Here is a 58,074-nt window from a genome sequence, read left to right on the forward strand (position 1 = left end):
GGTACAAGAAAAGTTAGCAATAGAAGCTTTATTTATTAGTTCTAGTGGCTGCATCCCTAGCATCTAGTGGCTCTGTTTTCAAAGAGGTAGGGAAGTACAGAAAATAAAATAAAACCATCCCAAGACTTAAATGTGAAAGTAAAATTGCCTAAAACCATCCTTTGAACTTTCTGAAGCTTCCTAAAATAGAAACCTTTTAAGTCAACCTTGAATTCTTAAGCTAAAAACAAAAAACCTTAATACTTTATATACATTTTTTGCTTTTATGTTCTGTTCATTGTGTTTTATTTATAAAAATCAGTAGTACTGATTATCTTCATATTTTTCTGTATCTTTTAAAAATTATTGTGTTATTTTCAGTTTGAGGTAATTGATCAAATATGTCACATGTTCTTGATTTGAGAGAGAAGTTGGCTTTTTGTTTAAAGTTGCTGCAATTTAAGGGGTGGGTGTGTAGGGAGCTCTGTGTCAAGGTCACTACTTAAAAAATTAAGAATCAAGTATCATTTTAAAAAAGTAACATGATTTCTCTGACTGTACTATTTTGTGGGTGCTATCCTCCCCAGAGAAATCGAACAAAGATTTGGAACCCCCTAAAACAATTTTAATTTTTTTTTTAATTTAATGTTGGGTTGGGGCGTAGCCACTAGTAGTTTATTATAGCAAGAAATGTAAAAAGTCTAGACCCAACAAATTTTATAAATACAGCATGACCCTCGAAAAAGTATTTTTAAGCATCTGCAGCCTATATTTCTCAATAAAATATTAAAAGATTCATATGTACTTGTTCTCTATAATTTTCTACATCAAAGGATATCAAAATATTTTTTTTACATCAATTAACAGCCGAGATTTTTAAAGCCAAAGTTTGGAAAAAGTGCTTGAGAAACTGGATATTGCTAAATATTTCTTAGTTTTTTATTAGTATATTACTTTTTATCAACCAGTTAAAAAACAAATAAGAAAGAAGAGCAAGTTTACAATTAGTATATTTTTTATTGCATTTAAAAACGTTACTTTTACATATAAAAAACTACTTTTCAAATTTTACTGAATACATTTTTCTTATAACCATTTTCCCTTAAATCTTATAATATCTCCCACTTATTAATATGACCTTAAATAAACCCCTCCCCAATTTATGCTCATTACCAGAAGGATTAGCGCAACCTTTACCTATAAATTCACGCCCACTTATCAAATTAATCTAAGACACATAAAAATCATTTAAATTATTAAATGTTTAATAAAAGTTTGTAGCTGTAACTTTTTGGTTTTTTAACTTATTTTGATAAAATAAAAAGTGTTTGATTTCTGTTTATGTAAACTTTCAATTTGCTACTATTTTTTATAGGTTTTCTTTCTGTAAGGGTGTTTTTGCAATTTACACTAATCTAAAAATGCCTTTTAGAGCAAGTGAAAAAAGTGCTTTCAGCATGAAATAAATTTCTTAGAAACATCTTTATATAAGTTTTATAAAAAGTATTGAAATTATGAGGAAAACACGTCATTTCACTTAAAAAAAATATTTTTCTTGAAAAGTTACTTTTTCCTCAGCCACTTTTTCAAAACTTTGGCTCAAAAAATCTCAGCTGTTAATTGATGTAAAAAAAATTTTGTTATATCTACTTATGTGGAAATCTACAGAGAACAAGAACATATACATTTTTTGATAATTCAATGAGAAATATGGGCTGCAGATGCTTAAAAATACTTTTTCGAGGGTCATGCTGTACTTTTAAAAGTTTATTACACTCCATATACCAGTTGCTATATACTGGAATAGGTGTCTGTTGTGATGCTTTGGACATAATCATCTAAAAAGAAGGATGTTATACTTTTACATACCTTATTGTAAGTAAATGATTAAACAAAAAATAATATTGAAAAGTACCTGAAAAGATTTTAAAATTCAACATTTATTTTTAAAAGTTTATAGTTGGAAAGTGCATTAAAAGTTTCTTCAAGTAAGAGATTTTACAGAAAAATGATTTTGTATTTTTTATCTGTAAGTGTGCAAAATATATTTTATAAAGTAAACAATTTACTTTCTTGTAAAGAAGAATAACTATGAAAGTCTCTCTTCATTTTATATATCGGAAAATAAACGTTATGAAATGCAAAAATCATTCTTAAAATTGGAGATAACTGACTTAGAAAAACACAAAATCAGGTAAAAATAAACATCAAACTAGAACTAATGAAAATTTACAAATAATTATTTATCTTTGAGAATCTGGCTTCATTTTAAACTTTAAGGATCAGACCTTCCAGACTAACAATGAACTACACAAGCAAATTTAAAATTCTAGTTGTAATACCCAATTTTTAAGTATTGAACCCAGACAAAACATTTATCTCTCACACAAACATACAAAGCTTGAAAAATTATTTTCACATTTGCCAAACGTTTAGCTTTAGGTAGAGAAAGGTTTCCATTAATATTTAGGAATAAAGTTTTAATATCAAATAGTAATTTGTCGCATAGTATTATAGACAGGTTTTCGCGGATATCAAAACGAAAAACTATAAAATTAAAACCAGTTTTGCTAGCCTAGAGGGGTAAAAGGCAAAATTGGTATCAATCTTATGATTTCATTTTAATATTCTTGGAAAATTGTCTATAATACGATGCTAAACATGATTTTTCATTACGGCTTAGATCCGGTTCTAATCCAGCGGATATTGATCGGTCTCGAAGCCATACTGGAAAGTGTGTTAGCCATAACTAAATTCATAATAAAAGTGTAATAATTTTTTCATCAATTTGGACAGAATGAAAGTTGCAAATTATTATGCAAGACTGGTGGCTACGACTGTTACCTTTTCTTGGGTTTGAAAATAATGAAAAAACTGCTGCAACTACATATAATAAAGACTGAGTTGATGTATTGGTTTTAAGTGACGGCTGTTTATATTTTTCAGCTTCTTCAAGCTGCAAAGTTTGCAAATTGATGCTTAGAATTGTCTTTAAATATTGAATAAAATTGAAATAATACAGGGCGTTTAAAAAAAAACTGCGTTTTCCGGTTTTGGGAAACAACCAGTAGGAGTATGAAAAAAATGATTATAGGTCCATATTCTATGTATAAATGTACACCAGATTTGCTTAAGGTTTTTTTTAATATCTCTAAAAATACGGCTTTTCTGATAGGTACATGTAGGAGAAAAATGCTTGATGTTAAATTTGATATATCAATTTGATTGAAATAACTGGTAAATTTTTAAGAAAAAAGTTTTAAAATCCCATTAATAATATAGTAAATGGTTAAATGAAAGTGCATGTTTAATCTTTTGTCATTATTTCCCTTTTTTTTCTCTGAAAAACGCTTTTTAGATCCTTACAAATTGCAATATTTCTCGTTTCTCTTGGTTGAACAAACTTTAGGTGACTAACTCTTTATAGTATTTTAGATTATAACATAAAAATTAAAATACTTTTTATCCCAAGAAGTTATCTTTAAAAACAAAAAAGTTACAGCAGTTTGTTTTATTATTAATAGCTCAAATGTTGATGTATGCACTTGAGATTTATGGTTTGACCGTAAATATAAAACATTTGATCCGTATTTGAAGGGGGGAGGGGTGGATTATAAATGTCCGTTAAGTAGTTCCAGTTCAATTAGATGCCAAAAGTGGGCGGAGGTTTTAAAGTTTGACCGGAATTGTCTATGATAAAAAAATGCGTTTTATGTTTCAGTAAACCTGTAAATAAGTTGAATAAAAATTGAAATGAAAATAAAATATGTTTGTTTATCATTTTAGACAAATAGGAATAGTATCTTTTTATAAAACAAAATAAAAAGCCTTAAAAACTGACCGAAAAAATTATCATTCATGCTTTTTAGAATTAATCAACTCTAAAATGCGCCGTTGTTTTTAGAGTAATCAATAAACACCTTTTATAAAATTAATCCATATTTTTATAGAGAATAAGAATATATAATTATTTTTTTCATACTCCTACTGGTTGTTTCCCAAAACCGGAAAACGCAGTTTTTTTTAAACGCCCTGTATATAAATCGGTGAAGATCTTTTATTTTCTGAAAAATATTCATTTCTTAATTTCTTTTTCTATCTTAGTGTGATAGATTCATGGAAGGATAGGACAATGGCCTATAAATTGATGTACATCCCTATGATAATTCAAAAAATTACCCCTTCTGTAGATTACAATTAGTGGTTGAAACGTTTACACACACAACTTGATGACCCAACCAACTAAATTTCAATTAAAGTACCCATAGTTGTAAGGCTAACCTTTAAGATTACTTTATTATAAAACTTTTGGGACTAGATTAATAATATTCCAATGTCCCCTCCCTCCCGGGTATAGACTGATGAAAAAATATTTTAGCTGATTTGATAAGAAGATTAAATTTGAATATTCTTGTAAAATCTGATTGGAGAGTTCCTTTTTTCATCTAATATCAAAGAAATCATCAAAGAAAATATCTTTTGTGGACATAGACTAATAATAATTGATTATTTTACATGAAAAAAAAACATCACTTTCTCAAAGTGCTTGGTTGAGCACAGAAATCCACTTACTCCCTCATATTTAAAAAAATTACAATATGAAGGAGAAGGCTTTTTTTACTTTTGGTCAGGTTAGGTTATATTGGGGCTGAGTATAGGGAATACAAATCAGCCCTTCTCCTGATTAAAATTTTTTATTCAAAGATGAATGAGAGAGGAATTTAGTGCTTTGAAGCGTTTTGATGGAAAGTGCCAAAATAGCAGTATCATTTTCAGTTTTATTACATGTGAATGTTCAATCTTTAAAGTTTTATTTTATTGCAACTGTCAGTATTATTTAAAATCAATATTATTTTTTTCTCAATATTTTACTCACATTTTCAAAAGAATATCTAATTCGAATTTAATGACTTGTTTATTTTATACTTTATTTTTGTTTTGTTTTATAACGATAAAAAGAGTTGTTAAAACAACCAATAGATTGAACAAGAATGACAACACACATAAGTAGCAAAGCAAATGATATTACTAACGAAACATATAAAAAATAGTAGATGCTTATAAATTGTGAAAATCAGACCAAAAACACAAAAAAGATATAAAATAAATTGGAGCCGAGAAGCTTTTTAGACGAACAGGCAATCGGACATTTCGATTTAAATAGTAGCTTCGATTCTAATTATTCTTGGTGATATGTTGCCCTTCTTTACGTCCCTAACTTTGACAATAACGTCTGTAAAAGGTTGTGTATAAATAGGAATTTTTGTGTAAAAAATAAATGCACTTTTTTCGAAAAAAAGGGTTTTTCCTTATATTTCATGCACTATATATCTTTATATAAAAATAACAGGATGTCTACTGTATACATGTTTGTACCAAAGGATCTCGCTGACCGCTAAAACGTCATCATTCTCCTTACAGTGTAGCTTTATTGCCACAACTGCCTCTAGAGGTCTAGGTATACATGAAGATAATCTTTTTTTCTTTTGATATCCCATCTAATACAAATATTTAGTCTATGGTTTGAACTGAATTTCCAAAATTTTCTTCCAATTCCGCGGAAGAAAGAAGTTTATAATGGAATTAAGCGCTCCCCAAGGTGAACTGAAATTAGTTTCCGAATGTGAACACATTTTCCTAGGTGTTTCCCAATCCTATCTCAATATTTGCTACTAGCTAAAAAACCTTCAAACTTCCAAAAAAAAATCAAAATTTGAAAAATTAAAACTTTGAATGTATAATGTATAAATCGATAATACATTCAAATTTTGATTTTTTTTTTGAAGTTTGAAGGTTTTTTAGCTAGTAGCAAATATTGAGATAGGATTGGGAAACACCTCGGAAAATGTTTTCACATTCGGAAACTAATTTCAGTTCATCCTCCCCAAGACTCAATATTTAGTGTTTATGCAAATCAACCATTTAAATATTGGATTTTAAGAATATTGAGACTTTTAAAACAGAAAAAGAAAATACAAACCTACAATTATTCTTAATCTTTTAAATTCAAAAGGTTGTATTGGAGGTGAAACATCTTACTATGATTGTTCTTTTTTATCTTAAATGTTAAAATTGTTAACATTAGAGTAAAACAATAGAGGGGAAGGGATCGAATAGCTTAATGTCCTCACTCCGTAGACCCTTTGCTGACTTTTAATTGGGTCTCTGAATTCCAGAGAAAAAATAGCAACGTAATTATTAACACAACCAAGTCGCTACAAAAAATCAGAAAGCAGTTTGCTAGCAGACGAAAAATGTCCCCAAGACATGGGCCAGGTAGTTGTCTGGGTTATACATCTATGCCTATTACATTATTTTGTAACACTTGAGTTTGTGCTAAATTTTAGAATTAGCTTATTTTGTGGGAACATTTTCTATTATTCTGATTCGATAGCCTGATATCTAGTTGCCGAATGTGTACGCAGTTTCCTGAGTGTTTCCTCATCCTAGCTCAATATTTACTACTAGCTAAAAAAGCTTCAAACTTCAAAAAAAAAAAATCAAAATTTAAAAAATTCAAATTTATAATGTATATTGTATAAATCGTTTACACATTCAAATTTTGATTTTTTTAAGGGAAGTTTGAAGATTTGTAGCTAGTAGTAAATATTGAGCGAGGATGAGGAAACACCCAGGAAACTGCGTACACATTCGGCAACTAGATATCAGGCTATCTCTGATTCACAAAATTGGTGATCACTACCGAGAACAGATATTAAACCTTTTAAAGAAGACTTTTTTGGCAGGGAGGGAGGGGACTTTGGGCTGTTTAATACACTAGTCCCCAAAGTTTTATGATAACATTTCCATATTTGATAACTTAATTTAACTTTCATTGAATTTTGATTGGTCCAAAAGTGTCCAAACATTTCAACATTCAATTGTAATCTAAAGAAGGGATATTTTTGTGTATCATCATTAGGGTATTACATCAACTTATTGTCACTTGTCTCATTCCTATAGATCCCTGCCAATTAAGATATATCACAACAGATCTATAGTATAGATGTATATACAGACAACTACCTCCCTTCCTTTTTCAATGACCTCTTTCGTCTGCTTCTAAATTATTTTCTGCTAATTGGCTGTGTTAATATAAGCGACACAATTGGTTGATTTTCAATGACCCAATTAAAAGGTTGCACAAGGTTGATGCGATGGGGAGATACAGTTATTTAATCCTTTCTCCCTCTAGTGTTTTAATCTAATTATATGACAATAAAAAATCACATAGCTTAATAATTATATAGCTTATTAATTAAATAAAAGATAATAAAAAGGAAAATAAAGATACTGGTTCTAAGTCGGTTTTAAGCTTTTTTTAGGGGGGGGGGGACCTAACCACAAATAAAGCCTCTAGAGGTTAGAGGCGAAATCCACCAGTATAATTGACTTAAACTTAACTATTTGAAAATATGAAAAGATATTTATGTTCTTATGTTCAACTATTTTTTTAAAAAGTATTGGTCATCTAAAAATCCTATTTTCTATTGAATAAAAAGCCATCATAACTTCAGGAAAAGATTTGAATTCTAATCATATATTATTTACTTGTGACTTCGCCGTTAGCATCAAGTTAATATTCTCTAAAATGTATTAGTACAGATGTATAATCCAGATAACTACCTGGTTCCAGTGTTGGGGACCTTTTTAATTTGCTTGCGAATTGCTTTCTACTCTTTTGTAGTAACTTGTCTGTGTTAATACTTCAGACGCTATAGGCTAATATTCAAAGACCCTATTGAAAAGTTGGCACAGGGTCCACGGGTTGGGGACTTACGGTTATTTAACCCCTGCCCCCTCTATTGTTTTACTTTATTTTACTTTAATTTGGATAAGTTACCAACTCCCTCCAAAGATGCCTCTAAGTGCTCAGCTAGGATTTTTAAGACTATTTTTCTGCTCCTCCCTTTACCTTTGAGAACATATTTTTATTGTATAACCGTAAAAATTAATATTTATTTACTTTTAAATCGCTTCAAAACTAAAACTTTACATAATATTCAGTAAAAATGTTTGAGAAGCAATTGTTAGTGAAATTTTCCATTTGATATTTATAGCCTCTGTTATTTTACCAAAGCTTTTCAGTAAGTAGTCAAATCGCAAAAGAAAAAGTTTTTTGAGAAAATCATAGCTTTTTCCATATTTGTTTTTAATTATTCTCAGGGGTAGGGTGCTCTTAAAAATCATTGTTTCGTGACAGAGGATGGGGGGATGCTATCCTGATTACTATAGTGGTATCAAGACAAAAGTGCTATTTGAGGGATAAATTACAATGGTACCCAAAGTTTTATAACCATTGTATCTAATCTGTGGGCTCTAAAACTTTGGATACTATTATTGGATTAGCATTGATTTGTTTCAGACAAGCAGTGTCCAAACTTTTTAACCAATAATTTTAATTTACAGAATGTGCCCTAATTTATCATCCATTGTTCTATGTAACCGAAATGTTCCTAAAAGTCCTACTTTGAGGTTGAGGTGAATAACATGAATTAGGTTTGGATGACACCTGTGGCAGCCAAAATAGATTTTTTATAAGAATTTATTATCTATTATATGACTTATCGGTAATATCCTCTTAGAAATTTTTCTCTGGCCGCAGGGCTCGGCTCCCTAGCCTGCCTAGCCGCAGCGCTCGGCCCTCTTGCCTGCCTAGCTGAGGAGAATGCCGACTTATCAGGTGGACAGACAAGAAGACAGACAGACATTTGAAAGTGAAAAATCTAAAAAGTAATCAGTCATCTATCTCTGAGAAAGGCACATGTCTGCATTACAAAAGATAGACAGATAAAACAAACATATGGGGAGAGAGACTGACAGACAGACAGCTAAATTTACAGATGGAGTTACAGACCAACATTAAATAGACAGATGGACAGGAAGACCGGCAGAGTACAGGCGAACAGACAAGGAGCTACTTTGATCAGTCACCGTGACCGCTGTACTTTAACTAAAAATAATTAAAGTTTTTATTACTTGCATCTTGTTTCCATTAGGTACAATATTCAAAATTTTATTTTTTTACTAGAATTATAATCATTACTTACCCTAAAATTACACATGTGCTACTTTATATTATGGCGGTTGTTCTGAAAGTAATTTGGTTTTAAATAATCTACTTATTGTTATAACTCTTTTTGTGTTCACTAATTTTAAAAATATGAAAAATAAACAACTTTAACTATCTAACAAATAATAATTAAACAGTTAGGGAGTTGAATCCATTTTTATATAAGCAGAAATATAATCTATGATTATGGTTTGGACCCTCTAAAACTGTAATCTACCTTTACACTTTCCCCTCTCTTGGTGAAGATATCTTCAACGCCGATACGATTTTTGAAATGTAAGATTCTACTTTTCCTTCTCTTGGTGAAGATATCTTCAACGCCGATACGATTTTTGAAATGTAAGATTCTTCTTTCCCCTCTCTTGGTGAAGATATCTTCAACGCCGATACGATTTTTGAAATTTAAGATTCCACTTTTGCCTCTCTTGGTGAAGATATCTTCAACAAGAGAGACAAAAGTGGAATCTTATATTTCAAAAATCGTATCGGCGTTGAAGATATCTTCACCAAGAGAGGGGAAAGTGGAAGGGTAGATTACAGTTTTAGAGGGTCCAAACCATAATCATAGATTATATTTCTGCTTCTATAAAAATGGATTCAACTCCCTAACTGTTAAAGGAAGAATTTTATTCAAAACCATTCAAAAATGTCTAATTTACTGGATATTGGTTAAGGAGAAAATCTTCTTCGTGTACCAAATTAGTCGGCAAAATGGTTCTGTAACTTTGGGAGAAAGAATGGCTCTGAAGGCTAAGGTAGACAAGTCCAGCTTGGAAGTGCCTTTGGATTGGAAGGACTGATCTAGAGAGTATCGAGAGAGTAGCGTAGTGTCTCTATAACTAAGTTATGTCACCTAATAAGCAACTGACCCTGAACCGACCATAAACTACTAAACTGGTAAGACATTTACAAATAAGTGTACAAGAATAGAAATAGAAGAGTAGAAGAATATTCTGAACCCTTTTTTCGTCAAATCTAAGAGAGAACATTTCTAGCAGACAAAAGTATTGTTTACTTTCGACTCAAGCTGATGTGGATTCTTAAAAAATGATAGACTCGCTATTCGATAGTGAAGAAAAATTAGTTTTGTGAAAAATCATCCAAAAGCACATTAAAAATCTACAAAAATTTTAAACAAAATCATATGTTAATAACCCTCTTAAGATTTTATTTCATTTTTGTAAATTTTTTTATTCGATTTTGGAGGATTTTTCACAAAAATAATTTTGCCTCACCAGCGAGTTGCCAGCCTAACTTTTTTTTTAAGAATCCAACTTTGTTTCAAGCTTTCAAATTGTAAACGAAATTTTTGGGCAATTAATTCTGATTCCGCAAAGCTTTCTACTAAGAAAATATACTGTTAACAGCTGACTTTTATGTATGTATGAAATGGAAAAAAAACATGCCTTCGTAGCAAAATGTGTACACAATTTCAACCAATGAGATCCAATGTAAATTCCGATGCGATTCTCCTATTGGCTCAATCAGACATTCCCTCTCTTTCTTAGTACCTTTATTTGTACAAGTACATAATCCGTATTATTTTGGGATAACCTTTTTTAAGGTGAATTCTATCAAAATTGAAAGTGCATAAGATTTGTTAAAATAGAATTGCAATTCGTATTCAAATCCGCAGAAAGCAAACTTGGTAATATATTTTCTTGTACATATCAATGAATATAGTTACTGTTGTATGGTTATAATTGCTGTACCCACCCCAATTAAAGACCCCATAATGCAACCTCGTTGGTTCTAAGATTTGTCAGATCATATATTAAAAAGCCGAAGTTTTATACCTTTTAAATGTTTGAAAACAACACCTTAAATACGAAATTAATACTTTTTCCCTGCATATTCATTGCATATATTTGTATTTCAAAACTACTGAAAAGTAACCTATACATATTTGATATTTTAGCATTGCCAAAATTTTGCTATCCTTTAGGTCCTTGAAGAAAAAGGGAGGTATTAGTTATGTAAATACTTTTAGACAATTTACTAGGCAACTAGCGGCTACGCCCCCTAGAGGCCTCTAGGGGCACTTGAGGAAGGGAGAGTCGAATTTGATAACCTCAATTTCTTATTTCAGATTTTGAAAGAAAAAGTAAAAAATTATTTTTTGGGGGGTGGTGCCCCCCCACCCATTTTAAATTTTAGTTTAAAAAAATTTCTTTTGGGAGGGTGGTGGTACCCTCTCCCAAAATAGTTAAAAACCTTCCCGGGACCTATGAGAAGCTACCCTGTTACGGAGAGCCCGATTGTTTCAGCGGTTAGCGAGATCATTCGGTACACACAAACAGACAAACAGACATCCTGTTACTTTATTATAAGGATATACATATGTATATGTCAGTAAATTCAAACATAAGCTCAATTATAATGTAGTATACCCTTTTTATTATTTAATGATATATTATCTATTTTTCTATCTTTCTATTTGCAATGGATATTTTCCCTTTCCCCACTAATTCTTATTCTGAATCGTAAGTATTCTAATTCATGCATTTTTTGCAAACCTATAGAGGGAAAGTGTTTACACCAAATAGCAAAATGGTTTTCTTTTAGAAAATAGTACATAATTTATTTTTATAATTTTATTATAAGCTTTTAAAATTACTTATTTACTTATCAGCAGAAAAATAGCATTAAGCTATCACAACACTTAAATATGGAAAATGAAATTGCAAAAAAAAAACATCCAACGACCTATGTACAGCTTCCTTAAAACAGAGAAATCAATCGGAAATCTTAGCGTTAGACAGAAAAATCTTACTACTTAATAAAATATCAGTGTCTCGCCCTTATAGGGCTCATCAGTATGGCTCAATTCATCAGAGTTAATTTTGCACGTGGCGGGGCTTGAACCAAGAACCCTTAGATTACCAATTTATCAGATGTACATTCCTTTTCATAGAATAAAACAAACATTTTTATCCTCATTAAAAATAAGTAAACAAATTGTAGCATTTAATATCAAAGATATACATTCAAAGTGCGCTACATAAAAATCTTTTCAGCTATATGAAAACACCTATAGGAAAAATCCAATCATGCTCGTAATTTGGGAATCAAACAAAACAGCCATTTTGGGGGGGCAAATTTTAGCAGAAAGAATATTAAGTGTACCAAAAATAAAATAGAAATAAATATTTTTAAACATATTTCGGAATAAAGTATTTTTTTAAATCTTTTATTATGAGATATTCTACACACAAATTATCTTCAATCTTGTTTGAACAACAAGCCGCTTAATTATCTTACCTTGTTCCCTACATGACCTTTCTTTTTTCTTCTTTTTTTTTAGAAAAATAAGCTTTTGCATTTAGAGTAGAAGGGAAAAAAGAGAAATCAATAAATGTATAAGATTCAAAAAACAGAAATACTTATGAAAGATCAATATTATTTCTATTATATAAAATAGTAAGGTTCTTTTGTCTGTAGCTTAAGACCTAAATGACTACTGAACCGAGTGTACATATTCTTTATCTTAGGCAAGGTCCTGTGAAAGTTATCGGCTATTTTATTTTCAGATTTAAGTCTTCGGCTTGTTTTAAGCTATTCGAAAACAAAACCCTGTAAACTAGATAAATATCAAAATGTACTCGATAATTAATGAAATCTCAGCTTCTAAAGTTTGATTTAAAATATCTATTTTGTCTCAATATTTAACAGAGCACAAAATATAAAGTTTAACGTTCTCTGGTTCTCTCTCTCTCTTTCTTTCTCTCTCTCTCTCTCTCTCTCTCTCTCTCTCTCTCTCTCTCTCTCTCTCTCTCTCTCTCTCTCTCTCTCTCTCTCTCTCTCTCTCTCTCTCTCTCTCTCTCTCTCTCTCTCTCTCTCTCTCTCTCTCTCTCTCTCTCTTCTCTCTCTCTCTCTCTCTCTCTCTCTCTCTCTCTCTCTCTCTCTCTCTCTCTCTCTCTTACACATTCAGGGTGAAAGGAATATATATTTTTTAAAGTGTTTAGGAATGGAATACCATTGGTGCATTATTTGCCAAATGTACCACTTTTCTGCACTACCTCTCCGATTTTGTTAATACTCTATATTTTGGTCCATTGGGTCATTCAAGGATGCTGGATGGCCAAAAAAAAGTTTCAGAGTCCCTGGATGTCTAGATAATTAGCTATCTATGAAGGTAGGTAACAAAAATGTAAAAAACACCCATTTTTTCACAATTTTAAAAATTAATTTTTTCATCAATCTTACATCCAATCTATACATTTTATACACCAAAATGATCGTTTATTCATGTAAAAAGCGCACATAATGCTATTTTGGCCAAAACTCTAATTTTACAGGGTGTCTAACAAAAAGTGTATTTTGGATATCTAGCGTAATACCCAAAATACCTGTCTGAAAAAAATCATTTTTTTTGGCTTAAATCCTGTGTTTTATCTGTGTGCATATGTGGTATATAACGGTTCGGACCACCCGGGACTATAAGGTTGTCAAATTTCACTTTGGGACACCCTGTAAATGTGATTTTTGCGTCTGTAGAGCTAAAACTTGGTCCAAATTGGCTATTTTTTTCAAATCACTCTAATATGTGTCTTAGTATGTTTGGCTATAGTGTTTTCTGACCAGATCAATATTTTCATATTTTTTGGACACCCTGTATTTTCAAAAAAAGAGAAAAATTTTTTTTGTTTTTTTTTTTAATTTTTTTTCTATTTTTAAGTTACTTAAAACTGTCATATAGATACAGATTTTGACTAATAACAATAATATTTGCCTATTTTACAATTTTTTACACTTTTGGGACACCCTGTGCATGTTTTTGAAAAATGATGGTTTTTGCCCATTTTTGGGGGGAAGGAGTCGTTTTAGGGCCATAGACTATTTCTTCATTTTTGTAGAACTTTTCAAGACACATCATTTGTTATTTATGCAAAAACCGCAAAAACCGAATCGTTTTGCGGTTATTCACCGCCAAAGGCGGAATTTTTTTACGTTTTTGCCATTCCGGAGGTTCTAATGGGCATTTGTGGTAAGAAGACGTTGATTTATCAAGATAACTGTGAAATACTTTTATTTAGGCATTTTAATTTACTAAATTTCTTGTGAAGTAAATTTGTTTGTATATCCAACCGATTTTTGTCAAAAGTAATTTCAAATGCACATGATTTAAGTTTCTTTTATCACTTATGTTATAGCAATTATTTATGTTATATTCACTTCATTTTCTTGTTTTAACAATTGAAATCCATCTTGACGAAAAACGGTTAGCTGCACAAAAAATTTTACTTAATATGAAATTTAGTAAATTAAATTACCTAAATAAAAGTATTTAAGAGGGATCTTGATAAATCAACGTTTTCTTATCACAAATGTCCATTTCAACCTCCGGAACGGCAAAAACGTAAAAAAATTCCGCCTTTGGTGGTGAATAACTGCAAAACGATTCGGTTTTTGCGGTTTTTTGCATAAATAACAAATTATGTGTCTTGAAAAGTTCTACAAAAATGAAGAAAAAATCTATGGCCCTAAAACGACTCCTTCCCCCCAAAAATGGGCAAAAACCATCATTTTTCAAAAACATGCACAGGGTGTCCCAAAAGTGTAAAAAATTGTAAAATAGGCAAATATTATAGTTATTAGTCAAAATCTGTATCTATATGACAGTTTTAAGTAACTTAAAAATAGAAAAAAAATAAAAAAAAAAACAAAAAAAAATTTTCTCTTTTTTTGAAAATACAGGGTGTCCAAAAATATGAAAATATTGATCTGGTCAGAAAACACTATGGCCAAACATACTAAGACACATATTAGAGTGATTTGAAAAAAATAGCCAATTTGGACCAAGTTTTAGCTCTACAGACGCAAAAATCACATTTACAGGGTGTCCCAAAGTTAAATTTGACAACCTTATAGTCCCGGGTGGTCCGAACCGTTATATACCACATATGCACACAGATAAAACACAGGATTTAAGCCAAAAAAAATGATTTTTTTCGGACAGGTATTTTGGGTATTACGCTAGATATCCAAAATACACTTTTTGTTAGACACCCTGTAAAATTAGAGTTTTGGCCAAAATAGCATTATGTGCGCTTTTTACATGAATAAACGATCATTTTGGTGTATAAAATGTATAGATTGGATGTAAGATTGATGAAAAAATTAATTTTTAAAATTGTGAAAAAATGGGTGTTTTTTACATTTTTGTTACCTACCTTCATAGATAGCTAGATATCTAGACATCCAGGGACTCTGAAACTTTTTTTTGGCCATCCAGCATCCTTGAATGACCCAATGGACCAAAATATAGAGTATTAACAAAATCGGACAGGTAGTGCAGAAAAGTGGTACATTTGGCAAATAATGCACCCATTTCTAAATCTAAGTCTATCGAATAAAGTCTAAGCAAAAAGAGATATTTTATAATTTTCATACTAGCCTTAATTTAACCTAAAAATCATATTGTACTTAAATTTTGATGAATAATTAAGTGACTGAGTGGCAGATAAAAAGTTTTTTTAAATTAACCCTTTACAGTCGTGCCCCTTGCCGAACCTTAATCGGTTGGGGGGGGGGGGAGGGCATTCAATGCCCCCCCTCCCTTTTATCTCAGCCACCCCAGTCGGCGGTCGGAGGAAAAATGGCTGCGGATCTTTATGAAATTTTAATACCTTATGTAGACATGTAAGAAAAGCTTAAGTTTAAAATTTGAAGTCAAAAATTGCCGCCGCAGGAGCCTTTTAAAGATTTCTGGAGACCTGGAGGATCATACCTGAAACCTGAAAGTGACTTGAACACCTGTATTTCATATAAGGATGTACTACTAGAGGATATTTTAGTATTTTAGTATGATAAAATGCTTTGTTTTAGTCAAAAAATAGTTTTGCTCTTTACCTGGATGACCCTGCCAGGTTTGCTGGCATCCTGTGCCCACCAGGATGGAGATATTCAAAAAATTCTAACTCTCAGTTATGTGTCATACCCATACTTAAAAAGTCACGCAGTTTGGGCTCTTTATCGTTCAACGCCCCCCCCCCCTGACCATTAAGGGTTAAAAACAATTAATAATTATACAATATTTGAACTACCAAATTAATGAGAAATGAAAAGTTTTGCCATAAAGATAATTATCTTGGCAATAAAATTATAAGGAGAAAGAAAATTGTTAACATCAAATTTGATTTATAAGATTTACATATAAGATGCAGAAATAATAGCAAAATTTGAATAAAAAATTTGGATCATGGAAAGATAACAAAGTAGCAGGTATTGTTATATTTTCACAGTAGCTTTTGATAGGTTAGGTAAATGTTAATGATTACCCTACAAGTTAAGAAAAAGTAGAAAAACTCCTGAGGAAATATTACAAAACCGCCACTTTGTTTTCTCTCCATGATCCAAAAAATGTTTGAGATGTGGTGTAAGACAAATAATTAAGCAGGAGCTTGTGCAAGAACAATGATGTAGGTTAGAGCAATTTCTGCCATAGCTGTCAATGTTGTCTGATCCACCTCAAAAAGCCAAATCCTAAAATTTGATGATTCATATGAAGTATTGTGACAACTTTCTCTGTTTATCTAGCCATATTTCTAAGCCAGTTAACAACATAAATTAGTTTTGTCTTTCTTGGGAAAGGTAGTCTTATTAATTTATTTAATTTTCAATACTTATAAGAATGTGATAGCATTTGATTTTACTGGCAGCCAGAAAACTCCTAGGCTGCTTTAAATTTGCTTTTATTTCTTGTTTAGAGCAATTTGTGTGTCAATCTTTTCCCAATTTTTATCATAATCTAAGATTTTGGTTTTTACATGTTCAATTTAATAACTCTTGAGAGAAAAAAAAATATTTTATCATTACCTGTAAACTTTTCATAACCTCTAACTTTTTGTGCTTGTCTTTGATACCTAAACAATAAAATAGTTTAAATAGAAACATTAAAATTAGGGTTTGTACCCGATTCCTTTAGTTTGTTGTATTGGGGTCTTATAACATTATAACATCTTATCCATCTGAAACTAATTTGTTTATGTATCATTAGTTGATATTACTTTGAATTTAGATGAAAACACATTATTATAAATAATTATTATAGATAAAGAAATGATTTCATAAGTCTAAAATCACAAGATTTCATGTTTTAATATCTGATGACTATAAAAAACTTACTGTAATACTTCTCTTTGTGTATCAACAGTAATAGCTTTGTCTGAGAGCATATCTGCAACCTATTCATAAATTAGAGAGTTAATACTAATTTTCAAATTCTGAAAGATATTCTACATAAATCAGCCACCTCATCCAAATTACTGTATGCCTTTTCACATAGCATTGTTACAACAAGAGTAAGCATGATCAGGCAAAGGGTTATCAAGAGAGAAAACAGCTCCCAGTTATCTTTACCTAAAAAATAATATTATAAATAATAATAATACTTTTATTCTAAGGAATGAATATTGTAAATAAACATTTACATTTATGACAACATGTAAAACTAATTTGTTTATTTTAATGTTTTTATTTAGCCTTTGTTTATCTTTTTGTTTTTTATTATCATTAAATAATGAGATGTAAAACCAATTTTTACAAAAATCGTATTAAAAGTTTGATTTTGAAAATTACATTGAACTTACTTTTTATAGCAACATATACACTCATAATTATTGTCATTAGTACTGAAGAGTAGATAAATGACACAATAGGTTGAAAGGCCTTGTTAAAAATATGGTACTTGTCAATAAGAATATCTGCCACTTCAATACTAATCTTAGGTCCTTCTTCTATAACATTTGTACCTGAATTAAACATTACAATGATATCATTCACATTTTAATCTTTTGATTTCAATATTCTTAACCAAAACTAAAATGTATTCCTAATTTTTAAATAAGAAGATAATCACCCTTGAATCAAAGTTAAATAGATTGTATGAAGCTGATTTTGGATTGAAATAAGATAATAACAAATCACTACTTTTAAACCAAGAAAAAAACAATTTGCTTCTTTATTTTTTAAAAGAGCTAAAAGGATGCTTTTTATCTATTAGAATCTCTCAAATAACTTCTAGAAGAAAAAACTCTTTCATTTTTTTAAAACTTCTAAGCAAGAGGAATTCAGGTATCTTTAAAACTATAATCAATGTAATTGTAATGTTAAGCATTTTCTTTTCAGATTTACAAAATGTAGAATATATATTTATTTTACCTTGTAATATCATATCATTTAGCCAAATATATCCTGTAAAGAATGTGCCATGGTAAACAACATGAAGAAGAATGGTCTGTACTATTACAGAAAAAAGAACAACATAGTCTTTCTGATCAAATAAGTTCATTATAAATTTTGCAGTAAACAACCAGTAAGACATTACAAACACAAAGGCCATGAAAAACAAGTTTGCCAGTTTTTCTTTCCAAGATGGCTAGAAATATTATGACTTAGTAATGATGATAGAATATAAAAAAAATTATAACGTAATGAACTCAATAAATATTTTACCTGGTAGTTAACTTCTACTGAATCTTCTCCAATCAATTTTGCAACTAATGCAATCAAACCCATAAAAACTGGAGCTAAACCTTGAACCATCATGTAGAAAATTACTTTAGTAATTTCTAAGGGTCCAAAAGTTTGAAAATCATAAAAGTCTATCAGTGCTTTGAAGTTAAAAGTTGAAAGAGTAGTCATTACCAAAGCCCAAATAAGAAACTTAATATTTAGATAGTTTTTTTCTACCTTTAGGTCATTGTTGATTTTAGCAGGTATTATACCTTAACAAAATAATTATGGTAAGTTTTGATATCTGTTATATTAAAATATCTTAAATATTAACTTACCAAATTTAATACAAAGCTTTACAAAATTCATTTTAGTTTTACAACAAATGAATTTTTTGAAAGGAAATTATTTGTAAGATAAAAGTGTATGGCCTCTATCTATTGTATATTTCTTGCATACTGATTGTAATTGTACTTTATTCATAAAATTATTGTTTGCATAGCTAATATGCATAGTTTCCTGCTTATAATATTTGCCTACCATTAATATATAGACACTGTAAATTGTGGGTAATATTTCTGGCTGGTTCTAACAGTCTTGCTTAAATGTAAAGGGTGTGCAAAAAAAAATGCAGACCTTTTTAAAATTTAGATTGCGCGGCTTGTGTTAATAGTAGAAAAACGTTATGCATACCATTAGAACCGTTATGAAGTCTATTTTTTGGAAATATCAAAACGATTCCTGTGCTACGTATTGTTTAGGAGCGATGTGGTAAAATGTCCCAACTGCCTTAAAACTTGACTTGCGAGTAAATCATTAAAGTATATAAAAAAATATGTACCTTTTTAAAATTCAAATTGCGCGGCTTGTGTTAATAGTAGAACAACGTTATGCATACCATTAGAACCGCTATGAAGTCTATTTTATGGAAATATAAGAACCATTACTGTGCTACTTATAGTTTAGGATCTACGTAGAAGAATGTCCCAACTGACTTAAAAACTTAACTTGAGAGTAAATCATTAAAGATAAAAAAGAGTGTGTGCAAAAATGCGGACATTTTTAAAATTCAAACTGCTCGGCTTGTGTGAATAGTAGAAAAATGCTAAATATCATTAGAACCGTCATAAGCTCTATTTTTTTGGAAATATACGTAGGATTTGTGTGCTATTTTTAGTTTAGGAGCTGTATTGATAAATGTGAGAAAAGTGGAAAAATTTCATCTTTAATGTTTTACTCGCAAGTCAAGTTTTAAGTCAGTTGGGACATTCTACCACATAACTTATAAATTATACATAGCTCAAGAATCGTTTTCATATTACCAAATAATAGACTTCATAGCGGTTCTAATGGTATGCATAACATTTTTCTACTATTAACACAAGCTGAGCAATTAGAATTTTAAAAATGTACCTATTTTTATTTGCATACCCTTTAATTTAATCTTTAATGATTTACTCGCAAGTCAAGTTTTAAGCCAGTTGGGACATTTTACCACATAGCTCCTAAACTATACGTAGCATAGGAATCGTTTTTATATTTCAAAAAAATTGACTTCATAACGGTTCTAATGGTATGCATAACGTTTTTCTACTATTAACACAAGCCGCGCAATCTAAATTTTAAAAAGGTCCACATTTTTTTTTGCACACCCTTTAGTTATGCAAAGGTGTACTCATGAACAGTATTTTAAGAGTTTTATTACCTAGTAAAATCCTTCAATATTTTGTTTAATTTTATTCCAAGCCTATGTATAAAAAGAAATAAGTGATGTGTTTTTATATATGATTAAAAAATTTGTTTTTAAATATCTACAAACTTATTAATCTTATTTGTTTTTTAAGGGACAGATTATTTATAGTTTTATAAATATATGTGCCTCTTCAGTAAAACTTTGATTCCTAAAATTCAAAGTATGAAAAACAGTTCTTTCTTTGTAAGAATTTATGATGCTAAAAACAAATTAGGTATGTTTCATGAAGAATTCCCCTACTAGCTTTCTAAACTGAACTAATTTTATAACTTGGATGTTTGTACAAGAATAATCTTGTATAATTTTAAAAATGTATAATCCTAAGCAAATATGTCATTGTGTACGTACAGTTTCACACCCTTTGCAATATTTAGGATTTCCAAATTTTTTCTTTTTTTAAAAGCTATCAAAACCATGAACAATATATTGTAACATACAGAAATTTAAATTCAATATTATTTTTTTTTCTTAGCTTTTTAATGTTTGAAAATGTTTTTTTTGTGCCTAAATTTGTATAAGCACTAAAATGAGGCTCTAATAATCAGATTAATTGTTTTTATGGTTTTTTCAAACATATGTGGGCAAATAAGTAAATCATGTACTTATCAGTTTATTCCTGAAACTCCACGGACACGTCGCTAGCCATCAAAATTTAAATATTTTTTTATATTTCTTCTGTCAGTTACAAACTTCTCTATCAAATATTTTATATTTTCCAACGACAGTCACAAAAATTATGAAGAAGAAAAAATTACGTTTTCCATCAAAGTGCCTTGTTGAGCACTACAGTCTCCAACCACAACCCCTCCCCCCACTATATGTCTAAAGTAAAGTTTTGTAAGATTTTTAAAGTCAGGTATGGTTAGGTCTTGTATGGCATTGTGTCATATTTTTAATCTATTTAAAAAAATAGGTAGGGGTTTCCGTGCTCAATGGGTACTTTGTAGGAAAGCATCAATCATTGTTTATTTTTGCCCCTTTTTTGTTTTTGTTTAGTTTCGATCAAAAGTTAAGGTTTTATATAATTAGGGTCAGTCTGTCCATTTTATGTTTGTCTGTTTGTAAAGGACAGCGTCATTTGTCATTTTAGGAATGTCAGAATGCTATCCATTTCAAACTTCCATAGTGACTTCTGTAATTGGTTAGGAGAAAGCGGAACAACTCTACTATCGTCACCTTAAAGTATGTACGTTCGTTTAAAACCTTTTATCAACATAAGGTTCTAGTTTAGATGCCGTTGTCAATTCTACATGGTAGAATTAGGTTTTAAGTATTAATGTTTAATCCTGGGCTGAATGGTGAAGGTTACATATTTAGCTTCGATAACAGCAAGTTGTTAACAAGCCAACAATAAATTGATTAAATAAATAGTAGACGATTTAAATCATTTAATTTTTTCTAGTGTGGCTTCGAAACTAGTTTTCACCTATTGTATTGGAAGTATAATAGTGTGATGCGTTTGTGAACTCGAACCTTTATCCTTTTGTTTTCCTTATCATTAATGTCAGTTTGGAAAGCGCTGAGATTCAAATTGAAAGTTCATAATTGGACGCGGCAATCAAAACAATGCTTGCGCATGGACCATAAACAAAGCGAGCGTGGCCATCTTTAATCTTTCTTTCAAAATGTGTGGATTATCTGCGTGATAAAAAAACCATGTATAGTCAGAATTGTGGTGTTGTCCGTACTGAAAAATACCTTTGAGTGCTTCCCGGCTTTACAGGAACAAAAACTTCGGTAAGAATTCTTTCTTTAAGCATTTTTAATGGAATGGAGTGAATTTTTAAAGACGGCAAATTAATCTTTCATTTTTACTTAAATTAGACCAAGTAATTAATTTATTTTTGTATCAGAATATTTTAATCGTAGTCTATAATGATTTTGTTTATGAATTTCAAACTCGTATTTAATTTTGATTAATTTTAAGCAAAAAGTAACCCTAGCATTATTATATATTTTAAAATATAATTTCGAAGTCACGCAACCTCTCATAATGAATATTTACTTTATTAAAAAAGAATTGTTCCAAATAAGAAAAGATTTATTCTCTTTTACAAGATTTATTTTATCATGTATTTAACATTTTAATATTTGATTATTAATTTTGTTATTTTCTATTTCAGCATGACCGTTTTCATACAATAAATTGTATTAGTAACTATGCTGGTTTTGTCTCTTGTGGGAAGTAGCAGGTTTCGTACGTCTGTACGTAAAGATCTGGTAAACGGCCAGCCAAATGCCGTTGTACCGAAACAATGAAAACGGTAAGAAGTCCAGTCAGCCAGTCAAAGCCAGTGACAGTTACCGTATGTGTTGAATGTGAATAAAATTCTACACGTGACTATAGTTGTAATCAGTGCTAACAAAAGTGAAAATGCCACCTAAAAAGAATAGGTATGCACTATTGTCGGACAGATTGCCTAGGGCAGTTGAAGTGATAACCGAAGAGTTAGACAGAGTGATGCAGGTAGTTTCGGATACCGCAGACATCAATGTTAATCTCACCAAGGAATGCATCCTTGTTCATGATGCGAACTTAAATCTTGAACGTACCATGAACGGTCTTCAACAGCTGGACGTGTTAATCCAGGATGATGATAACCTAAAAGATTTTTATAGTGACATTATCACGGCGCAAAAGAACTATAGCGAGTTAAAACTTACATTAAGTGCCATAGATGAGCTAAGAGCGATAAACAATGAGGTCTTAGTTTTTGGTGATGATCTTGCAGCTCACAAAAACAGTTTGCAACAACGTTGTATGCAAATAGTGAAAGTTATTAAAGGTGATTATATACCTTTACCAACTAAAATTATCAGTGATATGACTAAATTGATGGAGACGCTGGCAAAGGCTAAGCAAGAGCCTGTTACGCCAGTCTCGGGTGCCTCGGTAGATCCTATGCTGCCGTCATTTGGCGCCCAATCGTTTGCTGCCAGTCCGATGTTTTCGTCTCATGGGTACATGCCACGCCTAGACGAAAAACTCCTTCCCAGCTTTGATGGGCAAGAATCTTCTTATGCGCAATTTAAGGAGAATTTCCAGAAGCTTACTACTGGATATGAGCCCAGCTACCTGCAGATGGTGTGAACGAGTAATGAAGGATAAACCGTTGAGGCTGCAGTTGCAACAGATTGCCACGCATGCAGCGCAATTGACATATTTGGACCAACTGTTCAAATCCAGAACCAGACAGATGTTGTGTATATTCAACAGCTGGGACAAGAAAGGTAAATTTTCCGAGAGCGGCCAGATTGTTAGCGCTCTTGCCGAGTTCTCAGGTGCAATCAACCAGCTCGAGCAGATGACCAAGGCTGATGGTAAGGACGCAGTTTCTACAAGCCAATGGCTCACAGTTTTATTGTTGGAGATGTTATCTAAGAAACTGCCAAAAGAGTTTCAGGATAATCTCGACCTTGCACTCGGGAGCATGGACGTTCCCGACCTGCCTAAGCTGCTGGATATACTAGAACAGCAGCGTGGCGCATTATTGATGCGCAGCAGCCACGGCTTGGACACGCCGTCCAAGAAGAAAGGTAATCCTGCCGCAGCTGCGGCCGCCGTAGGTAAACCTGGTACACCTAGCAAGTTCAAGAAGAAGCAGTCCTGTCCGTCAGACGGCTGCAGTGGAGATCATTTTTTGTTTAAATGTTCGAAGTTTACAACCATGTCTGTTCCAGAACGGAAAGATTTTGTGATGAAAATCGGCGGGTGCCTCTTATGTCTTAATAAGGGGCACCGCGCCTCAGAGTGTCCGCATGCTGAGAAGCTTGGAGGCTGCAGGATCAACAATTGTGGACAGAAACACAACTCCCTCCTCCATGAGTCCGTCGCTCAGGTTTCAGCTGTGTATGAAGCGCCATTTTTGGGTGAGAATAATTACATGTTGATGCTCCAGAAGTTGGACGCCCTGGATGTCTACAAGAGGAAGGTGCCTGTGTCTGGGATGTGGGACACAGGTGCCAACCTCACCATGGTTACACAGTCTATTGCCAAGAAGTTGCAGTTGCCCTCTACTGGACGTGAAGCTACCATTTCAATGGCTGATGGCAAAGTTCAGTCATGCCCAACAGTTAAACTCTGCCTGGTTGACCGTAACAAGAACAAGCATGTTATGGAAGCAGCTGTTGTGCAAACAATTGGACATACAGATGGGCTGCGCAGCATGGACCCAGTCGCCGCAGCTGCTCTGTTTGATATGAGGCCACAAGATTTTTCATTGGTCAATGGACCACTTGATATTCTCCTAGGGCATGTCACGCCCACGACGTTCCCAGCGGCGGATAAACTCATCGGCGAGTCAAGATTATACCGCAGCATTTTTGGCACAGGTTTCCTTGTTGTTTCAGCCGATGGAAAGCCTGTTAGCAAGCCAGTTGTTTGTAAAGTTACCAAGTTGGAAGTTGCAGCTATGGACTTCCTATCGTCGGAGGCGTTAGGCGTGCAGCCGCCGCGGCTGTGCAGTGGATGCACGGGCTGCAGGCATTGCATGGCACTTGCGTCAGGCAACTCAGCCGTTGATCAGCGAAAACAGGATCTGATAAAAGAAGGTTTAACATTGGATCTTGTGAAGAAAGAGTGGACGGCAGCTTATCCATATCGGCTGCCAACACATACGCTGCCGAACAATTCGCGGCAGGCGTATAACATTGCGCTTCGTGATCGCCGGCGCATGATAAAAAACGGCAATATGAAGTGTTCGTGAAGGTGTTCAAGGAGGCGGTGTCCCGTGGGGTGTACGTCAAAGCCACGCCACAAGACTTAGCATTTGAAGGTCCAGTTTATTTTAATTCATTAGTGACGGCCTTCAAGGATAGTATTTCTACCCCCTTGAGAATCTGCGCAAATTCTAGCTTGACCTGCAATGGAACAAGTTTAAACCATATTATGATGGACGGCCCACCACCTACCTACACTTTGTTTCACAATCTTATTCGGTTCAGAAGTTACAAGTGTGCCTGTGTGTGTGATGTCTGTAAATTTTACAATTCTTTGGCGGCCACATATGAAGATTCGCAGCTGAAGAGAGTGTGGTTTGCAGAGGATGAACATGCCAACCCCGAAGTTTACTTGACCAAAAAAGTTAACTTCGGGGAGAAATTGGCAGGCGATTTTGCCGTCACAGCCCTGAGATTGACAGCACAGATTTTTGGAGGGCGCAGCCACCAAGATGTTCATGATGTTTATGGATCTGAATACGTCAAGGGAGCAGAGGTAGTTGCAAAGCAGGACCTATGGAGAAGTGAGCAACAACCTACCGGTTCCAAGTTTGTACTGCATCAGGATGCTCCAGCTATCAAGCTGGAGCAGTGTACCTACATTGATGACCATACTGGCGGCCATAATAGCAAGCCAGAAGCCGTCAAAATGGTCGAAGAGTTGAAGGAAATGATTGAACCTGGCAACTTCAGCTTTAAATCAGTTATTTATTCTGGAGATGATGTTGATCCTGTTAAGGTACTGGGCATTCAATGGGCCCCCAGAGAAGATGTTCTTACTTTACCTGCTCGGGTGAATCATGGCGCCAAGATAAAGGGCCGAAAATTGCTGGAGGACCTTGATCTGTTAGATTTATGGAAAGCCATGCCAGAATGTGTAACGAAGAGAGAGATTTGGCGGGTCGTACAGCAATTATATGACCCTCTTGGCCTTATGTGCCCACTACTCCTGAAGTCCAAGCTTATACTTCGGGAGGTTTGCATTAGTGGCGTATCATGGGATGAGCATGTTCCTGCCAAGCTGAGAGATGATTTTGTTGACAGTTTGGCCGACAGGGCTAAGCTTGGAGAAGTGCCATTTCAACGTTCTTTAGTTCCTGATGAGCCACTGGGGCTCCCAACCATCATTGGTTTTTCTGATGCTTCAAGTTCAGCCTACGCAGCCATCATCTACCTACGTTGGCCAACGGCCAGAGGCTTCGAAGTGATTTTATGCAGTGGCAAGAGTCGTGTGGCTCCTGTTAAGATTGAGTCTATTCCAAGACTTGAGTTGTTGTCATGTTTATTAATGGCAAGATTGGCGGACGCAATTGTCCGAGCCCTGCCCTTTGCAGTAGCAGGCAAGATGTTTTTTAGCGACAGCACTTGCGCTATATCGCAAATCGTGTCTGAATCAGTGATGTTAAACATATTTAACAGTCATCGTGTGAGTGAGATCCAACAGCTGACCAGCCCAGAGGATTGGCGCTGGCTTCCTACAGATCAGAACATTGCAGATCTTGCCACCAGAGGTGCCTGTACCATTCAAGATGTTTCACCAGGATCCAGGTATCAGGATGGGCCTGAATGGCTGCGCCTGGAGCAGGACCAGTGGCCTGTAAAGACAGCGGGTGAAGTAAATCACCACATCCCAGAGGCTGAGATGAATCAGCGCATGGTCCGATTGAAGTGTATGGCCGTCCAGGTAGTTGATACTGATTTCTGGAGAACTTTAGCACGACGTACCTACAGGCAGGCACGTAAAACTATGCAGGCGGTGATCAGAGCTGCCAACTGTTTTAAGTTGTTGCTTGTTAAGAAACGAGTTCCGGCCAGGCAAGAGCCGATGAATGATTCGGTTCCAGCCAGACAAGAGCCGACCTGAGTTTCGGTTCCGGCTGGACAAGAGCCGATCAGTGTTGCGGTTCCAGCTGGACAAGAGCCGACGGGAGTTCGGTTCCAGCTGGACAAGAGCCGCTAGTTGATTCCAAGTTTTATGGCAATCACATTTTTTCAATTACCTACCTAGATGTGGTGTGTGATTTATTCCTGGCATCATACAACCAGGAGAAGGAGATGGTTATGGAGGCTGAAGGTAAATATGATAGTCTTCAACCTTATTATCACGAGACTGAGGTGTACTGGCCTATCGTTGGTAATAATGGCTATTATCCTGTTCGTAAATTCAGAGTCCTCAAGATGCGTTCCCGTGGGGATGAGGCCTTGGAGGCAGCAGCCGAGGGGAAGAGAAAGCTGTTCAAGGATTCCCCTGGCCTTATTTTGATTGATCGTCACAATAACTTGGCCAGACTGTTCCTACAGCAGGCCCACGATGAACTTGGCCATTCCGGTCATAGAAAAACTTTGGTACAGAGTCGCAGGTATGCTTGGATATCACGTGGCCGCCAGGAAGCTATGAAGGTTGTCAAGTCATGTTCCAGTTGTTGTCTAGAGTATGCACGTCGTTCAGCCCCAACTATGGCAGACGTCCTGCCCGACAGGTTAGAATCTTCAGTTCCATTCTTCCATGTTCACCTTGACCTTGCTGGCCCGATGGAAGTTACAAGGCCTGGAGTCCGCACCAGGAAGAACCCAGCCAAGTACAAGGTTTGGTTGCTAATTGTTTGTTGTCGTTTTACACAAGCAGTGTTTATTGATGTTCTGCTGGATTACAGTACTGAGGCTGTCATTATTGGCCTCAGAAAGCTTCAAGCATTCTACAACATGCCCAGAGTCGTGACTACTGATCGCGGCACCAATTTTCTTGGCTCGAAAAGAATACTTGATGAAGTTATGAAGAAATCTGATGTGAGTTTTGAGTGGCACCTTGTACCGACTGGCGCTCATTCGTATGTAGGAAGTGTTGAGCGCCAGGTCGCCATGGTCAAGCGTGTCCTCAATAAGAAGTTGTGTGGAGCTGTTGTCAATCACAACGAGTTGTTGCTGCTGACTGCTGAAACTGCTAGAGTTTTAAACTCTAAACCCTTGAGCTATGCTACACAAGGGAATGATGTTAATACATGGAGAATCATTTCTCCTGCTGATTTGTTGGGTGGCAGAGCTAACGACGGGATTTGCTCGTTCGAGACCGGTTCCAGAGATCGAATTACACGCTGTTTAAGCCATCTGGAGGAGCTGACTAGACAGTTCCATGAAGTCTACAAGCAGCAGCTGCTGCCTGAGCTATTGCGCACGGTAAAGTGGAGGCGCAATCAAGTTCTGCTGAGCGTTGGAGATGTCGTTCTTGTTGACGGGTGCACCAACTTGGTTAAGAAGTATCGCCTCGGCAGAGTTCAAGACGTACGAGGCAGTGGCCGTACAGTTGTAGCCCGTTTCAAATTGTCCGATGATGTTGAAGCCACGGATAACGAGATTTCTTCAAGACGATTGTTGAAAGTAAACCTACCCCAAGATGATTCCCAAGACGATTAAGTATTTTTATTAGTATCGTTCTTATCGCGTATTTTTTTTAACTTCCAACAATTGCATATTCTTTTTAAAATTTATAATTGACGCAAATTTCCTTACAAATTCGTTTAAAATTATAAATGAGCTCAAAATTTTATTTCCAACGCATAAAACTAAAGTTTTCTTTACGGATTTATTTGATCGGGACCTGGGATTTTTTCGCGTAAAAAAAATCTTAGGTACATATTTTTTTAAATTTGGATGCGAAGCATTATTGTCGTTTCTTGTTTAACAGACGTGAAATATGATATATACAGATAAGAATATAAATGAAACACATTTGATCATTTTAAAAATATCTTTTTATATTACAAGCATTATAAATGATTTAATATTAACTATATTTTAAGATTATTACATTTTAATTTCGTTCTGAAGATTACCTAAAACAAAAAAGCAGTAATTTTATGAACACAGCAGATTTACTTTGATTTGTTTGATTTTATTTCGATGAGTATAGCCTAATGAAACTGCTATACAAAGCGTTCCAGCTCTGTTTCCTCGGCCGAACGCCTTGCATAACAGCAAAACTAAAGCTTAAGAAATATCTGATAATTCATAAAGATTCTTTTTAGTTTCTTTGATTCCTTCTTTCTTTGAAGATTTTAACTTTGGAACATTTTTCATTCTATTTTTTTTCAGAAATGTTCGTGAATTGAGCCCCGCGCCAGGAATCCTGTTCACGGTTACACAAAAAAGAAACAAAACATAACCATAAACAGGACTCGTCGCACGTGGCATTATTATAATTGTAGTGCGTCGGTTTGATCTGCAAGCTTTCGAGGTTCAGGTTGAACTGAGGCCCCAATTGCTCTTAATTTTAAAAGACTGTATAAATAAGTACACTGAAAAGCTTATTATCTATTCAGCCAAAGAGAAATTGCCAAATAAACACTTTTTGAGACTTTTCTTTTACTTTGAGCTTAATTTAAAAAATTTGCATATGCAAAAATGCAATTTTACTTTCATTTTGATGTTTTATTGATGAATTAATACAGTTCTTTTATATGTTCTTAGATATAAGGATATTTTATTTTGATGATATGTTTAGATTAAGGATAATTTTACTTTATTTGATTATTCTGTTTATCTAGATTTAAGGATTGTTTCTTATCCATCTTTTACATAAAGATTTGATCGAAGAAAGATTTACGTATGCATTTTCACTTTTCTTTAGCAAAAATATTTGTTTGAAAAGAATTTTTTTTAAGTAATTATTCTTCTTTTATTAAAAGATTTGAATGAATTATTTGATGATTAATGCAGATTATGTTTAGCATTAAGTTTATTTTAATATTAAGAATATTATTATTATCATTATTATTGATTAGGTACCTAATTAAAGTTTGGGTACTTATTTTAAATTATTATTATGTATTGCATTACATGGTCTAACAAATTCAAATAACCATTTGTTTATTTAGAAAAATTGTGAGGCCATGAGAATAAGTGTTATGAGTGAGTAGTGAATGTGTAAGCTTTCAATGAAGAATGTTTTATTTCCTATTCCTTTATTCCTACATTTTTGTGGAATTGTGTCATTTTGTGTTGGTGCGAGTATTCGTGAATATTACTACTAGCAAATTTGAGGCCAAAAGGCCAAAATTTAAAACTCTTGTAATTTATGTGGTTTTGAATTGTGACTTTTGTGGACATTGTCTGCACATAAAGTTGAAAATTTGAATAGTGTGGTGTTCGATTCCCCACTTTCAGGCGGGTGTGTATTGGAAGTATAATAGTGTGATGCGTTTGTGAACTCGAACCTTTATCCTTTTGTTTTCCTTATCATTAATGTCAGTTTGGAAAGCGCTGAGATTCAAATTGAAAGTTCATAATTGGACGCGGCAATCAAAACAATGCTTGCGCATGGACCATAAACAAAGCGAGCGTGGCCATCTTTAATCTTTCTGTCAAAATGTGCGGATTATCTGCGTGATAAAAAAACCATGTATAGTCAGAATTGTGGTGTTGTCCGTACTGAAAAATACCTTTGAGTGCTTCCCGGCTTTACAGGAACAAAAACTTCGGTAAGAATTCTTTCTCTAAGCATTTTTAATGGAATGGAGTGAATTTTTAAAGACGGCAAATTAATCTTTCATTTTTACTTAAATTAGACCAAGTAATTAATTTATTTTTGTATCAGAATATTTTAATCGTAGTCTATAATGATTTTGTTTATGAATTTCAAACTCGTATTTAATTTTGATTAATTTTAAGAAAAAAGTAACCCTAGCATTATTATATATTTTAAAATATAATTTCGAAGTCACGCAACCTCTCATAATGAATATTTACTTTATTAAAAAAGAATTGTTCCAAATAAGAAAAGATTTATTCTCTTTTACAAGATTTATTTTATCATGTATTTAACATTTTAATATTTGATTATTAATTTTGTTATTTTCTATTTCAGCATGACCGTTTTCATACAATAAATTGTATTAGTAACTATGCTGGTTTTGTCTCTTGTGGGAAGTAGCAGGTTTCGTACGTCTGTACGTAAAGATCTGGTAAACGGCCAGCCAAATGCCGTTGTACCGAAACACCTATACTATAAAATCATGTATAGCATCTTATTACAGACAATTTTCCACGAATATAATATATAAAAAAAACATAAGGTGAATATCAGTTTTGTTCGCCCATATGCCTTTGGCCCATTAGGGCTAACAAAACTGCTTTAAGTCTTAAAGTTTTTCATTTATTATCCGCGGTAAACTGTCTATAATACGATGCTATAAATAACTGTTCCTACTCCTTATCCTTATCCCAAACCTTCTAAAATTTAAAGTGATGACATTTGGCGAGGAGAAAAGAATGAAAAGTTTGAGAAATATATTTTTATATATATCAACTTTTATTAACAATAAAAAGTCTATCCAATCATTAGAACAGGTAGTAGAATAACTCAATTTTTGGTTTAGAATAGATTTGGATTATGATTTAAACTGGTTTTGGTATTTTTGGTATGGTAAAAATGCGCAAAAAAATATATATTTTTAGTTTTTTTAGTTGTTACAGCACTCTATCCCCCCCCCCCTCTACCTATTACTTTACCAATTCCCAACCCCTGACAATGGAGGAACGTATTGACCAATTACCGAGGACTATATTTGCAACCTAAATTGACGACAATAATTTCCCTGTAACAACATCCACGTATTCTATATCCATTCCCAAAATCAGTTCTAAATTTGTCTAAATCCAGTTATATGATTTTCATATCTTTGACCTAATCTAGATAAAAGGGACTAGTTCATCAGGTGGTACAGCTGACAATAATTAAGCAATGGTTTTTTATTCCATCGTATTATAGACAGCTTTCCATAGATAGCAAAATAAAAAAAAATATTAGATTAATACCAGTTTTTTTGGGGCTCGATGAGCCGAATCCTGTGCTAACATAACTGGTATATTATAACCATCTGATTTGTTGACCTTCGTTTTTATGGTTTCTTATTCAAAATTTATAGTTTGAAAGAATAGGAACCACAGAAAAAATCAATGTGTAAGCTAAATTACTTCAGTATGAGATAAAGCATCGAGTTTATTAGATCCTAATGAATCCGTATTTTATCTAATTTATTCATTCCACTTTCCTGGGCCGCTCTTACAGAGAAAGAGAGTTTGATTATAAAAGTTTTTTTTTACCAGTAACATTCAAAACAAAAAAGGTTAACCCATCAAACAGTTTTGTAAATAATTTCTTAATTATAGACAATAAAAGTGGATTTAGACAGAAACTTTGTATCCAAATTATTTCATTTACTTATCTTAATATTTTTAATATTTTTTTCCTAAACAAACATTTTGCTTTTTTTATAGATCTTTCTATCAACCTTCCAAATTATTACATTATCATTACTAAAATTACCTATATATCTACCTACCAATCTATCTATAACTGTATATTTACCTACCTATCTATATCTGTATATTTACCTATCAATCTACTATATATTTTTCAGGGTTCGGCTGCCGCGCGTCAACTGCGACTGAGCCTCAAATTTAAATCCGCTTAGATGTTTACAAATTTTTATAGAATAAGAGGATTGCGATATTTGGGTTATGTTTTGACTTCCTGCTCATTTTTAAAATTGTAAAAGGTTGATCTCTCTGGGATTTACAGGCGGCTCCCGAGCCCTGATATTTACCTTTATATCTACCTACCTACCTATCTCTCTATATATTCATATGTACCTACCTATCTGTATATCTAACAACCTACCTATGTATAATGTATATATATATAGTTTCTACTTGATATTCTTGTGATGTTTTAACACTTGTGAAGTTCTAAGAGTCAAAGGTCTCATTTTAGATAGTTATTACCTTCTTCAGTAAGATACATAAGTAGATGTTTGAACATTTTAGATACATATTACCTTCTTCAGTAAGATACAAAAATAGATGTGTGTACATTTTAGATAGTTATTATTACCTTTTTCAGTAAGATACAGAAATAGATGTATGGACATTTTAGGTAGTTATTACCATATTTAGTAAGATACAGAAATAGATATGTGTACTTTCCAGTAAGGTACATAAATAGATGTTGCATAAGGACAGGCGAGCTCTTTAAGTGTCGATTTTAGAGATGCTTTTAAATAACACTGTCCTAGGAATCATTCATTAAATAACAATTCCAAAAAATAGATAATTAAGATAATTATGTCATATAAAAAATGTTGTCTAAAATGTTATAAAAACATATTGTTTATAATAGACCTACTGACTCTTTTGCAAAGGTTATACAGTTCCATCCTCTCTCTTACTCGTACCTCACTGTTATAGGAATCATCATGCTTATTATAGTTAATGATATCAATATATATTTTACTTTTATACAGGACGGTTTGCACCAAAAAGTCCTATTTTATGTACCTAAAGTATACCAGATTTTGTTTAATGAAACGCTTTACTTTTATAAAATTCGAGGATTTTTTTTCTAGTTATATGAAATGTATTATGAAGTTGATATGGAATTTCTTTCAACTTCATAGAAATAAATCATTTGGAGAATTATTTTCTAGAATCAGGGGAAAAAATACCTAATAAATTGGCAGTGAAATTGCCAACCCCACTATGTATTTTTAGATCAGTTTAGATAGAATTAAATTTTATTGAAAGCTTGAAGCAAGGTTTTAACCTTTATAAAGGAATGCTTTTTTTGCTATTTGGAACAAGAGAGGTGACAAAAGACTAAATTATATTCTGAAAAAGGTTTATGAATACACTTTCTCATTCGTTGGCTTAAAAACTATGGAAAGCGTATTAAATCTTTTTTTTCAATTTGTCAGTCCATCCATCCGTCAGTAGCAAAAAGGGGTAAATGTAATTTTCGCGTCTGTAATTTAAGATAGATAGCTGAAATTTTTAATGATAATTCTTTGCACCACTGAGCATCTATTATACAATTTTTTGGTCCGTCGGTTTGTATTTCAATCTTTAAAATTCTTGATATTTATTATACTTTATCACATATTTTCTCTTCTTACTTATTTTGACAACTGAATATCTGCTCTATCACTCACTATGACCGTTTGTCTATCAATAATTCTTTGTAATTTCTTTTTTATGGTTCTCAACAAGATCAAATGTTGTGGCACCCTAAAAACGTATATGTGTTTAGGTTTTATTTGAGTTTCATATTTGCTTTTAATCTATTTCCACATTCAAATGTTGTATTTTAGTAGGTTTTTAACAGGGAGTTGTTTTCTCAAGAAAAAAAAGTATACAAAAATAGAATACTTAGTTTCAATAAAAATATTTTTTTTTCAAAAAGTGTAAATGTTAAAACCGTTTTTCAGTAATTCTAAAAAATGATGTATAGCATCATATTACAGACAATTTTCACGGATATTAAGTAAAAACTATAGAATTAGTATCAGTTTTAATCGAATAATATTTAATTTTAAAAAAAATATTTTTTTTGCACATTTATTTTTGCGAGATAAACATGTATTAATGATTAAATCAGATTATTTGTAGGCGTTTTGTAGATAAAATGTTTGTTCAGCCGTTTGGCCGCTAGCAGACTTAACTGTACCAGATCAGAGATATGAAATCAAGAACAACTTAAATCAGGTTAAATTATTTTTCATTGTTCTTTCCCTGTATCCCTGAGAAATATCTGATTCTATATCATGTTTTATTTATTTGACCAAATATATATTTTGGAATAAATAAATTCTAGGTCATTTATGGCAGTAGTCGAATTGCAGACAAATAATTATTGCATGTGTTATTCCCAGGGAGTGGGGGGTGTGTGCAATAGACTTTAGAATACACTGATATCCAAAGTTTAATAAACTTGATTGCTCAATCTTTGGCTTTAGAACAAATTCCTGATTGTTTTGTTCAAACTAGCAGAGTCCAAATATTTCAACCAATAATTACAATCCTCAGAAGATTTTTTTTTGTAATTGACGTGTAATAATAGTAAGAACAAACAGCTAAATATTCTAATAAAGTGTATTAATTCAAGACAGATTAAACATACAATTATAATATTAAATATAATAGCAAGGATTCACTTTTAGGTTCGTGCCGAGTCGCAGAGCAAAGTCTTGCTCCGAGACGGGTGACACAAGAACTCAAAGCTAATATACAAAATACATACAATGCTCTCAAGACAGGAAGAAAGGGACTATACATCACATTTCTCCCCGGCTTTAACATGAACATAAATTTCGAAACTGTAACATTACAGATTGAATATAACAATATGTTTATTACATGTTAATTATCAAATATATTATAAATAGCATTAAATGCTTATAGATAAATAGATAATAATTGATCTGGTATGACACCTGCCATAATTTTATTTTTTTTTTTTTAATTTTATTTCCAGATTTTTAAACACTTCATATACATTTTTTTTTTCTTTTTGTTTTGGTTCCTTAGAACTCTTTTATGTTTTTTATATGTTCCTTTTTTTCTCTTTATGTGTTTTTTTTTCTCTCTTTTTTTATATTTTTTTAAAAAAAACATTGATTAACATATAATCATTGAAAAATGCATTGATTAACATAATCATTGAAAAATGCATTGATTTAAAAACATGTCATTAGAGATGCATTGTTATAAAAGCATTGATATTAAACCTTTCGAGACTACTACTGCCTCAACAAATACTTAACATTAATACATAAAAATAAAATAATATATGAATTAATACACAGTAAACTATAATTATTACTTTCTTTTTCCAGCTGCTCTTCCTTTCTTGCCAGATTCTTCAATATCCATAGGAATGGTAGCTTCATTATCATTCACTCCAAGTTTGGCAGCTTTTTCTCTCATCTCCATCCAGGTACTCAATCTTGGCAAGCAACACCAAACTTGGTAACATTTCACAAACAAGCTTGGAGAGAAACATAGTTGCACTCAATTTATTCAAATTGTTTGTCTCGTTCCAGTACAGCTTTCTGTTTATAGCTTTAGAATGCTCACCAGCCGCTACCAGGTTCAAGTGTCTTGAGTTCTGGCTGGTAAAGATAGGAATCCTGTCCAAAGCCCAGTCTAATGAGTTGATACATCTCCCCATCTCTAACTGCAACGAAAGCATGTTTACTAAGTTCAATTTGAACCTTGGTTCATTATCAATAAGACGAATTAAATCTGCAAGTGGCATGTCTTCACTGTTCATAAACACATTCCTCGACGATCTACCCACACTCAACGTTGGCAGCTCGACGCGCGACATTATCAACACCAGCCGGGATGCAGAGTTGCTGACCAACGCGCTTACAGGTAGACCAGGTTTGACTTGATTTCCTTCATCCGCAGATTGTTTGTGGCGACCATTTTCTTCGTTGCTCAATAACTGTTGATTCATTGTTGCCGCCGTAACCAACCTGCAAAAATACAATATAATTAAATTTCAGCATAAGAATTTAAAACCTAGCATTAAATTCTTCTTCAGTAAATCTTTTTTTATAACACCATGAACAACAACAATACAGAACTACCAACATGGGAATTATACCTAACAACAACATCAAAACAATCAATACAAACTTAGCAAACAATGGTAGTATATCTTTAAACAAATGTTCTAAACCAAACCAAGAACCTGTAACTTGTTCGAAAAATGACAACTTATGATCAACAAAATCCAATTTAGAAGCCTGTCCATTAAAATCCTCAAAATCCTCTAAGCCCTGATATCTAATAGTCTTATTAAAATCAGCAATAAACACCTTTTCATCATTCAGAAAAATCTTTTGTCCCACATGTTCAGATTTCTCATTGGCAATGTGAAGAATTTCGAGTCCCTGCCCCTGATTCCCAAGAAACAAATTAGCTGTCAACTTCAGAAATACCGGACTTTGCGAACAATTCAGCAATTTTATGTCCTCTACTGTAACAATCATTCTACTATATTCTTGTATCCCAACTGTCTCACCTTTATATTCCACCAACAAATGTCCTACAGCACATCCATAATCCACACCTAACTTTATTGGAATTTCAACCGCTGTACATTTTTCATACTTAGCAATCTCTCCCAGGTATATAATTCTGAACCCATGATGCAACTGTACATTTGATCTAACTTCTGTTTGAGCACATCTAGAAATACTAAAAAGTTCCATCATCCTCTCATTCCTTTCTCTACTAGCCAAAAACATAGCATTTAAATCAAACCTGGCTTCTTGTTTTAACAAATCCCCAAAATAACTTCTAACAGCCGCCTTCGGTTCCTCTAAAAACTTGATACCCTCCAATTCTGTTACAAAAATCTTAAAATCCAGATGCTGCAAAACAAGTTTCTCTGTTCCCATAACTTTAACTAAAATATTCCTTTCCGAGTTAGAAACAAAAAGTTGATCATTCCATGTAGTTAAATTGAATGTATCTTGAAAAACTACCTTAAAATTACTGGCTGGTTTTCGTACTACATACGGAAAATAGCGTGAAGTTGATGTTGCCCACAAATGATTTTCTTCAAAGTTCGCCACAATCGTTTTTTTATCATAATCCATAACAACATTTCCCTTGATCAAAACTGGAGTATTTTTTACTAAAATATGCAAAGTCCCAATAGCAAAACCTAAATTGAACCACATGTTGTGCGCATATACTCCCAGTGTCTTGCATTGAATGTTTTCACCACCAACATCACCGAAAGGTGACAATGTTCCATTAACCGTAAAGCTGTGAACAGTTGGCAAATCTATGTTCACTTTAAAACTAATACCATCATGCTGATACTTGCCAGAATGGAAAACCCTTCTACATTCATCCATACTTAACTCTACCTGTGTTTCATGTGGCACGTCTAACACGTGCACATGACTCGCAGTGCCTCAAAACCAGCGCTCCAACTTTAGCCTAACCTCACAACTAATAGCCTCCGACAATATAAAATCAGTTTCTGCTAAACCCAGTAATTCCACAGATCTGACCGGTTCCATCCTATCATGCAAACAGGCAGCTGATCTAAGCTCAACAGCACTTATTTGAGAACAATCATAAGCCGCTAACCGTGGATCCTGTGACGCATACATACCACCAACAATAATAAAACAATAGGTCTGCATCACAACAACAAATAGCAAAATATCCAAGTACCTGACTCCTCTATCATCCTTGGATTTTTTCACAGGTATTGGTCCAGAACGTCCACTCTTTGAACTACAGGCGTCGGGTGACCTTTTTCGCATACCACGATCTCCCTCTCGTCTGTTCCGGTCATGTCTGTCACCACCGCCGCCTCCTCGCTTGTCGTCACGCTCCCGACGATTGTCATGGTAATCTCTTCTCCTGCAAATATTATACAAATTATTACAAATATTATTTTTTAATCAATTTTGCGAGGTTCCTAGTTACTACATCTGCTACAGAATAACGTTCTAATCTATCTTTATCTCTATTTTGTCTATCCTCATCCAATTTTTGTAATTGTACTTCATTTGTAGAACCTTTAGGACGACCTTTCACAGGAATAGTTTCGGACATTTTTTGCGATTTTGCATTATCTAACGATCTATCTAATTCATCCTCCTCAACATCCCTACCCCGTTTAACACTTCCCCTTCTTTGTTCCAAGTTTACAATTTTACTCTGAAGTTTTGGAAAAGTGTCTTCTAAAATACTCATTCGAGACTCTAATTCTCTAGCAGATTCCATGTTAATATCCTCTACACCCAAACTGTTGTCTATTAAACTATTATCATTCGCATAATCTCCATGAAAAACACTATCTTTACTAATAGTAGAATATGTAGAATCTAACTTAGTTTTGTCATTCGTATCTACACTTTCAGAAATATGAGTACTTTCCAAAGTATCACTAAGATCCTCAACTAAATCATTTAAATATTCATTATCCTTAGATACATTTGACCTTTGCTGTGACAAGCCCACACCCAAAAAAGAATCCTCCAAAAAATCTGGTGTTACCTGTCCATCCTTCCGCCTTCCAACCACCTCTGGACTATCGCCACAACTATTCTCCTCTTCGGTAACGCCTGAACAAGATAAATTTCTTAAAGTATTGGGAAAATCATAGTTTATTTTCAAGTCATTGTCCACAGAGAAGAACTCATCTGTAACCACTAAGTCAATCTTTTCATCTGGAGTCAAATCTAGAGTACTCTCAATAACATATATTTTATCCCTTGGCACAATTCTAACCCCTTTGTCTTTCAATCTACACTTTTCCAGGGGTTGAACCTCAAACAAACTGTCAGAAATTACTTTTGTCACTAGACACGGACCCACCCATAAAGAACAGAGTTTACGAGCTACACCAATCGTTGTGATGTCATAATAAATATAACAATAGGAATTTATAGCTATCGGTCTACCTATCCTTTCTGTATTTTCTACCTGTAAATACTTCTCAGTCCTCTCTTGTCCAGTTCTCCAATTTCTGTCAAGACAATCCAATAACTCTGAAAAATTCATATATTTAATCTTTGTGCGTGTTAAAGGATCAAATGCATCCAATGGAAGCTTAGGGTTACGTAGGAAAAACTTGAAAAACGGGGAACATCCTAACCTCCGATTAAAAGAATTGTTCATACAAAATTGTGTAGCTTTAAGTTTATGAGCCCAATCTCCATCTTGAAAACGTAAATCAGTCTTAAGAAACGAATACACCGATTGGTTGTATCTTTCACTAAAATTCGAATTAGCTGAGCGGGGAGGGATAAAAATTTGTTCAATACCCAACCTTAAACAAACTTCCCTAAAAACTTTCGATTTAAAACTTTGTGCATTGTCAGTCCTGATTATCTCGCACAATCCCCAAACAGAAAATAAATTAAACTTCAAACATTCAATAATTGTTTCAGCTTTAACATCCTCAATAGCAAACAACCACACATATCTAGTACAACTGTCAACTACTATTAAAATATGCTTACAAATGACTCCATTATATTCACACTCATTCAAAGGACCTATCGCATCTATGGCCAACTCTGCCATAGCCTCCCCAGCCAAAGGTGAAAATTCTATATTATGATTATGTTTCGGTTTTTTACGCCTATTCAAACAAATAACACAATTTGCAACTGCCGCAGCTACATATTTAGACACATAGGGAAAAATAAAGTGTCTGTTAATCTTACTCAAAGTCTCCAGGTAATCCCTATGTCCCGCCGTAACATCTGCATGAGCCAACAAAAAAACTTTATTGTACATTCCAATAGGTACCACTACCCGTTCTATAAATTGAAATTCCTTCTGGAGCCGCATGGGTGAAGTCAAAATAATTAAACCATCTCGAAAACTCAAGTGTTCGAAAAACCTTAATATTTGTTTACCACGATAAGGCATTTGAGACAATTCCCTGGACGTGGGTTTGACATTATTTACAATAAATTTCCTCACCTCCACTAAAACAGGATCCTTCTCCAGACTACGACTGAATTCTCTCGCCTTCAATCTTGACGCTATTTGACTGGCCGTCTCTGCTCCAATTCCTGCAATAAGACATAATTTAGGATCTTCTAATTGATATACAGTATCCAATATTAACTCTCCTTGTTCGTCCGTCGATAATTTAGATATCCTGTCTTTACTATCCACTAACGTAGTACGTGACAATATATCAACATTAGTATGCATCTTGCCCTGCCTATGTACAACCTCATAACTGAAGGTGGATAAAAAATTTATCCACCTTATGGTGAGGCCAACAAAATATCCGTTTTGTCTCCAAGTAGATAGATGTTTCAGTGCAGCTGAATCAGTTCTAACAATAAATTTCTTGTGTCTCAAATAACATTCAAATCTTTCAACAGCATTTACTAATGCACATAATTCTCCTTTATGCGCTGCATAATTGGCTTCATGAGTTGAACAAACACGTGACCAACACGATATCATTTTCTCTTGACCATTTTGTTTTTGACTTAACACTGCAGACATAGCTGTAGACGACCAATCTGTATCCAACACAAATGGTTCAGCCTCCATCCTCCAATCTGGAAATGATTTGCTTATTTCTTCACAGAACAATTCTCTAGTCTTTGTAAAAGCTTCCATACTTTTTTCATCCCATTCTATTTTACTACTGTTTCTGAATTTGTTCAATGGTGCTGTAATATCAGAAAAATTCTTGAAATATGAACCATAATAATTTATGAAACCAGTAAATCTTTGAATATCTTTACCTGTTTCAGGTACTGGCCAATTCTTAATTTTTTCAATGTATGCTTTATCCATGAATATGCCTTCTGCATTTATGATATGACCCAGAAATTTCACTTCCTCTGCAAACAATGTACATTTTCCAAGATTAATCTTGAGTCCTGCTTCACAGAAGGTTCGTAGTAGTGTATTCAGATGCTCCAGATGTTCCTCCACATTCATGCTATATACGAGAACATCGTCTAAATAAACTAGACAAAATGCTCTTAATTCAGGACTCAAATCCATTACTCTATCCATCAATTTTACAAACGCACTTGGAGCATTGGTCAATCCGAACGGTAGCCTCTTGAAGCAATACTGCCGTCCATTAGAACAAAATGCTGTATATTTCCTGACAGATTCCTTCAAATGCATTGAATTATACGCCGAAGTAAGGTCAATAGACGTAAAAATCTTCTTTCCTCCAAGTTTGTCAAATAACTCACCAATGTTAGGCAAAGGATAACATATCTTCTCAGTTATCTCATTTAACGAGCGATAGTCCAGGACAAACCTGACTTTCACCTCGTTAGTATTTCCCACTTTCTTCTTAACAGCAAAGATTCCAGAATTAAACGGTGAATTACATTCTTCTATCACATCTGTCTCCAACCATAAATCAATCTGTTCCTTTAATTTCTCTGCATGATGAGGATTAAGTCTAATCATTCTATTTTTGAAAGGTTGAGCTCCAGGAACCAACTGAATATCATACTCCTCCAAAGTACAAGATCCAATATCCGTAGGGTCAATCGATAACGCCTTAAAATTCTTTAAAAACAAACCAACTATTCTACCTTTCAAAGAGACGTTATCTTTTAAAAACGGAACTTTATCCAACTTCAATTTATCTTTAATAAAACGAATCTTCTTTAATGTTGTTGACACATCTTCTTTAACCCTATTTTCTTGTAACATCGCTATCTTCTCCGCCAGAAACAAATTTCCAACCAAAGTACCAGCAGGAACAGATTTCTTAAAAGTTTCAAAATTCGTAATTTTAGTCATAATTTTACCGTTTTTGCCCACCTCCGTAATTCCTTCATTTATCAACAGGTTATTCCGGCTACAGTAACCTTGTCTAGGAGCTATATAACACAACTGTCCTTCAGGCATATTTCCCTTAGTTGAAACTTCTACCACAACTGTACTTAATGCTGGAATTTCTATTCGATCTTTCAATGAACAAATCCATTTTTGGTCTTGTAATTCAGCTACATTAATCTCAGGTTTCTTAGTTCTTGCCTTCTCCATTTTCTCCAGAACCGTATGAACCAAATTCTTCACTACAATCTTTCGTTTAGCTACCAGATTCACACTGGTTCCATGCATCTCAATCCTGTTACCATCTTTCCCAAATATCGTCTTCACGTGATTTCTGTTAAGCCAATGACTGCCTAGATTCATAGGTACAGTCATGCCAGAAATCACATAGCAATCTTCTTTAAAACTGTGGCCTCCAATCTGAAATTCAACATTCCGAACAACACCGTCAATCTTGATGCTGGAACCCTGCACGCCTGATGCTTTCGAATCCGTCTCTTCAATTGTACATTCAAGTTTTCTAGCTAACACTTGAGAGATCAGGCAGCCACGGGCATTACCGCTGTCAACTAAGGCCAGGATTTCCATGCCACCAATCTTCGTTGGAACGTAGACTTCAGCCGCTCCAGCCGCCATTTCAGAATCTTCATGAAAATTAGAAAACAGCTATCTAACCAACACCAACAGTTATGAGGTTGTAACTATCCAATTTTCCTATCAAATAACCATCTATCTATTTGCAACAAATAACAGAATAACAGAATAAAACAAATCACTCACCGACAATATTTCCTCCTCCAACAGAAATATCCAAAATATCTCTCAATCCACAATCAACAAAACTTCTCTCCGGCCAATCTAAAATATTACAAACATTTTAGATGCCAATTAGTAAATAAATCACTTTAAATAAGAATTAATATTGGTATTAATATATAACTAATTGTTTTACAAGACTGATTTTCAAACAGCAATATATATAATAGTAATCAAATATTGAACAGCATAAAATAAAATCTCACCATCAAATGAATGGTATATCTCAACCACTACAACTACTCTTCCCGACCAATCTAAAATATAATACAATTATTTTAGATGCCATACTTAAATGTTATCACTGAACAAATAAACTTGCAACACATTTAATAAAAGAGATTGTATTTAAGAAATATAATATTAATCAAATGTTATCAATCACCAAGCAAATTAATAATTCTTTCTGAATGCCATAAAATTTTTCTAATTCAACAAAATATTACCTAATAATACTATTATTATCAAATTAATAACTGATCTCCTGCACACTATTTTTATGTATTAAATTTTTGAAAGTCGAAACTCAACTAACTATATTTCTCCATACCTGAGAGCACCTTCTTGCGCAGCTCAACTTTCTTGCGCAGCTCAACTTCTGTGTGCAGCTCAACTTTCTGCGCATGGAACGCCCCACTCCTGTTAATCATTGCAGCTACCTCTCTACACCACCCCATTTTGCGCATACCAGCTCTGAGAGATAGTGCAAACTTCTTTGCAAATATGTTCACTCCCCCTTTCTCCTCAAAAGAGAGACAGCTCCACCATTCTTGCGCATACCAACTCCGAGAGACAGCGCAAAATATTTGCCAACCCCTCCCTTCCTTTATAAAGAGGGGCTACTCCACGATGATATCTAATGCATTATAACAATTTTGCTTCATGAAATTCTAAGCTTCATAAAAAATTTTGCTGAATCAACATTACTAAATCGCAATATAATTGTTTTAAAATTAAATACTTAAAACCACAATAACTGACTCAACTTTTAAAACAATTTTTCACATTTTCATCAAAATTTAATACTTTTCAAATATCTAATTTCACATTTTTATCCAATTTGATTCAATTTAAAATTAAAATTAATTTTCTTTCATTAACAATTTTACAAAATTGTATTCCTATTTCGTTATTCCATTTTCAATTCTTTATTATTCTTATCTCTGTTAGACTCCCCAACAGTCTGAAACAAAAATGAATTTTTTAATTACAACAAAACATAATCGAAAACTAAATTAATTATTTTGATTTCTATTATAACATAATCTCATAACTTCATATACGGTAATAAACAATATGTTATCTTTTCATAATTCAAAATAAACCATCAAAATAAACTATCACAGTATTAGAGTTGCTTCGTTCACTCTTTATCATTAATTTTGTTTTGTTGTTGTTTATTTACAACGCGCATAAATCAAAACAATGCCGCGTAACATGTAGAAAATGAAATAAGGTTTTAGTGGTCATAATACATACAAAACATTAATACCATAAAATGTCATCTATAATAGCACTATTCCATGCCTCAACCTCCGCTACAAGATCATCTTCATAATCGCGTACCCCTAAACCATCGACATACGCCACTTCCTTCGTATCTGCTTCATCCTTCACCCCTCCTTCAATTTCACCAACCAATTTCTTTTTATCAATGCCATTTTCATCCTTCTTAAAACTCTTTTGCCCCGTTTTATAGGGAACAAAAGGCTTGTTTCCCCACCGCAAATAGTATTTTCCTTTAGGATTAGGTAACTTTTTATCTCTAATATCAAAGCAATCCCTCATCATGTGTCCTTTTCTATTGCAATAATAACAAATAAAACCACCTTGAATTGCGCCAATTAAAGGAATAAGTTCAGCTGGTCCGCCAAATTCATCAGCTAAATCAATTTCACATTGATTTATTTCATATGAAAAATTATCTTCATCACTAACCTGATCAATAGTTACAGGATTTAACTTGGAACCAGCGCCGCCAACCATCGTTTTAGTAAAAGCCATCTGGTTTGTTGTACATCCTCTAGCCATTGATCCTGAAATTTGATTAAATTGTAGCCCTTTAACAATCAGCTGTGCTTTAACTATTAACTCTGTCCGAAACTTCGTTATCATTCGCACTTGTCCGTCACGCTCCATATCTAACGAAAATTGACGCATCTGGTTAGCCAAAAGTGGCGATAAAATCACATTACACACTTGAGAATAGAAATCCATAAACATATCATCGGTTGGTTTCGGATAAGCACGTTTCCAGAATGATAATATCTTATCAAAAAATGCATCAATCTTATCATTTTCATACTGCTTAACACACAAATACGCATCTTTACACACATTTTTCATGTTGGGTGGTAAAAATGTCTCTCGCATCTTACACAAGTACCCCTTTAATGTTAATCGTCTATTCTCCATATCTGCAGGTTTTAGCGTATAACCACAAGCGGTTCTTACACCCACACACTTGTCAAACAGAATTTCCTTGCACACTTGATGATTAGTCATATGATACTGTCTAGTAGTCATCCAAAATCTCTCTAAATAATCATCAAAGAAAATCACATCATCGTCTACTAAAAATTCAGGCGCATTCTTTCTGAACTGATCATCAAGCTTAGCACACGTTTCATTGTACCTATGAACATTCTCTTCCCCCTGCGATACGTACAAAGATCTATCTGGTACATAAACAAGAGATTTACACCAACTAACCTGTGACTCACTCAGCCCAGCCTCAAAGAAATTGAGCGTATTAAAATCCTCCGCTTTAACCTCAGAAATGGCTGGCCACCACATGAGAACTCCATTGTAGATATTATCCACAGCATCAACCTTAGACAGCTCCCAAAGTTTTATGATCTTATCTTCATGATCTTGCATTCCACCAAAAATAGCTCGAGAACCACTAGCGAACAATTTAGGCTTCTCCTCTGGTACAGATCCTCCAGCCGTCCTCTGCCAAGGCATAGAGTTATTCAAACTATTCTGCTGGGCACTATTCTGCTGGGCAATTCTATCCAAAATTCGTTGCTGGCCAGTCATAAACTCATCAACAACCGTCACATTCTCGGTTTTGATATCACTTTCAACACCAGGCACCACTATTTTAGTAAGGCGATCTTCTAAATCGTCCATACGAGTAGCTAATCCAGTAACCGCAGCACTATTAGTAGTAACATTATCCGTCAACTCTTGAATATTCGCCTCCAGCGGCGCTAGACGCCCACCCATCTCCGCCGCCACATTATCAATTCTAGTCCCAAGAGCATAAATCTCACTCTTGACCGAACCCATAAAATTAACCATATACACATCCTTCTCCTCCTGTGACATCTTCCTCCAATCAGCAATGTCCATCCTGGTCACTGCAAATATCCTGAACAAAAACCAAAAGCAAAGAAATAATACAATTAAAAGAAAATCTGAGCTATAGATTCGTACTACACTACTGCGCCAAAATGACGTGTAATAATAGTAAGAACAAACAGCTAAATATTCTAATAAAGTGTATTAATTCAAGACAGATTAAACATACAATTATAATATTAAATATAATAGCAAGGATTCACTTTTAGGTTCGTGCCGAGTCGCAGAGCAAAGTCTTGCTCCGAGACGGGTGACACAAGAACTCAAAGCTAATATACAAAATACATACAATGCTCTCAAGACAGGAAGAAAGGGACTATACATCACATAATTATTGAAGTAAAAAGTAATTTTAGTAAAGTTGTACAAAATGCAAAATACTTCCAATATGACATATTTCTTTGTATTTTGTTTATCATTATTGTTGATGTACATCAATTTTTTGGCCATTGTCTTATCCTCTTTGATCCCTGGTGGTATAGGAAGCAAGAAGCCGAAAAAACAATCTGAAGCAACTACAAAATTAATAAATATAATAAGTTTTATTAAGAATTGTTGAATAAGCAGGAGCAAAAACAAATAGACTATAAATATTCACAATATACACGCCACGCTATATATATACTTACAATTTTTTTTACATCAAATTTATTGTTTTGTTCCCCAAAGTTCACAGTAAACATTTGCAATTAGTTTTGTATTATTTACAACAGTTCTATATTTGTAAAATTTTTCATGCAGAAAATTGCATAAATATTTTAAGACTTTTTAGCAGATAAAACAGCCTTTGCAAATCAGAAAATTAATCTGATTGTCTGGGTACTATATGCTCGATACATTAAATGCATGGGAATAAAACAGTAAATAGTTATCTTCATTGGCATATACGGATTTTAAAAACTCCACAAGAATTAACAATACCTTTAGGGATTTAAGTTTTAATGATATGAAATAAGCATTGATGTGGGCTGTGTTAATATGTTCAGATAGTTGTAGGTTGTGTAAGCCACATTCAAAGGAGTTTGAAACATAATATCATACTTCAAAACAAAAGTTTGTAGGTAATAAATGAGTAATTCTCTAACAAATGTTCCTCACAACTATGTTCATTTATGACTTTTGGTCACATGTATACATATTTAAATTGAATGATTTTTATTATTGTTAGAGGGGGGGATTTTAAATTCAAAGGTTAACTATTTTGATTTCAGGAGTTGGTAAAGGGTGTGTTTGACACTCCCCTACACCCCTTTACACTCTACTCTTGTTAAAAATTCTTTATACAGGGCATTTTAAAAAAACTGTGTTTTTCAAATTTGGGAAACAACCATTAGGAGTACAAAAAAATAATTATATGTCAATATTCTCTTTAAAAATATGCATCGAAATTGTTACAGGTGTTTTTTAATATCTCTGAAAATAATGGCGCATTTTAAAGCATAAATATTTCAAACGATGCGTATGATGTTTTTTTCTGGTAGAATTTTGTGCCTTAAGGTTGGTTTTCAAAAATTCATTCACTTGAAAACAACATCTTAATACGGCCATTACAATTTTCTGCAAATTACACGAAAAATTTCATTTAAAATTCCCTCACTGAAAACAAATATTCAGTTTTTCATTTTGTATACTTAAGAAACATGACCTTCAAAATTGCTCATGTTCGTAAATCCCCACCCCTCATTTATTCCTATAATCCTTTAATTTGATTGACAGGTTAAGATATAAACTCATAATTTATCCATAATTTGTAATTAAATGCTTTAATAAAAAAAATCAAACTTCAATAAGTTTTTTGTCCTTAGAGATTTTTTTGTCAAATAAAAAGGAGTTTTTTTCTTTTTACAATAACCTACGTTATAAAAGAAGATTATTTTACTGCAAATGCATCACAATCAAGAAATGTGAAAAAATGACAAATTGCAGTTTCTTAAAAATGCTTTTGTGAGGAGCTAAAAATCATTTCACCTTTAAAACTCATTAAGGTACTTTTCTTATACCTTTTTCTGAATTAATATTGAAATTCTAAAATTTTTTTATACATAATAGAAGAGTTATTTTAACTTTTCTTTACAACATTTTTCACATAAAGCATTTTTGGAAACTATGTTCTATCATAGAGGCCGTATTTTTAGAGATAATGAAAAACACCTGTTATAAATTTGATGTACTTTTTTTACAGAGAATAAGGACATATAATTGTTTTATCTGTATTCCTTCTGGTTGTGTCAGAAAAACACAGTTTTTTCTGAAACACCGTGTATATTTAAACTTCAGATGAGCTTGAAATTTCTTTAGATATTTAACATTTTGAACATTAGTATGGGAATAAGCAATAACCTGATAAAAAAAACGGCAGCATTTCATTGCTATGCACAGTTAGGACTTTTAGAAAAAAGGGGTGTCTATAATTCCAAAAATCTGAAAAATGACAAATGTTTATTTTCGCCTGATTTTACTATCCTATTTTGACTTCCTGTCTATGTAAACCTTGACTAGACCTAATGTTTTGTATGAATATATAATAGATAGAGTAGGCATATTTGTTTTTCAAATAACATAATATATATGTATGTAGACTTATGAAATGAAGATAGATAGATAGATAGATGAATGGATAGATAGATAAATATAAATATATATGTAGATATATAGATAGATAGATAGATAGATAGATAGATAGATAGATAGATAGATAGATAGATAGATAGATAAATAGATAGTTAGATTTGGAGATAGATAAATGTATGGCCATTAATACATTAATATGCAAGATATGCAAGATAGCTGCGCCTATAATTTGTCATATTTATGTCTAACTTTCAGTTTTCTGATGACAGACTAAGATTGAAAATGTCTATTCTTTGTGTTGGGATATCGAACATGCATGTTATATAAATCTTTTTTCCCTCACTACGTGACTATGTTATGTACTTTCAGCATAGAAAAATTATCTCTTTCTCCTTATTATTAACAACTTTCTGCGGATGGCGAGATGAAAATTAAATTTAAAAAGATTAATTTCAGTTATTTGATCTAAAGTTAATTTTTTTATTATTTTGTTTTAGCTTTTAACACATTAAAATGTATGTCCTTGTTTTTTTTTGGGTTTGAACTACATAGATTTAAGATCACAGAACTCTTTCACTAAAAATGTACAGTAAAATAGACAAAAAACAATGATGACAATATCCACAAAAGTGAAGCTCAAAAAAAGGAAATCAGACTAAAAAACATCAATGAGTAAAATGAACCATTGACAAAAAATTAATCTCACTAATGATAAACATAATTAGACCTTATGTAAAATAAAACTAAACATAATAAACCAACCAATCAAAATTCAATGAAAGTACCCAGAGTTTTAAGCCAACGATTCAGAAAACGTGATAATAAAACCTTGCGTACTAGTGTAATAAACAGTTAAATTTCCCATTACTTCCTGAGAAAAACCGCATTTAGAAGTCTAAACAATCGGTCATTTTCGTTTTAACGATTCATTGGTATGATATTTTTCTTTTACTTAAATACATTCTGTACAAATATTTTAAAATGTTCTCTACGTCCAAAGACTAGTTTATAGGTCAACGACTTTGTCATTAAAGATGTCAGAATTACTTTAGTTCTGAAGAGTAAAGGAGTAACAAGAGGTATGAACTAACAATAACATCCTACAGAAAATACATACAATTGTTATTGTGTGTATTTATTTGTACGTAACCTTAGGTTCAAATAGATACAAAAGTACCAATTTTATATGAGGATTATTTTTACTTATTTACTTATTACTATCGTTCAAATAAAAATAAAAATAAAAAAAATTGTTTCTACTTTTTTTAGATGTGATTTTTTGGGGGATTGATGTATCCATCCCCCAACTATCTATAAACCTTTTTTGGACCTTTTTGGACCTAGGAAGCTTCACTATAAAATAGAACCATTTCGCCCCAGCGGTTAGCAAGATATAATACAATACGATACAAGAATTTTCAGTAGGGCTTAGAACCAGATCTAATGAAGCGGATATTAATCGGTTATGAAGCCTTACTGGAAAAAATGTCCCCTGCCAAAAAAGACCCGCCAAAAATTGTCTTGTTTAAGCTTACCACCCTCCACCACTAGAAAAGTTTAGACCAATATATCAGCGCAGTATAATCACAGGAATCAAGGGTTTGTCATTGAATAAAATTTTTATTTAGAAATGAATATTTTCCCTGTAATTGAGAAATCTTTAATTAATATTTGTTGAATTTCAGCATTAAAATCAAAATATATTAGTTTGGACTCTACAAAAATTATGTACATTATATAAGAGCCTTGCCTTCAGTTCTATAGCATGGTGCTTTCTCTCATAAAGTGCTCCCTTCCCCTTATTTTCTAAATAAATTTATATTAATTAAGAGGAGATATTATTCTTATCCCATAGGGGGATCCCAACCCTACAGGGTTACTCAGAATTATTTCAACCTAACTTAAAAACAAGCAATCAAAAAACCTACTTATTTTTGATTTATTTTAAAAAGGGTTTTGTGCTCAACAAGAAACTTTGAGGGAAAACACAAAGATATTTTGTCTCTTTATACCTGATTTTATTTTGCACTAAAACTTAGACAATTTGTGTTCCACTTTTAATGTTTATACATTGTGACAGAAAATATTTGATTCAGGCAAATTTAAGGAGTTGAAATGATTCAATTACGAAAATAAACACACCCTTACATCCACACAAATTAGGGGGGATATCATCCAGTAAATTATACTGGTAGCCAAAGTTTTAAAAACAAGTTTTCATATTTGTTAGCTCCAAAACTTTGGAATTGAATTTTAGATTGGTTGGTTCCTAATTAAAAAATAAAAAACTTTCAACCAATAATTTCAAGAATTTTGTTTATCATCATTGGAGATTGTACATCAATTTATCGTCAATATACATAAAAAAATCAACACATTATTTATATTTTTTGTAGTATTTTGCAAACAACCCTAGTTTTTAATCTGTGCAATAGTTAAAAGAATATTTAAATTAGGTTTGAGGAACCTAATTTTTTCTTCGTTTTTACTTTTAGTTTTATTAGCGGCCTTGCTCCTAGCCTCTATGAGAGGACGGGGAAGAATAAAACCACCTAAAGATAGCTCAAAGCTTCTCTGAAATGTATAATCAATTCGGACCAGCAATTTCTAACATTCTAAACTTCAGAGCAAGGACTTCAAAGGGGGGCATCCACCTTTAATAACCTTCCGACCCCAATAAGATTTTGTAACTAATGTAAAGATTCTTAGTCATAGGTATCATCATAGGTATTCAAAGATATTAATGGATACACATAAGAAGAAAATCTATGAGTCACCACCCGCCAAATAGCCTAAAACCTTCCAGCCACTCAACAGTTTACGAGACATACACACACACAAACATCTTACTGCATCATAAATATATGAATTGATGATTAAGCTACAGAAAAAGACAAACAAATAAAAATTCCACTGCTCCACATAATTAAATGATTTATATTCAATCACGAAATTCAGGAATATAGGCACATCATTATATAAAAGTAACAGGATGTCTGTCTTTATATTTGAACTTAATGAACTCGCTAACTGCCAAATAAATTGAATGGTTCTCCTTTACAATGTAGCTTCTCATAGATCCTCACCTAAATAAAGTGCCCTAAAGTAAATATCTTCTGGACCTATGAAAAGCTTTACTGTGGAGGAGAACCATATCTGCAGGATAAGAGGAGACATTAGAACGTTAAATACACCAGTCCCCAAAGTTTTATAATAGCGTTTTCTTATTCGTTGGCATAATAACTTTGGGAACTTTTATTGAGTTTTGATTGGAATCTCCAAACGTTTCATTCCTTAATTGTAATCTACAGACTGGGCAATTTTGTGTATAATCATTAGGGATGTACATAGATTTATCATCCATTGTCTTATCCCTTTAGATCCCTGCACATCTGTTTAACTGTTAGGGAGATCCTTCGGTACAGAAAAACACACGCACGGACCTGCTGTTACTTTCAAATAAGGATTAGTTGGTTCACTCTGATTGATCTGTTTAAACTCTGTCTTTTCAAACTTTTAAAAAAAGTTTTCAGTTTTAGTTTGATCTTTGCAGGGAGGGTAGGACAATGTAAGTTAGATTTATCTTCATTTATTTCTTTTCCCTAATATAAACATGCTACAAAAGGCATGATTTAACCTATGAGAATTAATTATTTCCCCTTGTCTTATCCCTGGGTTTTTGACAAAATTGAATATTTAAAACTGCTAAATTGGTAGATGTGTTTAAATATGTTAATTACAAATTAGGAAATATTAAAGAAAGCGAAACTTCTAAATAACCAAAGTCTGCCCCATTTAGCAACCTTAGGCATTTATTATTGTTGTTATAAATTTTGATGCTGAACTTATTTACTTGGCTACTAGTCCTAACATTTTATAGTATCCAGGTATAATTAAAACGAGCGGTTTCGCCTCTTTCGGGAAAATAAGTTTTTAAGGGAAAAAAAGTCAACCCTTTTTTTCAATTTTAGTTTTTAACAAATGTTGGCAGGTGGGTCGTTTAGGGGTGATACCTTTTTGGAGGGTGGCGGTACCCTCCCCTAAAATAGTGTTGAAAAATACTTTCCAGGAACCGGTTCATCGGTTAGCAAGATCCTTCAGTACAGACAGATACACAGAAAGACAGAAGGATCTCCTGTTACTTTTATTTAGGGATTAATCATTTCATGAAATAATTTTTTTAAGCAAATAAAGTAAGACAAAAATAAAAAAATATAAAATATGTTTTTCGTCATGAAAGGGTTGAGATGTTGAAAATTTTGAGTACAGAAAATGATCAAATATATTCATTCTAGATTTGAGTCGCGAAGTATAAGGAAGTGTGTATTTGTTAGGTGAGTAGTGGGTATTTAACATATTAACAATTAAATGCTGCTAACAATTCCATTTGATTTGACTTTTTTCTGCTTTACTTGAATGCTCAAATAACCTTTGAAATAATAAATTCTGTTTAATTATGATTATTGTTCTTTTTATTAAGTGTATTATTTTAGTTGTTTATTTTCCTAACGCAGTGGAAAATAAGCAAATAAAGTAAGACAAAAATAAAAAAATATAAAATATGTTTTTCGTCATGAAAGGGTTGAGATGTTGAAAATTTTGAGTACAGAAAATGATCAAATATATTCATTCTAGATTTGAGTCGCGAAGTATAAGGAAGTGTGTTTACCCACCCTGCCCTCCCGTAGGTAAATGAATATATTTTAAAGTGATTAAGTTATGAGTCTATATGTAAATTTTCTAAAAAATTAATTTTTATATAATTTATCTTTAATCATAAAGTTGTTTTATTCAAATATTTAAAGCAAATAGGATTATGTGAAAAGAATATTAACATTACGTGGTTTTTGAGCATAAAGATAAATAAGATTATTAAGTGTGAATATGAAAGAACAATTTATACATAGTTTATAAATATTGCAGTATTTCCGAGACGAAGACTGGTATTTGTTTTGGCAGAAATAATTGGATATGCCTATATACCAGGTAAATGATAAATATAATATACCCACTATCTCATATACAGTATACACATTTCCTCTGAATTAATGATTAAATTTCAAGATAAGTTTATTTAAAATTTTATTTTATTTTTAATTTTTATTGGGTGACATTTTGATGTAGACTTTCTTTTTATTTAAATATTCTGAATAGTTTAACATAGAAAATTGAGTAGAAGATGTGACAAATTAACTTAAATAATTTAATTCTAACCAGTACTCGTCTTATGATTAAAATATTGGCAATTACTACATACATGCATAATTGATAAACTATTCTTTGAAATTCATTGATAAATTATATAAACATTCAACTGCATTACATAATGGTATTTAGTTTTAGGACATTATAAAAATTTTATTTTATGGATATAAACAATATTTTATATTTATTTAGAATGGTGGGACGAGAAAAATTCATTTCCGAGAGGCCTACTGTATCCTCCAAAGCGGTCGTCCGTAAGCGATTTCCAAGCCACTCACGTAGCCGCTCCCGTAGCCACTCACGTAGCCGTCTCAGAAGCCGTTCAAGAAGCCGCTCCAAAAGCCGTTCCCGAAGCAATTTGCGTGGCCGCTCCAAAAGCCGTTCACAATCCCGTAATTATCAACGTAGCCGATCCCGTAGCTATACACGAGGCCGTTCATGTACCAAGGGGTCTAAGAACCGTTCAAGATCACCATCCCGCCGTCGTTCTGTTTCTGTACAAGATCGTTCTGGAAACCTTGATACCCACACATTTAAAGGGCGAATATAGGTTTGATATAATATGAGCTTATTTCAAAGGTGCCATTATATAGATTATAAATAACTTAAGGATATTGACATATCTAATTGTATAAGTCTGTTTATAGCTTAAAACCTTTCTAACTCAAGATAATATTATGTAATAAGTGTGGTTCCCTAAGAACTTAATTACCCTAGCATCACACAAGGCTTTGTAGCAAGGTTGAATTAAGAAGCTTTCGTTAAAGGATAGTCGTAATAACGTGGAAACCAATTAATCAGGGGTAAATATACCCATCTTCTACCTTAATACAAATTATATAAAGTAAAATATTTAAAAGTTTAAAAAACCATCAAATAATTTAAAAAGTGAAAAAAAAATAATTGATAAAATTTTCTTGGAGGAAGAATGATTTCAAATCCCTGTTTTTTTAAGGTTCGTGTGTGTGTGTGTTAAAATTGCGTACATTAGGGTTTTTATATTTTCCAGAATTAACCAATGATCTTTGTACAGAAAATAAACTTTAAGACGTATTATCTACCCTCGTCAAAACTATTGGTGCACTTCTACGCAAATTATTTCTACGCTTTTTAAAAATTGAATTAAAGAGTATATAATCTAAATTAATAAACATTTAAATTATCATTTAAGATGCGTGCCATTGTAATAGTCAATCAAACTTAAGCAAAATAGTCAAAAAAAAGTCTTGTAAAGGGCTAAAATAAACCGTTTGTCGTCAATCTCATTTATCATATGTTCAATTGAAACAGAAAATTGCAAAATCTACTTAAGGATTTTTTTGAATTTTTAAATTTGGCATAGATATTCTAAAAGTATGAAATGGCACCTTTCATATAAGCTCATATCATATGGAACCTATATTCGCCCTTTAAAACTATTATTCAAAAACAACAACAAAAAATCGAAGAGTTGCTCTGTTCTCAACGTCAGGAACTTGAGGAAAAAATTGATTCAAAGTCAAATTTCCGTCAAAAAAGAAATGAGCGCCAGTATAGTTTTAATACCAAAGTTTTGAATTTACTTGAACGTGCTAAAAAATTGATGAAAGACGATGACAAAAAGAGCGCGTTATATGAAATAAAAGAAGCCATACAAGTTTTACAAACTCAAAATGAAGATATTTTAATTGCTGATTCATCAAAATTTGGTTGGCTAACAGTCTCAAAATTCCGTGGAAAAGAAAAACTACCTTCTTCAATTCAGAAGCAAATACAGAAAATTGATAACAATCTCGATAAATATGCCTCCAAACCAAATTACAAGAAAGGAGGCCACAAGAATTTTAGACAAACAAATTCACAATCTACAGTGCAAACTAATCGTCAAACGAGAAAGGGACCGGAAGAAACACTACAATACCTTAAAACAAGAAAAAGGTCCGGTTTATGTACCTTCTGCTCTGAGAGTGGACACTTCTGGAAAGAATGCGCTTCCTACTGGTCCGAGGTCAACAAATCCCGTGATAAAGCAGATTGATTCTGTAAAACCTATCCCTCATTCCTGGCAACAACCTGTTACTTCTTGGTCTCAAATTTCACATAAGTATAATATTCAAGATTCAAGGTATGATGAATTTAAATATTTACAATTTCTTGACATTAATAATGAGTTTGTTGATAATTATGTCCACTATCAACTAGGTAATAAAGATCCTATAATTTATGATAGATTAAAGCATCATGTAGAATTTTGGAAAACTTTAAACACACCTAACTGGCTACTTGATATTATTTCTTATGGATTTAAAATAGATTTTCATACCCCACCGCCAAGAATGTTTTTTCCTAATAGTAAAAGTTGTTTTGAAGGAAACAATTTTACCTGGTTAACAAATACTATAACTGAATTTTTGGATTATAACTTTATTTCTGAAGTGACTGAAATTCCCCATTGTGTCCTCCCATTACAAATTGCGCAACACCCAGAAAAACTTTCTTTGATACATGATGAATCGCCCCTTAATGCTTATGTAAACAAGAAAAGTTTTAAACTAGAAAATTGGGATTATATTTTTTCTTATGCTAGAAACGCTTCTTATGGTATCAAATTTGATTTTAAAAAGTTTTATTTTCATTGTCATATACATGAAAAATATAGGACATATTTCGGATTTAGTCTTTTTTATAAAGGTAAAATAAGATATTTTCAATTTAATGTTTTACCTTATGGTTATTCTTTAGCACCTTATATTGCACGACATCTTTTGAAACCATTAATTTTAAAATGGCGAATTTTGAATATTTTGATAGTAATTTATTATGATGATGGTATTTCAATACATAAATCTAAAGAATTTTTGGAAAAAGCTTCTTTGCAAATTTTTTGTGATTTATTACGCGCTGGGCTAGTGCCCGGTATTTCTAAATGTATTTGGGCGCCTTCAACTAAACTTGATTGGAATGGTTATACATGGGATTTTAAAAAAGGGATATTTTACGTTAAATCTAGACGTGTAACAGATTTTACTTTTTTATTATCTGAAACTTTAAAAGTATGGCCTAGAGTTACATATCGTACTGTTTCACAAATAGTTGGAACTGTGAATTCTATGGCACCTGTTTTTAATGGGAAAGAACAGCTTAAAAGTAGATTCCTTCAATCTATTATTAATATACGCCATTCAAAAAATTATAAATGGGATGATAATATTCGCACAAATATCTCTGACATTATTCATATTGCACATTCTGAACTATTATTTTGGCTTCACAATATAGACTTGTATAATACTAGAGTATTTAAACCACAAATACCAACGAGAGAAGGTTGGGTAGATGCGAGTAGTTATGCTCAAGGTGGTTTAATACTAGAATGGAATAATGATAGGTTTGTTAAAGCCCTATCCATTGATTCTATAAGCCAAATTAAAGAGAAATATAAAGAACGTAATAATATCTATGAATTGACGAAAACTGTGCAAGAAACATTGTTTAGGAAAGGCACTGTTAAAAATATTGAAATTTATTATGAAAAATTTACAGTTTCTCAACAATCCAAAGATTCGAATGAAAGGGAACTTTTGTCTGCTTTTAATATTTTATATAGTACAAGGCATTTTTTTGAAAAACCAAATGTTAACTTTACATCTAGATAATCAATGTGCTGTTAGTACAATTTTGAAAGGAAGTGGTAAACTTCGTTTGCATAAATATGCTTTAAAAATTCATGATCTATGTTTAGCGTATAATATTACTTTGAATGTTGTGCAAATTCCAAGATATATCAATAATGTTGCAGACAGATTTTCAAAATGTTTTGATAACGAAGACTATTCTGTTACATCTCTATTTTTTAGAACAGTTCAAAATGCATTTAATGTTACTTGTTCTTTTGACAGATTTGCAAATAATTTAAATAGGAAAATTGAGAATTTTAACAGTGCCTATTCTTGCCCAGGTTCTTCGGGCATTGATAGTTTTCAGTATAATTGGGGTCTACCACATATTAATT

At 32.7% G+C, this 58,074-nt stretch overlaps 4 protein-coding genes and 2 long non-coding RNA genes across 6 annotated transcripts in view; 5 read left to right on the plus strand and 1 right to left on the minus strand.

The window, feature by feature from the left end:
• Positions 1-16,869: 16,869 nt before the first annotated feature.
• On the minus strand, positions 16,870-17,413 carry LOC145306288 (uncharacterized). The gene is made up of 3 exons (XR_013874949.1): positions 17,307-17,413; positions 17,180-17,238; positions 16,870-16,917 (listed from the first exon to the last, which is right to left on the minus strand). It is a non-coding gene; the product is annotated as an uncharacterized LOC145306288 (long non-coding RNA).
• Positions 17,414-21,892: 4,479 nt separating this feature from the next.
• LOC145305423 (uncharacterized) lies at positions 21,893-23,352 on the plus strand. Its single transcript, XM_080147040.1, has 2 exons — positions 21,893-21,998; positions 22,385-23,352. Exon 2 carries the CDS (start codon positions 22,636-22,638, stop codon positions 23,350-23,352), a length of 717 nt encoding a protein of 238 aa, XP_080003166.1. The 5' UTR covers positions 21,893-21,998; positions 22,385-22,635.
• A 7-nt stretch (positions 23,353-23,359) lies between these two features.
• Positions 23,360-26,844, plus strand: LOC145305424 (uncharacterized). Its single transcript, XM_080147041.1, has 2 exons — positions 23,360-24,847; positions 24,970-26,844. The coding sequence occupies exons 1-2, from the start codon at positions 23,360-23,362 to the stop codon at positions 26,842-26,844; spliced, it is 3,363 nt and encodes a 1,120-aa protein (XP_080003167.1).
• A 191-nt stretch (positions 26,845-27,035) lies between these two features.
• LOC145305425 (uncharacterized) lies at positions 27,036-28,391 on the plus strand. Its single transcript, XM_080147042.1, has one exon. It carries the CDS (start codon positions 27,036-27,038, stop codon positions 28,389-28,391), a length of 1,356 nt encoding a protein of 451 aa, XP_080003168.1.
• Positions 28,392-53,135: 24,744 nt separating this feature from the next.
• Positions 53,136-54,649, plus strand: LOC145305426 (uncharacterized). The gene is made up of 4 exons (XM_080147043.1): positions 53,136-53,212; positions 53,514-53,566; positions 53,802-53,864; positions 54,276-54,649. The coding sequence occupies exons 1-4, from the start codon at positions 53,151-53,153 to the stop codon at positions 54,647-54,649; spliced, it is 552 nt and encodes a 183-aa protein (XP_080003169.1). The 5' UTR covers positions 53,136-53,150.
• An 848-nt stretch (positions 54,650-55,497) lies between these two features.
• LOC145305681 (uncharacterized) overlaps positions 55,498-58,074 on the plus strand; it is a 3,979-nt gene continuing 1,402 nt past the window's right edge. Inside the window, exon 1 of the long non-coding RNA XR_013874683.1 lies at positions 55,498-56,187. This is a non-coding gene — a long non-coding RNA (uncharacterized LOC145305681). The remainder of the gene's footprint in view (positions 56,188-58,074) is intronic.

Source organism: Acartia tonsa, chromosome 14 (genome assembly GCF_053477335.1).
Source record: "Acartia tonsa isolate MP-2025a chromosome 14, ASM5347733v1, whole genome shotgun sequence".
In the NCBI taxonomy this organism is placed as follows: domain Eukaryota; kingdom Metazoa; phylum Arthropoda; class Copepoda; order Calanoida; family Acartiidae; genus Acartia; species Acartia tonsa.

Bases quoted from the DNA above. Each gene is read 5' to 3' on its own strand.
- LOC145305423 (XM_080147040.1), top strand. From the start codon at position 22,636: ATGCCACCTAAAAAGAATAGGTATGCACTATTGTCGGACAGATTGCCT.
- LOC145305424 (XM_080147041.1), top strand. From the start codon at position 23,360: ATGAAGGATAAACCGTTGAGGCTGCAGTTGCAACAGATTGCCACGCAT. The intron at 24,848-24,969 runs GCAGCTTATCCA...GTGTTCGTGAAG, and splicing joins TTGTGAAGAAAGAGTGGACG to GTGTTCAAGGAGGCGGTGTC.
- LOC145305425 (XM_080147042.1), top strand. From the start codon at position 27,036: ATGGTTATGGAGGCTGAAGGTAAATATGATAGTCTTCAACCTTATTAT.
- LOC145305426 (XM_080147043.1), top strand. From the start codon at position 53,151: ATGATCAAATATATTCATTCTAGATTTGAGTCGCGAAGTATAAGGAAG. The intron at 53,567-53,801 runs GTAAATGAATAT...TAAATATTGCAG, and splicing joins CCCACCCTGCCCTCCCGTAG to TATTTCCGAGACGAAGACTG. The intron at 53,865-54,275 runs GTAAATGATAAA...ATATTTATTTAG, and splicing joins TGGATATGCCTATATACCAG to AATGGTGGGACGAGAAAAAT.